Consider the following 72089-nt stretch of genomic DNA (forward strand, 5'->3'; position numbering starts at 1 on the left):
GTCATATAGGTCAACGATCCAGCGTAGCACTGGAGCTAATACATTCCGTCCGGAGTCGTTTCGACTTGGCAAAATAACTTGATCAAATGTGAGATGTTTATGTCTACGCTTTAAACTATCCCCTTGGTAACGTTGGGAAGCTTCGGCGAAAGAGACATTAAGGCAAGTATCAGAAATAGTACAAGATAGGCTCTCAGTACACGATATTGCTTTGCTTATGTCCTTAACACAGGTTTATCGACAACAAATGAAATTAGGTCAAGATGGATGCAATGTTTGCTGTTCCATATCTGCTTAGCCACACTTTTTTTTTTTTTTTTTTTTTTAAAGATGGTTGCAAACGTAGGTGACATTAAAAAAATAAACTTCCTGAGGATCCACATGTAGTCCATGCGTAATTCGCTTTTTTCCATTTCCAATTGGCAAACAAAATTGAAAAACAAAAAAGTGACTATTTTGTTATGTTTTTAGATCTAACATAAAAAAGCAAAACTTTTTTTTGGTTTACATGAAAAATATAAGATTGAAAAAGGGCCACAGGACTCAATTTGATTTGAACATTGAATGGTCTATTTATGCAGTACATCTGCATTTGGGGCGGCACGGTGGCGACTGATTAGAGCATCAGCCTTACAGTTCTGAGGAGTGGGGTTCAATCCCCGGTCCCGCCTGTGTGGAGTTTGCATGTTCTCCCCGTGCCTGCGTGGGTTTTTCTCCGGGCACTCCGGTTTCCTCCCACATCCCAAAAAACATGCATTAATTGGGGACTCTAAATTGCACGTAGGTGTGAATGTGATTGCGAATGGTTGTTTGTTTGTATGTGCCCTGCGATTGGCTGGCAACCAGTTCAGGGTCTACCCCGCCTCCTGATGATATGATGATAGCTGGGATAGGCTCCAGCACGCCCGCGACCCTAGTGAGGAGAAGTGGCTCAGAAAATGGATCTGCATTTGAGTTAAAAAGGCCTGCTAATTTCAGGTGTCAGGCAAGCGCACAGTGACAACATTGGAAACGTGTTGAAACTCAAACATGCCGGTACACCACATTGTTGGCTGGAGGAGCTATTCCTTGGTCTTTAAAAAGTAAAAAAAAAAAGAAAATCTGATGAAACCCTCGAAAAGTACAAGCACCCAACTACTGAATATACACTCAGGGTTGGAAGGGTTACTTTAAAAATGTATTCTGATATAGTTACTAGTTTAAAGACGTCGTTAGTAATGTAATCCAAGTACCACAATATTAAAGTAATTTAACTATTACTTTGGATTACTCTTAAAACCAAATATGACAAATTTAATATTAAAAACAAAACTAAACTATATATTAACATACTATAAATGCAATCCATTTAGCATTTTAGAAGTGTCTCATGTTTCGTGACTACATCGTGCATTTTTGCGGCTGTGGCTAGCTCGCTAGCATGGCTAAATACGGTTCAGAGGTGCTCCTATAAATCACTAATCATCGCCTCCATGGCAGCTTTGTCGCCAGATTATTATGTTCAAAAACGCATCCAAGATGGCAGCACGGAACATTCTCAGAGTAAACGAGATTGTGTCACACGTGTGGTTCTAAACCGTCTTTAGCCACGCTAGCTCGCGTCACTAGTCATCGCCTCCATGGTGGTTTCTGCAGGCAACCTTTACAAAAAAAATGCATTCTTCTTCTTCTTCTTCTTCTCTTCCTCCTCATCCCCCATCCTCCTCCATTCATTGTGTAATATCTATCCATCCATTTTCAACACCGCTTATCCTGGTTAGGGTCGCGGGGCGCTGGAGCCTATCCCAGCTGACTACAGGCGAAAGGCGGACCCTGAACTGGCCTCCAGTCAGTCGCAGGGCACACATTTTGTAATATGAATCTTTTTCTTTGTAGGGCTTGACAGCTCAGGCAGACTTTGACCTAAACTCAAATATGGATGACAGAGCTATGCCTCCCAATCAGAGAACAGCTGTTCTGACTGATCAGTGGGATTCTCTGCAGACAGACACGGAGCGCTTGGCCCAGGAGAGAGTCTGCAAACAGCAGCTACGAATACATACTGGTGAATACATACTGCGTGGTGGAAAGATGAATGACAGTTTACAGAGAGGAAATTGTGAGGTTGCAGATGCAAACGATGATCCAAGTGAAGATGACACGGTTTCGGACAGCATTAAAGTCTCAGCACATTCTCACAGAATGAGGGAACCTGGAAGTGACACTCGCAAAAGGTATTTTTTGCACTCGAATGAGAAAAAAATTCTCATACCACGTACGGGAGATGTTAATTGTTATGAGTGAATTTGTGACGCTGTTCAACACTGGGCCTCAAATACACCATATTTTGTCTCATTACTGTGATGTAGTGCTGTGAAAAAAGTATTTGCCTCCTTTTCAAAAGAATTTTCTTTGCACAGCTTCTCCACTTTACTGTTCAAGATCAAGTTTTTAAAGTTTGGTGATTTTATTTATTAAAGAAAAACAAAATATTCAAAACTACCCGGCGCTGTGTGGAAAAAGTAATTCTAAACCTAATGAATCGTTGGGCCACCCTCAGCAGCAACAACTGAAATTAAACGTTTCAATGACTGGCAATGAGTCTTTTACATCTCTGGAGCTATTTTGGTCCACTTTTCCTTGCATAATTGTTTTAATTCAACAACTTTTGTGGTCATGCCACAGCATTTCAATCTGATATAAGTACGGACTTTCACTAGGTCTCTCCAAAACATTAATTTTGTTTTTTTAAGCCAGGGGTGTCCAAAATACTGTGCGGCCCGCCGTCCATTTTTTTTGTGGTCCGCGGAATGTACGAAAAATATCATTAAACACTGCTGCAATCCTAATTTTCCCAGGTTTGATATACCGCCATGTGCAGAATTCTCTGGTTTTCCACTGAAGGACTGGAGAATTCACCGTGCATGGGCGCGTTTGCTTAAAGTGGAATGAACGAGGGGGATCTCCCTTGTCTCTTTGTCTCGGTGGTGGCGCTAGCGTACACACACACAAGAAACAAAAGGATGATTGCAATTTGCTACGCGAAATGTGACAGACCTGTGGGCAAATATTTCGGCTTCAAAGCGAATAGAAAGGTTTAGTCCACAGTATGCCGATTTTTTCGTGTCCTGACAGTCAGTGCCTCATTAGCATTGGCTTAATTTATGGAGGGACACGGGGAACATGTCCCCTGCACTTTTTCAGGGGGCTGTTTTTGTCCCCTGCAATTTTTTACCATCCAAAAGAAATGTTACATGAGAATAAATGGAGACACGACAAGCATTAGACAGAAAAGCACTATGCAGAAAATGCCCGTCAATTACAGCAGCATTGGTTTTCTAGGAGGCTACTGTTATTGAAGTAAGATGAACTTTCCCCCTGCCCGCCAAATACATTGCGCAGGTGCATCGAGGACGTAGCAGAACACTGTGTGCGTATGTACCGAAGATAGAAAGAATGCAGCCTCCTCCTAAATGAGGCAAGTTTTTCCATCAGTGTTTGAAAATCACCAATATGTTCATGAGACAGCTACCAGCACCCCGTGAAGTTACACAGTCCCGAGTCCGACACTGTGACAGTGACAGGTGGAGGAGCAAAGACCAGTAACAGAAGACAGAGGTAGGAGACAGAGTGAGGTTGGGTCTGCAAATGCAAGCTGAAAAAATAAGTTATTGCTCAAAAGTCAGTTCATGAACAGGCACTCACAGTAAGGACGACAGTCCCCTCCAAAAGTATTGGAATGGCAAGGTCAATTCCTTTGTTTTTGTTGTATAGTGAATAGATTTGGGCTTCAGATCAAAAGATACATATGTGACAAAAGTTCAGAACTCCAGCTTTTATTTCATGGTATTTACATCTAGATATGTTAACTCAGGATATCACACCTTTTGTTGGAAGCCACCCACTTTTCAAGTGAGCAAAGGTATTGGAACAGACATGATTAAATTAACTTAAAGTTAATAACATTTAATAGTTGGTATTTATTTAATATTAACTTGCAATAACTTTATCAAGCCTGCGAACCATTGACTTCACCAGACTGTTGCATTCTTCATTTTAAATACTTTTCCGGACCTTTACTACAGCCTTTTTCAGTTCTTGTTTTGTTTCTGGGGGTTTCTCCCTTAAGTCTACTCTTCAGGAGGTAAAATGCATGCTCTATTAGGTTAAGGTCCGGTGATTGACGTGGGCTTAAGAACTTCCACTTTTCCCCCTGATGAAGTCCTTTGTTGTATTGGCAGTGTGTTTTGGGTCATTGTCATGTTGCATGATGAAACTTCTCCCAATTATTTTGGATACATTTGTCTGTAAATTCATTCATTCACTTTCCAAACTGCTCCTCACTCGGGTCTCACTGGAGCCTATGCCAGCTATATTTGGGCGAAAGGCGTGGTACACACTGAACTGGCTGGCGAAGCCAACCGCAGGGCACATACAGTGGCTGAAATAAGTATTTAACACGTCACTTTTTCTCACAAATATATTTCCAAAGGTGCTATTGACATGATTGCCTTTTTGCACCTCCCTTTCTTCATGTGTTACATTACACATTTACATTATTACACATATTTCATTTATTATCTTATTTGTTCTACTTTCTTTGTGTATGTGGATTACTTTGGTTGTTCCCAACATGTGGTGAAAATTTCATGTCAATGGCGCTTTTGGAAATGCATTTAGTGAGAATTTGTTTTTTAAATAATTGTTTCAGCCACTGTATAAACAAACAACCATTCACACTCACATTCACACCTACAGGCAATTTTGACTCATCAACCTACCATGCATGTTTTTGGGATGTGGAAGGATACTGGAGTACCTGGAGAAAACCCACGCAGGCATGGGGAGAACGTGCAAACTCCACACAGGCGAGGCCGGATTTGAACCCAGGTCCTCAGAACTGTGAGGCAGATGTGCTAATGAGTCGCCCACCATGCTTTGTCTGTAAATTGCCAGACAAAATGGTTTTGTAGACTTGAGAATTCATTCTGCTGCTACTATCATGAGTTACATCATCAATGAAGACGAGTGAGCCCGTTCCAGAAGCAAGCCTAAGCCATGACATTAACTCCACCATGCTTCACAGATGAGCTTGTGTGTTTTGGATCATAAGCAGATTCTTTATTTCTCCTTACTTTGGCCTTTCCATCACTTTGGTAGAGATTAACCTTGGTCTCATCAGTCCCTAAAACTTTGTTCCAAAACTTTTGTCGCTCATCTATGTACTTCTTTGCAAAATCTAATCTGGCCTTCCGTTTCTTTTTGCTGATGAGTGGTTTGCATCTTGTGGTATGGCCTGTATATTTCTTCTCTGGCTTCTTCGAACATTGGATTGTGATACCTTCACCCCTGCCCTGTGGAGGTTGGCAGTGATGTCACTGACTGTTGTGTTTGGGTGTTTCTTCACAGCTCTCGCAATGTTTCTGTCATCAACTGCTGTTGATACCCTTGGCTGACCTGTTCGATGTCTGTTGCTCAGTGCATCAGTAGTTTCTTTCTTTTTCAGGACATTCCAAATTGTTGTTGTTTGATTATACTGATTGGACTTGATTAGGAAAACCATACAGTGGTCTCTATAAGACCTTACAGTTAACAGTGCATGTCTGAGCAAATGAGAATCATGAGGTCAAAGGAACTGCCTGAAGAGCTCAGAGACAGAATTGTGGCAAGGCACAGATCTGGCCAAGATTACAAAAAAAATTCTGCTGCACTTAAGGTTCCTAAGAGCACAGTTGGCTCCATAATCCTTAAATGGAAGACGTTTGGGACGACCAGAACCTAGTGCAAGCCACATGAAAGCCCGCATGAAGTTTGCTAAAAAACACCTGAAGGACTCCAAGATGGTGAGAAATAAGATTTTCTGGTCTAATGAGACTAAGAGAGAATTTCTTGGCCTTAATTCTAAGTGGTATGTGTGGAGAAAACCAGGCACTGCTCATCACCTGTCCAATACAGTCCCAACAGTGAAGCATGGTGTGGCAGCATCATGCTGTGGGGGTGTTTTTCAGCTGCAGGGATAGGACGAGTGGTTGCAATCGAAGGAAAGATGAATGCGGCCAAGTACAGAGATACCCTTGACGAAAACCTTCTCCAGAGTGCTCAGGACCTCCGACTGGGACGAAGGTTCACGTTCCAACAAGACAATGACCCTAAGCACACAGCTAAAATCAGAATCAGAATCAGAATCATCTTTATTTGCCAAGTATGTCCAAAACACACCAGGAATTTGTCTCCGGTAGTTGGAGCCGCTCTAGTACAACAGACAGTCAATTTACAGAACACTTTGGAGACATAAAGACATTGACAAAAAACAATTGTGCAAAAAGATGCAGAGACAACTACAGTGAGTGCACGAGTAATACATAACGGAGTGGCTTCAGAACAACTCCATGACTGTTCTTGAATTGCCCAGCCATAGCCCTGACTTAAAACCAAGTGAGCATCTCTGGAGAGACCTATAAATGGCTCTCCACCAACGTTCACCATCCAACCCGACAGAACTGGAGAGGATGTGCAAGGAGGAATGGCAGAGGATCCCAAAATCCAGTTGTGAAAAACTTGTTGCATCATTCCCAAAATGATGGCTGTATTAGCTCAAAAGGGTGCTTCTCCTAAATACTCTCCTAAGTAAGGGTCTGAATACTTATGGCTGTGTGATATTTCAGTTTGTCTTTTTTAATACATTTGCAAAAAAATTCAACAATTCCATTTTTTTCTGTCAATATGGTGTGCTGTGTATACAATAATGAGGAAAAGAAATTACTTAAATTATTTTAGCAAATGGCTGCAATGTAACAAAGAGTGAAAACCTTTAAGGGGGTCTGAATACTTTCCGTACCCACTGTACATGGCCACCATTTTGGGAAGGTCATCGTTACCATGAAGGCAACAACAGATATGCAAATAGTGCAGCGTGGCGAGACAACTGCAGTGAGTGCACAAGTCATGTATAATTGGCCCCACAGAAGTGTGACAACGAACCCAAGTCAAAAAATTGCCAGCATGTTGTAATGGAATGATAGGTTACGTGTTTAAGAAGTTGATTGCAAGAGGGAAGAAGCTGTTGGAATGTCTGCTAGTTCTAATTTGCATTGATCGGTAGCGCCTACCTGAGGGAAGGAGCTGGAAGAGCTGGTGACCGGGATGGTTCCGGGAGGGTCAGAGAGGATTTTGCACGCTCTTGTCTTAGCCCTTTCAGAAGTTTTGATTGTCTTGATTTTACTATTTGAGTCACATTATTGTCAAGTAACAGTGCTCTTACTTGAGTACAATGTTTGGCTACTCTACCCATGTCTGGAGCAGACATCCTCTCTTCCTACTCTTACGTTTTAGCAAAAGTTTTGCTCATCAGCCAGTGTCGTATTTGTTGCAATGGGCCCGGTTGTTTAAAACTCAGTTATTTTTTAACCACTGGTTAAGTAGACTTAACCGACCGTTAACTTTAACGGCACTGTTATCTTTTTGTCCAAAACTCTGTTAACTTTAACCGGCTGTTAACTTCACGTTAAAGTTAACATTTTAACGGTGGGGTTAACTCTCAAGATGGCGTTCGCGGCTAACGATTCAGCTTCAAACTTGGTATGTATCATCTCAAGACATGGGACATTAAAAGTTGGCAAAATAACATATATTTAATAGATTTAGTCAATAAATAAGACATGACTGTGATCTATTTGGACATTTGAACAATCTTACATAATGAAGTCAAAAACAAATATTGAAAATAGATAAACACGTCTGCATGAAGTACCCGTAAAATGTCTATATTTTCCTTGTCCACGGTAACTGGAATAACATTCTAAAATTTTATTCAATTAGATATAATAATGTAGGTTAAAATAGGCTGTCACGGTGGGTGACTGGTTAGCACATCTGCCTCACAGTTCTGGGGACCAGAGTTCAAATCCCGGCCCCGCCTGGGTGGAGTTTGCATGTTCTTCCCGTGCCTGGGTGGGTTTTCTCCGGGCACTCCGGTTTCCTCCCACATCCCAAAAACATGCAAAGTAGGTTAATTGAAGACTCTAAATTGCTCATAGGTGTGCATGTGAGTGCCAATAGTTGTTTGTTTCTGTTACCTACGATTGGCTGGCGACCGGTTCAGGGTGTACCCCGCCTCCCGCCCGAAGATAGCTGGGATAGGCTCCAGCAGCCTGCGACCCTAGTGAGGATATGTGGTGTAGAAAATAGATGGATGGATGTTAAAATAGATAGAACAAGACAAAATAATTAACTCATGGATTTATTAAGAATAGTTGATGATGTCCCACAAGACGCAGTCTCTCCAGCGTGTCCTGGGTCGTCCCCGGGGTCTCCTTCCGGTGGGACGTGCCCGGAACACCTCAGCAGGGACACGTCCAGGAGGTATACGAATCAGATGCCATAGCCACCTCATCTGGCTCCTCTCGATGTGGAGGAGCAGCGGCTCTACTCTGAGCTCCTCCCGGATGACCGAGCTTCTCACCCTATCTTTAAGGGAGAGCCCGGACACCCTGCGGAGGAAACTCATTTCGGCTGCTTGTATCCGGGATCTAGTTCTTTCAGTCATGACCCACAGCTCGTGACCATAGGTGAGGGTAGGACTGTAAATCGACCGGTAAATTGAGAGCTTCGCTTTTCGACTTAGCTCCTTCCGACACCAATCCGGCTGTCGATCTCGCGTTCCATTCTTCCCTCATTCGTGAACAAGACCCAATATACTTGAACTCCTCCACTTGGGGCAGGATCTCATCACCGACGTGGAGAGGGCACGTCACCCTTTTCCAACTGAGGACCATGGTCTCAGATTTGGAGGTGCTGATTCTCATCCCAGCCGCTTCACACACAGCTGGGAACCCCTCCAGTGAGAGTTGGAGATCACGGCTTGATGAAGCCCACAGAACCACATCATTTGCAAAAAGCAGAGATGCAATTCTGAGGCCACCAAACTGCACCCCCTCTACGGCTCGGCTGCGTCGATAAATTCTGTCCATAAAAGTTATGACCAGAATCGGTGACAAAGGGCAGCCTTGGCGCAGTCCAACCTTCACCGGAAACGTGTTCGTCTTACTGCCGGCAATGCGGAACAAACTCTGACACCGGTCGTATAGGGACAGCCCGTATCAGGTACTTACGAAGCACCCCCCCACAGGACTCCCTGAGGGACAAGGTCGAACGCCCCAGTCTGCCAATCCAGAGGCACTGTCCCCGATGTCCACACAACGTTGCAGAGGCGTGTCAACCAGGACAGCTCCACAACATCCAGAGCCTTTAGGAACTCCAGGCGAATCTCAACCACCCCCAGGGCCTTGCCACCGAGGAGCTTTTTAACCACCTCTGTGACCTCAACCCCAGAGATAGGAGAGCCCGCCTCAGAGAACCCAGACTCTGCTTCCTCATGGGAAGGCGTGTCGGTGGAATTGAAGAGGTCTTCAAAGTATTCTCCCCATCGATTCACAACGTCTCGAGTCGAGGTCAGCAGTGCTTCATCCCCACTATACACTGTGTTGATGGTGCACTGCTTCCTCCTAATGAGACGTCGGATGATGGACCAGAATTCCCTCGAAGCCGTCCGGAAGTCTTTCTCCATGGCCTCACCGAACTCCTATGCCCTAGTTTTTGCTTCAGGGACCACCAAAGCTGCATTCCGCTTGGCCAGCCGGTACCCATCAGCTGCCTCAGGAGTGTCACAGGCCAAAAAGGCCCCATAGGACTCCTTCTGCTTGACGGCATCCCTCACCGTTGGTGTCCACCAACGAGTTCGGGGATTGTTGCCACGACAGGCACCGACCACCTTACGGCCACAGCTCCTGTCGGCCCCCTGAGCAATGGAGCCGCGGAATATGGTCCACTCGGACTCGATATTCCTGCCTCCCCCGGAACATGAGCAAAGTTCTATCGGAAGTGGGAGTTTAAACTCCTTTTGACAGGATCCTGACCACCATCCGAGCCAACTCACCACCAGGTCGTGATCAGTTGACATCTCCGCCCCTCTCTTCACCCGAGTGTCCAAGACCTGCGGCCGCAAGTCCAATGACATGACCACAAAGTCGATCATCGAACTGTGACCTAGGGTGTCCTGGTGCCAAGTGCAAATGTGGACACCCTTATGCTTGAACATGGTGTTCGGCATTGAAGTCCTCCAGCAAAACGATGGAGTCCCCAGCGGGAGCGCTCTCCAGCACCCCCTCTAAGGACTCCAAAAAGGAGTACTCTGAACTGAAGTTTGGTGCATAGGCACAAACAATAGTCAGGACTCGTCCCCCCACCTGGTGGTGGAGGGAGGCTACCCTCTTATCCACCGGGGTGAACCCCAACGTACAGGCACCGAGCCGGGGGACAATAAGTATGCCCACACCTGCTTGGCGCCTCTCACTGTGGGCAACTCCAGAGTGGAATAGAGTCCAACCCCTCTCGAGAGGAGTGGTACCAGAGCCCAAACTGTGTGTGGAGCCCTGAGCCCGACTATATCTAGTCGGAACTTCTCGACCTCAGACACCAGCTCGGGCTCCTTCCCTGCCAGAGAGGTGACCTTCCACATCCCTAAAGCCAGCTTCTGTAGCCAGGGATCGGATCGCCAAGGTCCCTGCCTTCTGCCACCGCTCAGGGCACACTGCACCCGACCACTATGGCCCCTCCCACAGGAGGTGAGCTCATGGGAAAATTAAACATGGGGTATGATAATTATTGCTTGATATGAAGTCAATGAATCTTCTAATGTAATGTAGGTGATGCACCTTCTCTGTATTAAATCTTAAGTACAAAACAGAGAGCTGTACGTTTTTGGAACATTAATATACCGATAGATTCAGTGAATTTAATTTCCATATGATACCTATTATCATGATAGACAAGCCATAATTGTTCCTGTAGACTATGTTACAGTGTACAAAACAATAATAAGTTTATGGTTGTTTAATCTTACAGGAAAGTTCACCAACATTTGTGCAAAATACTCATGACAGTTTTTTCGCTAAACCGGAAGTCAACAAAATGAGGAATTGTGGGATATATAGGCACTGACCAGTGAACTCAACCACACGGTTAACTTTGACGGTGCCATTAACTAACGACGTTACTAACCATGTTTTGAACAACGCATATTTAACGGTCCGTTAGCTAACGGCGGGTTAAGAAGTTAACCAGTGGTTTTGAACAACCGGGCCCTGGTCTTTTATATTTTTGCATTGAGGTGCTGCGGGTTGTGACCCTGGTTGTGGTCCCAACGGAACCGCGAAGCACACTTAACATCGGCGACAAGAGCTGATCCGTTAGTACATCTTGTATTAATTACGAAACGCGCCTACAATTATCTAATTAGTTTACGGATGTTAATGTTAAATGTATTAAGCGACGGAGCAATGTTAGAGATTATGCAACAACACAGAATGAACTAACTTCAAATTCAGAAATGGCCAATAAAAACAGAAAAATACTGTGCTTAGTATTTTCCTGGAGGATGCATTTGGGATTAGCCTTTGAAGTTGGTAATAGTGAAAAATGAAGTGAAACAGACTGATTTTAGTCAATTATTTTCAGAATGAGAGTGCTTAAAGAGGAGGATGCTATTCATGTGGCACCGCTTGAAGCAGGCATCAGGTGCAGTTGGAGATGGGCCTGGCTCAAATTGGAGGCCAGAACAAAATAGCAAAGAAATGAGGCAAATTTAATTTTCATCTTAAATTTGAACAACAACATGTACTTGAGCGGTGTAAATAAATGTTTTTCTGCGTGAAGATTTTTTTTTATTTTGCTTAATTGTACTCTTCAGCTTTGCAAACTTACTGTAATTAAATTACTTTATTGCAATTAAATCCATCCATCCATTTTCTGAGCCGCTTCTCTTCACTAGGGTCGCGGGTGTGCTGGATCCTATCCCAGCTATCATCAGGCAGGAGATGGGGTACACCCTGAACTGGTTGCCAGCCAATCGCAGGGCACATATAAACAAACAACCATTTGCACTCACATTCACACCTACGGGCAATTTAGAGTTGTCAATTTACCTACCACGCATGTTTTTGGGATGTGGGAGGAAACCGGAGTGCCCGGAGAAAACCCACGCAGGCACGGGGAGAACATGCAAACTCCACACAGGCGGGGTCGGGGATTGAACCCCGGAACTCAGAACTGTGAGGCAGACGCTCTAACCAGTCGCTCACCGTGCAGCCTGATTGTGACCAAATAATTCTATTTATGACTCGTCTGTACAGAGAAAGGACTTCCAAAAGGCCTCTGACTTGTCTAAGTACTCTCTGGCAAAGTTGAAAAGGGCACATTTGTCCTTTGTTGAGAGCAGATGCTTCCTTCTTGAAATGCTCAAATCAATGTCATGGCTATTCAATTTTCAGCACGTAGTAGATGCATGCACTTTTATCTGCGATGCCACCGGAGAGATCTGCAACTCTCTAGAGGTGATGTCTGGGTCAGCCTTTACCCTTTTATTTATGGTGTTTCTGAGTGATAGTTTTGATGGGCATCCAATTTTGGCAGAGTTGCTGTCATGCTGAAGACCGTCCATTTGTAACTTATTTGTTTGACAGTGGATGGATGGTGCTGGAACCAGGGGTTTTCTTGCTTACGCTCTGAACATGCACACGCACGTGCACACACACACGTACACACATGCACAACTCCCCACACTGCCTTCTAATTTGTAAATGTCTTTACATGCCTTGGTACTCAGACTTTGACGACAATGCACGTCTCTTAATCTTTGATATTCGTAGATTTAATTTATACTTTTATATTGTTTAATACTATAGTTTTATTTAGCTGCTTTATACTGATCTTTATTATTTATACCATCTTTTGTAGCACTGTAGGCCCTTGAGTACCATAATTTTAAACCTCTGTATGTGGTACGCGTATTGTAGACTTGACAATAAAAGTACATTGTACCTTTCATCTCTCTATTAATTAGTGCAGGCCAAACCCTTTCCCAAGGATGTCTTATTTCATTTGTTTTCTTAAATGATTTGATAAGCACTCAAATGTTTAGCCTGTGCCTTCTCCTCACTAGGGTCACGGGTGTGCTGGAGCCCATTCCAGCTAACATCGGGCAGGAGGCAGGGTACACCCTCAACTGGTTGCCAGCCAATCGCAGGGCAGATACAAACAAACAACCATTCACACTCACATTCACACCTACAGACAATTTAGAGTCGTCAATTAACCAAGCATGCATGTTTTTGGGATGTGGGAGGAAACCGGAGTGCGCGGAGAAAACCCACGCAGGCACGGGGAGAACATGCAAACTCCACACAGGCGGGGCCGGGGATTGAAACCCGGTCCTCAGAACTGTGAGGCAGACGCTCTAACCAGTCATCCACCGTGCCACTGGAATTAAATCACTTTAATAAATACTGTTAATGACATGCTTACTCTAACTTTCTCACTGTCCCGGCCGGCTATCTGAACAGGTGTTGTCCAGAGTTTGCGTCTGTTTGGCTTTTCCTTTTGCTTTGCTTGAATGTGGCATGCTCCTCCTTGTGTACATTCTTCAGGTGCCCGATTAAATTTGTTGTGTTGAAGCATTTCGCTGACATTCCCCACAACATACTTCAGTTGTGCACAGACTGCAAATAACTTAAGTGTTGTTTGTCTGAGATAAAATAAAAGAGACAAAATAGTCCCACACCGATGATGTGTTTTTTAACCGACAAGATTGAAAAAAACTTTATTGGCCGTCAGATAGTTACAGTACTGCGCCACAAGACACGTGACAAGGCCAACAATAAACTAGATTTTGGATTCATACGCAACGGCGACGCGGAGTTTAATGTCTTGTGCGGAGACAGTCGATGATGTCACTGATCGGATTGGTGAATTATGACATGAAAGCCGATCAGCATAAAATGCTAATTATCGGCCGATACCGATCACACCGATCAGATCGGCGTAAAGTCTAATGGATGTACTCTTCAGAGTCTTCCAGACTCTGAAGAGTACAGATTTTATGTTAAAATTTAAAAAATTCTCTGCGGGGGCCTGGGGGATTATTTTTTTTGTCACCTTTTTCGTGCCTTTGGTGTTTGAATGTCTGAATATATATATTTAGTTGATTAAATTTTAAATGGTTAACCTAATTAACCCATAATGACCAACAAAATACACTAGCATAGTTAGCCCCAGTGTTCATAAAAAAAAAAAGGCGGCGTAGGTTTTATTCCTAAAAAGTATATTTAATATTATGCACAGTTGGAGCATTAACACGGTGCTTAAATATAGAAAATAAAAAACTGTTCTTACTTATTCAAATCAAATGTCTTGCACATAAAATTAAAAATTGTCCCAAAATAAATGTTTGAAAAACATTCCTAAATGATTAAATGCAAAATTATTTTATTTAAAAGTTAAATACAAATAAATTGTACTTAACAAAAGCACTAAAGTGGAATTTTTCCAAAGCTGAAACCGTAACAATATAAGCAGTTTGAACATTTAATTGGGATTCTTTCATGTACCACTAGAGGGAGCCGCACCATACCATGGGAATGGGGGGTGGTGATCGGGTGCCCGTGACCCTCCCTTTGGGACTGGTCGGGGTGCTTCGGTTGGGCTGGGGACTCCCCTGGGTCCTGGGTTGCGTCTCCCTGGTTGGGTCCGCTGCTGGAGCTGGATGGGCTCGCTGGCTTGGGCCCCCCTTGTGGGTGGAGGGGGCCCTTCCTCAATGTGCTTTGAGTTTAGTAGATGATTAGTGTGTGACACTCCGTTTAAAACATTTATGGCCTGCAAAATTTGGGCTGCATTCTTCACAGTATTCTAATTTTTTGAATTCCTGATTTCGTGGGTTTTATGAGCTGGAAGCCCAAATTATGTAAAAATAAACAAATAAATACTTGAAATTGTTTAAATTGGGGGCTCTGAATCTATAATCTATGAAAGTTTAACTTTTTGAATGGAATTATGGAAATAAACCTTTTCGTGATATTAAATTTTTTGGAAAGGGCCTCTATAACACAGTTCAGAGGCATTTGTAGTTGATAGAATTAATTAAATGAGCATTGGAAGCGACGGAAAATATGAGCCATTATGTCAGAGTAACATCACAAGGGGGCCTGGCCAGTGGTGGGTCCATAAAATGTCAGAGGATCCATCAATTTACGTTACATTTGGCAGAAGCAAAGAAAAATATACACACGTGAATAAAATTGTTGGAACTGCTCTGTTAATGAAAGAAAGCCCCACAGTAGTCATAGAAATAACTTGAATCTGACAAAAGTAATTGTAAATATAATTAAAATTAACCAATGAAAATCAGACATTGCTTTTGAATTGTGGTTCAACAGAATTATTTTAAAAAACAAACTCATGAAACAGGCCTGGACAGAAAATGATGGTACCACTAGAAAAGCTTGAAAATAATTTGACCATAGGGACATGTTCAAACAGTGTGTTCTCTAATTAATATCACAGGCATCTTCAAACTTGTAATCAGTCAGTCGACCTCTTTGAAGGGTGACAAGTAATCGCTGTACTGTTTGGTGACATGGTGTGTACCAGACTAAACATGGACCAGAGGAAGCAAAGGTGAGGGTTGTCTCATTAGAGTTGAAAGGAAATTAGAGACAAGGACATTAAAGATAAAGGCAATAGGACCATTTCCAAGCAGCTTGATGTTCCTGTGACGACAGTTGCACATATTCAGAAATTGAAGATCCATGGGACTGTAGCCAACCTCCCTTGCTGCAGGAGGAAAAATGATGACAAATTGATGAGACAGATAATACGAATGGTAACAAAAGAGCCCAGAACAACCTCCAAAGAAGTTAAAGGTGAACTCCAAGGTCAAGCTACATCAGTGTCATATGTCATATTTATATATATGTCATATGTGTGTGCGTGTGTGTGCGTGTCAGAACCGGGTTCAATCCCCGGCCCCGCCTGTGTGGAGTTTGCATGTTCTCACCGTGCCTGCGTGGGTTTTCTCCGGGCACTCCGGTTTCCTCCCACATCCCAAAAACATGCATGAATTGGACACTCTAAATTGCCCGTAGGTGTGAATGTGAGTGTGAATGGTTGTTTGTTTGTATGTGCCCTGCGATTGGCTGGCAACCAGTCCAGGGTGTACCCCGCCTCCTGCCCGATGATAGCTGGGATAGGCTCCAGCACGCCCGCGACCCTAGTGAGGAGAAGCGGCTCAGAAAATGGATGGATGGATGGATGGATTTTAACAGATGGCTGCAATATAACAGAGAGTGAAAAATTTAAGGGGTCTGAAAACTTTCCGTACCCACTGTATATTGTAGCCCCTCAATGCCAAACGCGTTGTCATCGTTTTGGGGTTTAACTGTAGGTAAAACGACGTGACTAAATTTGGGCAATCTGCCAACACGCATTGGGCCAGCGTGGCAGATTAGGGCCTATTCCTTCTTCAGGGCAGTACAACAGTAAACACGCCCCACATTCCCCGGAGGCCAAAGAGCCTCTGCCTACGGCAGTGGGCAGACAAGCTTGGCAGCAGAGGGTGCTAAGAATCACCGGGTTAATTATGGCTGCTTATGGACAATGGATTTGGCTATGCTAGACCAGAATACGGTTACTCCTACAAATAGTCAAACCAAAGGACAATCTTTTGAAGTAGCAAGAAAGAGGGGAAAAAAAAAAAAAAGCTGTGACATGGTCATGTGTACCACTATGTTACTTCACCTTTTCTTTTAACAACATTCAATAAAGTTTGGGAACTGAGAACACTAATTGTTGAAGCTTTGTAGGTAGAATTCTTTCCCATTCTTGCTTGATGTACAGCTTCAGCTGTTCAACAGTCCGTGGTCTCTGTTGTTGTATTTTACGCTTCATAATGCACCACAGGCGGCACGGTGGCCGACTGGTTAGAGCGCCAGCCTCACGGTTCTGAGGACCCGGGTGCAATCCCCGGTCCCGCCTGTGTGGAGTTTGCATGTTCTCCCCGTGCCTGTGTGGGTTTTCTCTGGGCACTCTGGTTTCCTCCCACATCCCAAAAACATGCATTAATTGGAGATTCTAAAATTGCCCATAGGTGTGACTGTGAGTGTGAATGGTTGTTTGTTTCTATGTGCCCTGCGATTGACTGGCATCCAGTTCAGGGTGTACCCCGCCTCCTGCCCGATGACAGCTGGGATAGGATCCAGTACGTCTGTGACCCTAGTGAGGAGAAGCGGTTCAGAAAATGGATGGATGGATAATGCGCCACACATTTTCAATGGGAGACAGGTCTGGACTGCAGGCAGGCCAATGTAGTACGCGCACTCTTTTACTACGAAGCCACGCTGTTGTAACACGTGGAGAATGTGGTTTGGCATTGTCATGCTGCAATAAGCAGGGGTGTCCATGAAAAAGATGCTGGGATGGCAGTATATGTTTCTCCAAAACCTGTATGTACATTTCAGCATTAATGGTGCCTTCACAGATGTATAAGTTACCCATGCCATTCGCACTAACACAGCCCCATACCATCACAGAAGCTGGCTTTTAAACTTTGCGTCCATAACAGTCTGGATGGTTCTCTTTCTTTTTGCCCCGGAGGACATGATGTCCACAATTTCCAAAAACAATTTGAAATGTGGACTCGTCGGACCACAGAACACTTTTCCACTTTGCATCAGTCCATCATAGATGAGCTCGGGCCCAGAGAAGCCGGCTGCGTTTCTGGGTGTTGTTGATAAATGGCTTTTGCTTTCCATAGTAGCATTTTAAATTGCACTTACGGATGTAGCGCCGAACTGTATTTACTGACATTGGTTTTCTGAAGTGTTCCTGAGCCCATGTGCTTGTTCGAGAGCCAAACTCGCTGACCCACTTTGTAGTTCGGGGCCGGAGTCCTCCAACGGTCACCAATTTCATAATTTCTCAGCTGGGGTCAGTTTTTTGGAGAGAAAAGCACAAGGATGTAATTTATCATCCTTGAGAGATTTCTGGGAGAGCACTGCTCCTATTCCGGCATCAGACGCATCAACTTCTACCACAAACTGCTGTTTGAGATCTGGCAAAGTAAGGATGGGAATGGAGGTAAAGCTCGATTTAAGTTTCTGAAAAGCTGCCTGACAAAGCGGGTTCCATACAAAAGGTCTGTGTGGCGAGGTAAGATCATGCAAAGGAGAGTCTATGGAACTGAAATTTCTGATGAATTTTCTGTAGAAGTTTGCGAACCCTAAGAACCTTTGTACATCTTTGCGTGACGTGGGAATAGGCCAATTAATAACGGGATCGACTTTGCAAGGGTCCATTTTGACTTCACCTTGAGCCAGGACGAAACCCAGAAAAGAAACGGACGCCTTGTGGAACTCACATTTCTCAGTCTTGACATATAGTTGATTATGCAGTAACCGCTGTAATACAGAGCATACATGAATAATATGAGTCTCCTCATCCGGGGAGAATATCAAAATGTCGTCCAAATAGACAAAAACATACACATTCAACATGTCACGCAGGACATCATTGACAAGGTTTTGGCAAACAGCTGGAGCGTTAGTAAGTCCAAAAGGCATTACCAAATACTCAATGTCCCGTTGGTGTGTTGAATGCTGTTTTCCCATTCATCCCCCTCCCTTATCCTGACTAGACGATACGCATTTCTTAAATCCAGTTTGGTGAAAATCTTGGCTCCCTCCAGGAACTCAAAGGCGGTGGAGATGAGAGGAAGAGGGTACCTGTTTTTTACAGTTATCTCGTTGAGACCCCGGTAATCGATACAGGGTTGCAGGGTCTTGTCCTTCTTGTCCACAAAGAAAAATCCTGCTCCCGCAGGGGATGAAGATGGGCGAGTTATCCCGGCTGCCAGTGCTTCTTCCACGTACTCCTTCATGGCCTTGTGTTCCGGCCCTGAAAGAGAGAACAACCTCCCTCATGGGGGTGTGGTTCCAGGCAGCAAGTCAACAGCACAGTCATAAGGTCTGTGGGGTGGAAGGGATTTGGCCTTGGACTTGGAAAAAACATCTTTACTATCCTGGTAACAGGTGGGCACTTGAGATAAATCAGGATCCCCAGACGGGCTCTGTGGATTGTCATTAAAAACATAGCCCTGAACATCACATGGCGGCTTGAAAAAGTTCCGGGGCGCAATTGCTGCCCCATGACATAACCTGCCCAGAGGACCAGTCAATGTGGGGGTTATGTAATTTCAAGCATGGGTTCCCTAAAATAAGGTCATGATTCATGGCGTCAAAAACATGAAAACTAATGCGTTCCGAGTGAGAATCAGGAAATGTCAATGTGAGTGTGAGTGATCTTGCACATAAAACTGCCGTCTGCAGCATAGGTGTTGCGGTGGCGTTTTATTTGAAAGGTTCTAAGGTGCATACGTCTAACAAGGAGGGAGTTAAGTAAGTTTGCGTCAGAACCAGAGTCAATTAATACAGGTGTATGAATTTCTTGATCAGGAGAGCATAGTGTCACTTTAGGAAGAACCCGTGTTGGGTCTTCCTTCATGAAATTCAGACTCACCTCTCCCGTGCCCTTGCTACCGGCACCGGCAACTTTGACGTGACAGTTGCTCACGGAATGACCCAACTGACCGCAATAGAAGCACCGCGCTTCCCTCAGCCGGCATTGACGTTCCTCAAGGGAGAGACGGAACCTGCCCAGTTGCATGGGTTCATCCGTGGGGAGGCTAGCCAGTGTGTTGAGACCGGAAACAGGGGATCTGCCTTGGTTTGGCTGGTCACCCAGGCTCGTCCTCCAAGTGCGCGGTGGCGCAGCCCTCCGCCGATCTCCATCCAGCTTGCAATCCAAAAGGCTCTTGTCGATTTTTACGGCGAGAGCGATGAGAGTGTCTAAGTCGGTCGGCAGGTCTAGCGGGACTAAATGATCCTTGACGGCGGGCTTGCCTTTTTGTAAGGTGACAAGGGAGCGAGCTGCCTCACGATCTGGTGTGGAAAATTGAAAAATTTGCTCCATAGTCTTTACGAAAAAATCTCACGAATGACACGCGGCGGAATTGCGGCTCCATTCAGCAGTAGCCCTCGCCTCCGCACGACCAGTCAGGTGGGAAATGACAAAAGCGATTTTTGCCCGCTTGGTGGGGAAGGCGGCTGCCTGCAGCTCAAAGTGGAGTACGCACTGAGTGATGAACGGCTTAATGTTCCCAGAATCTCCAGAGAACCTCTCCGGTCGAGAGAGCTGTGGGCAGACAGCAGCGGAGGTGGCAGGTGGCTGCACGGTGACTGCTTCACATGGAAATGTTGGTACCGTGGCGGTATCGGGTGTTGTGCCAACTGGTTCCTTCTCTTGAATCATTTTCATAAGAAGTTCAAACTGTGAGGCCACCTGTCTCATCATATTGTCCTGATGCCTTGACAGTCCCTCTAGATGAAGGTGGAGGGCAGCAGGCTGCTCACCCAGCTTCGAGAGGCGTCGACCCTGCGCTTGAAGGGCTTTGCGCACCGGGTCTGAGTCTGCTGGTTCCATGATATGGCCAGTTCGTTCTGTCATGAACGGAACAGCGGACAGGAGCCAAAATGCACGACTCCAAAACAAATGGACAGTTTCACAAAAGGAAGGTTTAATAAACGAGCAGAGGTCGATACACAGGCAGGCAATCCGAAAAGGCAACAGTATCCAAAAAACGTGAGGCAAAGAGGCAAGGTCAATAATCGGAACAGGGTCTAGTCTTACTATGAGTCGGTGACGTCGAAACAAGGAATGCTGGAACGCGACGACAAGGTACAACGAACTGGCGACGAGAAAGAATGAGACACGAGGTTAAATGCAAGGGGTAATTAGGGTGAACGAGGTACAGGTGGTGAAGATGCTCTCAGGAGCAGGTGTGTGTGAAACAGGGGGAAGACAAAAACCGGAACACACACCCATGACAGTATTTATGTTTAACACAATGTCCCAACTTCATTGGAATTGGGGTTGTATTTAAACATCATATGGATAATAAATGATAAGCCGTCATTCATCACTCAACCGTGAAATGGTGTTTGAGTGGAGCATGGGCCCAATTCAGGAACAAGGAGAATAAAAGCTTTCATTTGAGGTAAATTTGAGTTTTGTTTTGGGGGAATCAAAATAAGTGGTCTCTCGTGGACCAATAACAAATATTACTGTTACTGTAAGGAGAGCTCTCTTTTGAGGGAACTGTGGTCATCATCTGCTATATGTAAATTACAACAGGACTTCTGTTTTCGTACACTTGTTGACTCAAACTTTTGTTTGCTTCAGACACTGAAGGAAGGTTAAAGAAAAAAAAAAAAAAAAAGAAGGAAATTCATTCTCCTGCTGTCATTAACCTGGGGTAAATGTTCATCTGCCACTGAAGTATATTGTTTCAGAGGAAAATGACCTTGGTACATTTACACAAAGGGTTCTATCTCATAGAGGCATGGCAGAGGACACAATCCTATTGCCAACATCATGTTCTCAGCGTCCTTTTCTACCAACTCCTCAAAGCAGATAAGCCTTTTCACACAATGCCACTGCATACTTTATAAACCCAATGCACATTCCTCATTCAAGTGAACGAATCCTATCTAAGCAGCTCCATTCATCTCTGTGCACTACATTTTTTACCTATTTACTCAATTTTGAAAGATAGTGTTTGAGTACAGTCCATGCAACTATATTCTTTCATTGTTACCGTTTTTTGCTATCTTTTGTATGGAGACCTCTGTACCCATGGGCAAATTCAGTATTTTTCCATCACACCCAGCTGCATGTATTAATGCATACTCTTAACTAGTTTGAGTATAACTCATTAGTGAGAGATCCTTTACCCTTTCTGTCTCATTGAAAAGAACAGTCCTACACCTCTGAACTCAACACACGCACACATGTACTCGCTATGATGTTTGTGAAGAATTAAGGCTTCTTTCGCCTTCCCCACCCAGTAAGCACAAAGACCTATCTATGATTAATTTACTAACATCTTTTCATTGCCATTGAGCATTGAGGAAAGCAATTTTGTAGCCCGCTCATAATCTGAAAATTGCCATTTGTGAACCATTCCCTATATAGTACCACTACAATTTACTCTCATTTGTCTCAAGGTGAAAATACAAAACAAACCACCAATACAGGATTGCAATTCCCGTTACCATGTGATCTTAGCTTGAGGACATCATCGCTGTGATAATGATGTTCCAAGTGTGCCTTCTTTTGTTATTATTTATACATGCTCTGACATTTATCATACTGGAAACAGCCAGTGGTTATGGAACTCCATGAATGAGGTTGCTTGTCAATTAGGGGTGATTCTAGAATTGGAGCAAAATGGATGCTCAGCCCCTCAATTCAGTCGCTTTCACGATCAACCTAATTAGTCAGATGGTGCCAGAAGAATTCAGAATTGATAATTTTACTTAAACATAATGCACTTTCTTTTAAGGCTTTGGTCCTGTGGTTAATGAAATCCGAAGCAAAAACTCAATGTTATGATACAGTACATTCCGTATTGTTATTCTCTAGTAGAAAGAAAAATATCACTGATACAAGCAGCCAAAATAAGTTTCCTTCACAGGGTGTCTGGCCTCTCCCTTAGAGACAAGGGTAGAAGCTTGCTCAACTAGATAGGGCTCAAGAGTAGAGCTGCTGCTCCTGCGCATTGAGAGGAGCCAGATGAGGTGGCTCGGGCATCTGATTATCATACCTCCCTGGTGAGGTGTTCTGGGCACATCCTACCGGGAGGAGGCCCTGGGGATGAACCAGCAGGACATGCTGGAGAGACTGTGTCCCAGCTGGACTGGACCTGGACCTGGATCCTCTAGGAAGAGCAGGATGAAGTGGCTGGGGACAGGGAAGTCTGGGCTTCCCCTGCTTAGGCGGCTGCCACTCATGACCCAAACCCGGATAAGTGGAAGAAAATGGATGGATGGATGGACATTCTCTACTAGAGCTGTGGGCTATGATAATGTGACAGTTGAAATCTTATCCAAAAAGATAATGATAATAACTTTGACTCACTGTACATCTGAGTTGAGACACATTAAAGGGAAGGGAAAAGTGAAAGCTAATCACCTCTTGCAAACATGATATAATGGACAGATGGAGAAACAAGTGTTTGGCTATTTGTACTGAGTGTCTTCTTCTGTTTTCCTTTTACCTTATAGCAAACTGGACGCCAGTGATGTCTACTCAGAATTGTGCTGTGACCCAAACTGGAACATCAACAAAAAGGGAGCTGTCATCACCGAGAGTTTAAAGTGCTCTGTCCCGGAACGTCACCACTTTCCAAGGCAAACGTCTGGTCAATCGCAGAAGCCATTTATAAGAGGATATAGATACATAGCGGACACAAGTGCAACACTTATAATGACTCCAAATATTGCGGGCAGTGATTGTAATCAGCCATACCACCTACACCCCCAAGATGACCAGGTTAGCTCAATAACAACCCAACTCTGTCACAGCAATGCTTTGTGTCATAGCTCACCAAAATCCAATTCATCTCGTAGTTGTAGTGCTAGCTCTACCCATCGGCAGTCCAAAGACCAGCTACAAAATAGCTGTGACAATGTGGATAAAAATAGTAAAAGATCTCTTGAGCCGACAGAGCACATGGAGGAAATGCATGAGCACATGGAGGAAATGCATGCTATGTACTTGAAAGAATATCAGACCTACTACCAGAAGGAACTGCAACACATACCTGGAGGATCATTACAAATCTCACCCACAACAGCGAGTTCTCAGACTCCTGGAAAGAAAAAGCGACATACACAAACAGAAGACCTTGTAGAACGTAATAAAATAACACTGGGCCGCAGCACATCTGGTAAAGGATCCTATTTGAATATGCATGCACTTCACCAGAAGAAGCGTCACATTGTGAAAAAGGTATGTATAGACGATAGATCTTTTGAACTCTTATTCAGTTCCATTGCTTCACATAAAAATTGGGCTGCTATAGACCTTTTCACCGTGATGTTACACTTCTGGGTGGACAAAGACGGAGCTTTCCACAAATTCTAGCAGAAAGTCTCCTAAAAGTAATTTTCAATGGATGTAAGAATGGTGAAGCTGCTATCAAATAAGGGGTCCTATATTAAAATGTAGCTTATGTTTTCAATTGAAATAGCTTTTGATTTCTGTAAATATGACCTAATTGCTGCAAATTCAACAAATGACTATTTACAGTTCTTTACAACCTATAAAATGTCTTGAAACTTTGTTGCGCATAATAATTTCAAATTGTCTAGGTATGTTACTAAAGTAGAGGATACCATTGGACAGAGGTGTGTTACACAAATAAAATGAGCCCTAGTTTGTCAGAATTGGATAAGGATTAAGGATTTTATCACACTTTTTATGTTGAAAATTTGCCAAAACCTTTTGCCTAGAAATGAATGTAAATCATTAGGAAACTTGTGACCAAAACCTTGCCTCTTGGGTAGAAAAATGCTCGGATGTTAGTCTTACTAGTTGAAAACGAGATGTTTAAACAGGCCTTTTTCAGATTTTTCAATGGCTCTGCTCGAGCCATCTCATTTTTAGGGTAAAACTGAGAGCAATTGCATCGCCGGAATTACTTCAAACTTCATTGAAAACAAGAATAATAATAGTGAATCAAGGACATTTAGGTTTCTCTTGTGGACGTATCGTATTAACGTGTGATTGTCATCGCCGAAATCAAAAAACGTTTTCATCGATGTCAGAAACACAGAAACTCTCAACCACACTGAAAAATTCAAAAACGAGGCGATAAAGGGATTTCCCTACAACATATGAAAAAGAGCAAGTATTACCTTGCGCTAAACAATGAGAAGATGCAGTTTTGGTGGACCCCCTCTAAATTCACATACCCTATTTCCGCCACAGCGAAATGGAACGAAAATGACGGCCATTTTTCTGGATTTAGTAACATACCAAAACAGTGCATTTTAATTATTAAAAAAAAAAATACTACTATCATTAGGTTTGTTCAAAAACATTCAACTTACACTGTAATGCTTGATGACTTAAATTATGGTTGTCATTTGTATCGATTGCTTACAGAAATTTGAGAAAAATATCATTTGCATAATAATTTGTATTACACCTGTGAGAAAATGGTTTCCACAAAATGGATAATGGAGATTTGGTTCCCAGTCCGGCCCTTTAGAAGAGGCTAGCTACTACACTAACATCTAGTCTTGCGAACTATTCACGACATCCACTCGATTCATTCTCCACTGTTTAACAAAAAAAAAAAAAAAAAAATTAAGGGAAATCGAAAAAACTAACAAAAACATTCAGAGCATATCAGTGCAACCCCAAACAAGTTTTTGGCAGTGTTTCAGTGAAGGTCAGTAGCAGTCTATCACTTTCCTGCCACCCGGAAGTACCCTGGCACCTTTACAAACATTACGAAAAGGTCTATTTGTTTTTCTATTTATCAAGTGCAATCAAACAAACAACCACCAGGAGCTGCATGAGCTTCTTATTATTGTGGCGGCTGTGGCTCAGTCGGTAGAGCAGGTCATCCAGTGATCAAAGGGTCAGTGGTTCAAATCCCAGCTACTACTGTCTGTGTGTCGAAGTGTCCTTGGGCAAGACACTGAACCCTAATTTGCTCCCAGTGGGCAGCATTCACCCATTGGTGTATGAATGTGGGTGAATGTGAGGCTTTGTAAAGCTCTTTGGGCACTGTGATGGTGTTGCTAAAGCACTATATAAGCGCAGTCCATTTACCATTCACGATAGAATGAGTTTCAGTCATACAACTATGAATGTCGGATTCAAGTTTCAATACTGGTCTTTATTTATATTTCAACAGTGACTTTTATATTTATTGTTAATTAAGGGTTACTATTTTCTCAACTTTATTTTCTTGAATTTATTTCTTAATTTTTCTTTTTCTTCAGTAACTAAAATTTCTGTAAAGCGCAAAACCTACACACTTTTATGTGACTTTCAGCTTGTTCCAGCAGGGGTCGCCACAGCAAGTCACTCGTATGATTTGTTTGGCACAATTTTTATGCTGGTGCCCTTATTGACACAACATTCCTTTTTTTTTTAAATCAGGGCTTGCAACCGGCAACCAGTGTGGCACCTGAGGTGAGATTTCTTTGCTGCCCCCCTTCATTTACGATTTACATACGTTTAGAAAATAAATCGAAAAGCATCGTTTTGAACGTTGTCTTTAATTTATAAAATATAACCCATTTTCAAAAAACATGTTTTAAATCATTTAATTATAATTTTAAAAATAAAAATAAAAAACCCAATAGATACATGTTATCTACTATGCATGTATCACAAAATGTATTGTTTTTCTGGTGCACATATCAATATCATAGATTAGGCCAATGTAGACACTGATTGATTAGGTTTAATCTCCACAAAATATCTGTAATAGTTGACCCCTCCCTGCCACGAAGCTACAGAAATATAAAACTTATTTACTGAAGCGCATACCATGTTGAGGCTAATCGGTCAGAAGCAAGTTATCAATTTAACAGTAAAGTGGTAAATAACTGGGGGTGGGTCGGTTATTTGCAGAGGTAGGAGTAAGTCACAGTGTGCAGGTTGTAACTAAGTCTTAACCTTCACATTTCAAGCAAGTTCCAAGTTACTATGGCAAAAATTTAGCAAATCAAGTCCTGACAAAATTCAAAGCATGGCAAGTCAATTACTTGGTTTCAGCACGATGTATCTCAAGTTATACAAAATTGCTCTGTTCCAACATATATTGGAGTCATGATAAAATGTTTATCACTGATCATAACAGAATTAAGTGCATTTATGCCTATTAATGCTAAATGAATAACAATTTAGAGGATGAAATAATTGTATATACTGTATACTTATATTATTTAGACAAATACATACAGGTAAGTAATTTTTTCCTAACATTTGCATGAGTGTTTACAGCTACCAATGTAGTTAAGCTGATACTGTGATGATAAACATTTAAATATCCTTTATATTGGAATAAACATGTAATCATCAGATTTTAAAATTATATATATTGTTTCCGGTGCCCTCTCTGTTTCCCCAAATATATTGGTGTGTGTGTGAATCGCTAAATGAGAGTCATTAACTTTATACACTCTGTAGGCATTAAGTTCAGTCAGGTGTTGTCGTGACTGTGTCTATGGGAGCTGCATGTTGCCATTCTCTTTCTCCCAATTTGTTCAAAACGATCCTTAAATTATGAATTCAAATGTCATCATTTTAGGATCTCCCTCCATGTTACGTACTTAATGAGGTTGCCCCTGCACTCTGCATCATAGCGCCATCGTGGGTTGCCAGGTTAGCAGCGTGCACGACTCAAAAAACAACAACTTTTCCTTCAAAAACAAAGGTCACACTCTTTAAAATTGCTCTTTTTTCATTCGTAGTGATATTAATTGGGAATTATATTTTTTCATTTGTAAGACTAAATAGTAATAACAACTTTTAGTATAATCACACTATATTTAATTGTGTATTCTTTTCCCCAATTATGTGGTGCCCACTGAAGCTACGGCACCCTTAGCGTTCGCCTATATTGCCTAATGAGCGAGCCAGCCCTGCTGGGTATTCAACATTTATCTAGCTATACAACAAATGTTAATCTATTGTTCCTAAACCCATATGGTTTGATTACTTTTGATTTGGAGCTGTTTGAATGCCGCTTAGGTATCCAAAAGATTATTGCCATCTTCTTTCCGGTATGCCTGCATCAACCAACCCTTTTCTCATTTATTTGTACCATTGTTATCCAAATAGCTTTTATGGCCCTGTCAGTCAACAACCGAAATGATGTCTAAGATGTTTGCTTACCTGGAAAATTAATTTGCTGGGTTTCATTTTTCTTCTCTTCCTCTATATTAAAGAGCCATACATACAGTATCTGGCTGGCTATGTAGTGCTTATTACGACTTGATGTGTACAACCAGAACATCAGAGACATGCCTCCCAATAGGCTCTCAGACTTCCATGCACCTGGCACAGTGGCATAATTGGTCTAGATAGCACGCATTCACCATTTGTTGGGCCACAGGATTGTTTTTCTGGCTATAATACCCTCAACCTTGTCCACCCATCTGAGCCCCAGTCCTCTACAATGTCTCAAATCATCACCATTTACATAGTCAAGAGCCGTTAGCTTTGTGTAGTGGTAAACAGAGCTGGGGGCCTACCCTCTCTTGAACCCTTCGGTTTGTCAATATCACTCTGAATTTGCTCATTAATTTTCAATTGCCAGACACATCTTATGTAATAATAATTGCTCTCATTCAATTATTTCACTCAAGACTTGAGAGATTAAATTATCTATTCAATATAACAGTGTGTATATATATAATATATATATATATATATATATGCCATTATTACGAAAGCAACAGTTACCTTTCTCCTCCAATACATCTCCTCCAAACCTATACAAGTGTAGTGTATACATGACAATATAACAGTTCACAATCAATATTTATCTAATAACATGACAAAAACGTTAAACTTTCAATAAAATAAATCGTACCCACCATAGATACTGATGGAGATGCAGCAGACCTCCTTTCTTTTCTCTTACCTGTCTGTGTACAACCCCAAAGTTGGGACGCTGTGGTAAACATAAATAAAAACAGAATACAATGATTTGCAAATCATGTTCAGCCTATATTTAATTGAATACACAACAAATACAAGATATTTAATGTTCAAACTGATAAACTTTATTGTTTTTACCAAATAATCATTAACTTAGAATTTTATGGCTGCAACACATTCCAAAAAAAGCTGGGAGAGGGTCATGTTTACCACTGTGTTCTTTTAACAACGTTCAATAAACTTTTGGGAACTGAGGACACTAATTGTTGAAGCTTTGTAGGTGGAATTCTTTCCCATTCTTGCTTGATGTACAGCTTTAGCTGTTCAACAGTCCGGGGTCTCCGTTGTCGTATTTTACGCTTCATAATGCGCCACACATTTTCAATGGGAGACAGGTCTGGACTGCAGGCAGGCCAGTCTAGTACCCGCACTCTTTTACTACGAAGCCACGCTGTTGTAACACGTGCAGAATGTGGTTTGGCATTGTCTTTCTGAAATAAGCAGGGGCGTGCATGAAAAAGACGTTGCTTGGATGTCAGCATATGTTTCTCCAAAACCTGTGTGTACCTTTCGGCATTAATGGTGCCTTCACAGATGTGTAAGTTACCCATGCCATTGGCACTAACACAGCCCCATACCATCATAGATGCTGGCTTTTGAACTTTGCGTCCATAACAGTCCGGATGGTTCTTTTCCTCTTTGGCCCGGAGGACACGACGTCCAGAATTTCCAAAAACAATTTGAAATCTGGACTCGTCGGACCACAGAACACTTTTCCACTTTGCATCAGTCCATCTTAGATGAGCTCGGTCCCAGAGAAGCCGGCTGCGTTTCTGGGTGTTGTTGATAAATGGCTTTTGCTTTGCATAGTAGAGTTTCAAGTTGCACTTACGGATGTAGCGCCGTACTGTATTTACTGACATTGGTTTTCTGAAGTGTTCCTGAGCCCATGTGGTGATATCCTTTCCACATTGATGTCGGTTTTTGATGCAGTGCCCCTTGAGGGATCGAAGGTCACGGGCATTCAATGTTGGTTTTCAGCCTGGCCACTTACATGCAGTGATTTCTCCAGATTCTCTGAACCTTTTGATGATATTATGGACCGTAGATGATGAAATCCCTAAATTCCTTTCAATTGTACATTGAGGAACATTGTCCTTAAACTGTTCGACTATTTTCCCACGCACTTGTTTACAAAGTGTTGTTCACTTGTCCCATCTTTGCTTGTGAATGACTGAGTAATTTAGGGAAGCTCCTTTTATACCAAATCATGGCACCCACCTCTTCCCAATTAGCCTGTTCACCTGTGGGATGTTCCAAACAGGTGTTTGATGAGCATTCCTCAACTTTCTCAGTCTTTTTTGCCACCTGTCCCAGCTTTTTTGGAATGTGTTGCAGCCATAAAAGCTGAAGTTAATGATTATTTGCTGCTCTGAAAGTGCCCCAAAATCCTTTTATGGGTAGAAAACAATTCAGACAGTAATATGTTGGTTGACATAGCTCCACGAAGTCAAGTTTTTTTTTCTTTCTCTTTTAAGTGGCCTTGAAAATGAATTTTTAATCATGTCCAAAATCGTCCTCTTCGGTAATGCATCTCATTCACATATTCAACTCAACCACTCAGAGGATGATTTAGCTGAACCAATCAGAGGACGGGAAAAGTACCAAAGTGACTCAGCCTGCGTAAAAGCGAAGAGTGGTGAATCTAAAATCGGATTGGTTAGACCATTTCAATGGTGTGTGTGTGTGTGTGTGTGTGTGTTTTACTTGTTTGATGCCATCACTTGGGATTCTGAAGGCTTTTGGCAGATTACATTTTTATGGCAACAAATACAGTACAAATATGGCAAATATGTACAGTACTGTACTTTGAGATATAAAAACATAAAAAAACAAACAAAACACTACGGAGAGTCACTTAGCCTCTAGCAATTTAATGGCAAGAGAGAAGAAGATGTTTGAATGTCTGCTTGTTTTAGTTTGCATTGTTTGATAGCGTCGACCTGAGGGAAGGAGCTGTAAAGGGGGGTGACCACGATATGGAGGGTCCAAGAGGATTTTGCATGCTCTTGTCTTAGTTCTGGCAGCGTGCAAGTCCTCAATGGTGGGTAGGGGTGTACCAAGAATCATTTCAGCAGTTTTGATTGTCCGTTGCAGTCTGAGTTTTTCCTTTTTTTGTAGCAGCACCAAACCAGCCTGTGATGGAAGAACACAGGACTAATTCCATGACTGCTGTGTAGTACTGCCTCAACAGCTCCTGTGGCAGGCCGTGTTCCTCAGAAGCCGCAGGAATTACATCCTCTGTTGGCATTTTAGAGGATGAAGTTGACGTTGGTCTCCCACTTCAGGTCCTGACAGACTGTAATGAACTTGAATGTCTTGAGACTGAACTTGACTGTCTTGACGGTTGGACAGCCTAAGGGGCAGCTGTGGCAAAGGATGTCTCCTGAAGTCCACGATCATCTCTACAGTCTCGAGCGTGTTCAGCTCCAGGTTGTGTCAGCCGCACCACAGTTCCAGCCGCTCCACTTCCTGTCGATATACAGACTCGTCACCGTCTTTGATGAGGTCAATGACCGTCTTTGATGAGGTCGATGATGGTTGTGTCGTCTGCAAACTTCAGGAGTTTGACAGTTGGCTGCATTGAGGTGCAGTCTGTCATGTGGAGAGAGAGAAGAGCAGCGGAGAGAGGACACATCGTTGCGGCGCCCCGGTGCTGATGGTGTGTGTGGATGTGGTGGTGTCCCCCAGCCTCACCTGCTGTGTCCTGCCTGTCAGGATGCTGTAAATCCATTGGCAGATAGCAGGCAAGACGCTGAGCTGGAGAAGCTTGGAGAAGAGGAGTTTGAGGATGATGGTGTTGAACGCAAAGTTGAAGACCACAAATGTCGAGGTGTTCTAGAATGAAGTGCAGTCCCATGTTGACTGCATCATCCACAGACCTGTTTGCTCGGTAGGCAAACTGCAGGGAGTCCAGCAGGGGTCCTACCAGATGAGCAAAGCAGCCAAGACATGCTATTAAATGAAGACAATAGACTGTTGGAAATAAATTAATATTTATTACATATATTAGATGTTTTATTATGTATTACATTATATATTGTTAATAATTTATTTATAATTGTATTAGATTGTAATTAGTGCTTTTGATAGTGTTTAGGCCACCAGAGAAGGCTCTGAATGCCCTCACTGCACACCACTGTATATACACGTGTGTGTGTGTGTGTGTTGTGTGGATCTCTCTCTCTCTCGCTCTCTCTCTCTCTCTCTCTCTCTCTCTCTCTCTCTCTCTCTCTCTCTCTCTCTAGATATATATATATATATATATAAATTTCTTTGTTTGCCAATTATTTTACTGAAACTGTACCATAACATATCAACAGTAATCAACAACTGCTGGCACCTAAGAATTTTGATTCCTTATGTGGGTAACTTCTTCAGATAACTTAAAAAATTACAACACAAGCAAATTACAACACAAGCCAGTTGGTCCCACATTTGGTCTTTTGTAGAAATCCCAAGGAGCCTTGTTGTAATTACAAACTATTAAATGTACACCAGTTTCTAATGCTGCAATTGCTTGCACCATCAAAGTGGCACTGTGGCAGTAGCAATAAGTAGGTTCATTGAGACTAGTATGCTTTGATAATAACAGAAGCAGCAGATCAATCTTCTAGTATTGCACTCACGGTCCCGTCTCCTCTCGCGGGCCCTGACTTCAAAGCCAGGGTAACATAATGTACAATTTTTTAATAGCCTTTAGACCAAAGCTTTGGGAAGGCCCCTGCCCCTGCCGCAGTCTAAACACCCAATCAAGATTACCTTGGCTGTCTACAATAGCAGCTAAATGCAATTCAAGATCCACATCCTCTTTGAAGTCTTCGTTGCAAAAAAGATGTTTCTCCGGTACAGGAGGTAATACAGCCAGGTGCAATTGCCAGACTTTGTTGTGACATTGCCTCATAGAGAAGCAATTACTGGTCTCCCAATTTAGAAGAAAAGGTATTACACAGGTTACCATCTTCCAAATGCAATTCTGGCAAGATTATTTGCTCCATTTGATTGGATGTTTTATAATGGGCATCAAAAGGCAATGACAGGCACAACACATTTGTGCATGTTGGTATAATACTGGGTCTTCTTCTGAATTACTGTAAATCTGTCACTGATTTTACAGATACTCACTAATCTGAAGCTGCATCAAAGCATTGGTCATTTAAAAATTCCAAGTTCTGACTTTTATCAGTTGACATCAGACAATCTGAAGGTCCATAGTTAAGTACCTGCTTGGGCTGATGTGTGAGGTGACAGTAGCTCAGATCTTGTGAATTGGAGCGTCATGTTTCAAGTCATGCTGCAGAATTATTTTCTTTTTAAATGGCAACCAGCAGTTGGAGAAATGTGAGTCTGTTCCCAAACTATTGGTGCAAGGCACTGAACGGTAACAAGCTGTTGGAAAAATGTGAGTCTGTTCCCCGACTATTGACGCAGCCCACTGAACGGCAACTCGCTGTTGGAGAAATGTGAGACTATTGGCACAAGGTACTGAAGACCCCACCAACCCTGTGTGCTCCCCTTCACTCTTCATTCTTCTTTTTTTTTTACACCCTTTCCCCATTTTAATGTTTAAGATCGCCAAACAAATAAAAATAGAGTATCAGACAAATATAACCCAAGTAAACAGAAAATGCAGGTTTTAAATGTCGATTTGATATATTAGGGGAAAAAAATATTCAAAGCTACCCGGTCCTGTGTGAAAAAGTAATTAGCGCCTAATCGTGATAACTGGTTGGGCCACCCTCGATTGCAACAACAGAAATCAAAGTTTTCTATAACTTGGAATGAAACTTTCACATCTCTATTGAGATAATTTGGCCCACTCTTCTGAACAGAATTGTTTTAGTTCAGAAACATCCATCCATCCATCCATTTTCTGAACCGCTTCTCCTCACTAAGGTTGCAGGCGTGCTGGAGCCTATACCAGCTATCATCGGGCAGGAGGCGGGGTACACCCTGAACTGGTTGCCAGCCAATCGCAGGGCACTTACAAACAAACAACCATTCGCACTCACAGTCACACCTATGGGCAATTTAGAGTCTCCAATTAATGCATGTTTTTGGGATGTGGGAGGAAACCGGAGTGCCCGGAGAAAACCCACGCAGGCACGGGGAGAACATGCAAACTCCACACAGGTGGGGCCGGGGATTGAACCCCGGTCCTCAGAACTGTGAGGCTGACACTCTAACCAGTCGTCCACCGTGCCGCCTAGTTCAGAAACACTGAAATTTAACAGTCAAATTGAGAGCTGAGATTTCTCGTTTAGTTAGAATGGCAGGCACAATTATGGGAATAATGCCCCCCTTAATCCACAGGACCTTTATGAGAAGGCGACTATCAGGCAGGCAAATGCCATTTAACCTTTAACCATTTAAATTATTTCTTCAAACTCTGGAAGGAGATGTTGGCTTCCCCTGTGTAGGCACGATCGTGACATTCGTTTGTTCCAGTATCAGTCAAGCTCCTTAACAGCCATAAATGAGTCTAAGGGTTCTGTATTGGGAAATTAATGGACTGTATACTCCAACCATTGTATTTTACCAATATTTATGAAAGAATGGATGTTTTGTTATGATGATGTGAGGGGAATACTTGTGTGGATGCTGTGATGGAGCATTTTGTAGTTGGCATGGAGGTGTATGTTAGCAGGTAATGCATGGGTAAAGGTGTCAAGTGTTGGTCTGTATCTAATCTGCTACTGTCTTTTAAATTGATGTATTTTTTTTCGGTGTTGTTTCCTGTGTATGTCATTCACGTAATGTGACTTTTTCCCCTTTCTCTGGGGCAAATTTCTCCCAGGAGCAAATCAATAAAATAACCTGAACCTGAACACTGAAGGGTTTTCGAACATAAAAATCCTTTTTAAGGTCATGCCACAGCATCTCAATCAGATTCAAGTCCAGATTTTGACGAGGCCACTCCAAAACCTTCATTTTGTATTTTTTAAGCCATTCAGAAGTTGATTTCCTGATGTGTTTTGGATCTTTGTCCTGCTGCTTTAGCGTGAGGTCACTAACTGACGGCCAAACATTCTCCTTCAGGATTTTCTGGTAAAGAGCATAATTCATGGTTCCATCAATCAAAGGAAGTCATCCAGGTCCTGAAAATCCAAAGCAGCCCCAAACTATCACACTACCACCACAATGTTTGACTGTTGGTATGATGTTCTTTTTCTGAAATGCTGTGTTTACACCAGATGTCACGATGTATTAGATTGAAGACTGCTTGAAGAGATGACTTTTTTTGGAAGATGTATCTTCCAAAAACTTCGTTTATACATCTCATCTGTTAATAGAATATTCTCCCAAAAGTCTTGGGAATCATTCAGATGCTTTTTTTGCAAACGTAAGTTTTCGCCTTTCCATTTTTGCCCAGTCTCTTCCTTATTGTGGAGTCATTAACTTTGACCTTAACTGAGCCAAAGGAGGCCTGCAGTTCTTTAGATGCTGTCCTGGGTTCCTTTGTGACCTCCTGGATGAACCGTTTGTATGCTCTTGGGGAATTTTTGAAGGCCGGCCATTCTTGGGAAGGTTCACCACTGTTCCATGTTTTCTCCATTTGTGTATAATGGCTCTCACCGTGGTTTGTTGGCGTCCTAAAGCTTTGTAAATGGATTTGTAACCCTTTCCAGACAGATGTAAGTTACTTTATTTCCTATATGTCCTTGAATTTCTTTGGATCGTGGCATTTTGTTGCAGCTTTTTGAGCTCTTTTGGTCCACTTTATTTTGTAAGACAGGTTCTATTTAAAGGTCCTGTATTTTGGCGATGTAGACCTCCATAGAACACAAGCATGGTGTGAAAATGCGAGAGACTGTGATTTTTGGAGACGAAAACATGGAAACATGGAAACCTTTGCCTAGACCCAGAAAAAGCAACAAATACAAGACAAACTTTCTCTTCTCACGTCTTTTTCCTTTTTCAGCAGCGTTTGTTTTTGCTTAGTTTTTCCCCCCTCTTCTCCTTCACCAGCTTTGCTAACAGCGATAACTAGCACAGAGCCATTTGAGATTCTTGACCGACAGCTACGTCAACGCTAACCGAAGTCATGGAAAATCCGAGTTACCGCGCTGATGACCCACCCTTTTTCCAGACGCTATTTTCACACTTGATTATCTTGTCAGCCAGTTCTATAATTATCAAGGGAGGCGACTTGAAACTTATTCTTAAGACTTTATAGATCGCTAAAATCTAAAAAATAGCTATAAACCACAATGCGCCAGTTTATTTGGACTCGTTGACATATGGAGGCTAAAAAAACTTACAAAAAGAGAGTACACTTTTTTTGTCGGGACACTGCTCTTTCTCAAGAAAATATTTTTTTCTTCTCGAACAATTCAGCGGCTCAAAGAATTACCTCCAAAATACATCCAATCATCATCAGTGATCACGCACCAATTTCTTTACCAAAAAATTTAGTCATATCTGGTACCTCCACCAACATGGCGCTTTAACACGTCGCTACTGAAAGACCTGTACTTTGATTCATTTGTGAGGAAAGAAGGGACAATTTTTGGAAATTCAATGACTCCCCAACCTTATCCCCATCTGCTGTGGGAAACTGTGAAATCTGGAATGAGAGGTCAAATCATATCATACAAGAAAAAAAACAAGAACTAAGATTAGAAAATGAAAAGAATATGCAATTCCATCCATCCATTTTCTGAGCCGCTTCGCCTCACTAGGGTCGCGGGGGTGCTGTAGCCTATCCCAGCTGTCATCGGGCAGGAGGCGGGGTACACCCTGAACTGGTTGCCAGCCAATCGCAGGGCACATAAGAACAAACAACCATTCGCACTCACAGTCATGCCTACGAGTAATTTATAGTCTCCAATTCACGCATGTTTTTGGGATGTGAGGGGAAACCGGAGTGTCCAGAGAAAGCCCACGCAGGCACGGGGAGAACATGCAAACTCCACACAGGCGGGGCCGGGGATTGAACCCGGGTCCTCAGAACTGTGAGGCTGACGCTCTAACCAGTCGGCCAAGAATATGCAATTAATCCGATTTATACGCTTAGAAACCAACTTCAAAAGGCAAAATGTAAATTTTACATCATGTCAAAAAGAAAATAATTTCTCCAACAACAATTAAGATACACTAAAGACAGTATTGATGCTCCTTTAACCATCACAGAATTACATAATGCATGAAAAAATATGCAATCAAGAAGAGCACATTGCCAGGACAGAATTTCGGTTGAATTCATATAACACTTCTAGCCAGTACTAGCGCCTCTATTTATCAGAACACTCAAGGAGATAAAAGATAAAGGTCAAATTAGTAGCCATATGAGCACAGCTGCAATCATTACGACAAAAAATCAGGCAAAGACCCGACTCTCCTGGCTAATTATCGGCCCTTATCACTGATTACCGTATTTTCACGACCTTAAGGCGCACCGTATTAAAAGGCGCAGTCTCAGTTACGGGGTCTATTTCTTTATTTAACACATACATATGGTGCACGGTATTATTGGGCGCAGGCATGGTAAAACATACCCTAGCTTAAAACATACGGTAGCATACATGCACGCTAAAACAATGTTTTTAAAAAGGCAGCGGGAGCAAAACTGAGTTCGGTTGTACTTTATTGAAGTATTTAACAATGTACTCACGTTATTTTTTGATCAATCCTCATCCACAAATCCATCAAACTCCTCATCTTCTGTATCCGAAATGAACAGCTGGGCAAGTTCTCCATCAAACATGCTAGGTTCCCTCTCGTCATTGTCGGAGTCAGTCTCGTTGCCGGGGTTCTGTTCAGCAATGATGCCGGCTTTCGCGAAAGCTCGAACAACAGTGCAAGCAGACACATTAGCCCAACCATCCACAATCCATTCACAAATTGTGGTGTAACTCACCCGGCGCTGCCTCCTAGTCTGAGTAAAGCTGTGTTCGCCATCTGTCATCCATCGCTCCCACGCCGCTCACAACCTGACTTTGAACGCCCTGTTTACACCGATGTCCAGCGGTTGGAGTTCCTTCGTTAAGCCTCCTGGAATGATGGAAAGCTCCGAGTTATTGCACTTAGTCGAATGGTGACTGTAGAGACGCTTCTCCCGGCTGCTCTTTGATCATTAATCCATTGCTCGAGTTGGTCGTCCAACTCGGGCGACCTCGCCTTGTTTCCGCGGAAACTCAACTTTGTCTTCTTGACTTGGCGAAGCTCGTTTTTTCTGCTTCCTCCACTTGCGAACCATGGATTCTTTGCTCTTGAATTCTCTCGCGGCTGCTCGATTCCCATGTTCCTCCGCGTAACTGCTTTGTAAGTGTGTCTCTTCGTAGGTGCCATTTTCGTGGGTCCTTAGCCAAACCGATGTTGTTTTGCACAATGCACATAGCGGCGCTATATACCTACTGGGGGCGTGCCTTAATCGCCGTCCTTCACGCACACCCTTCCCCCTTTAACGTCTGCATGCTGTCCTTAGTCACGTCCGCCTTTCCTCTATGTAAGCAGCGTGTCGGCAGGAAATGCTCCTAGTCAGTCAAGCGGAGCGCTCATCGAAGTCACACAACAACATTTACAGATTTTGGAACTCGGTGCACACATAAGGCGCGCCACATTATAAGGCGCCCCGTCCAATTTGGAGAAAATTTAAGACTTTTAAGTGCGCCTTATGGTCGTCAAAATACAGTAATGTAGATATCAAGATTATCTCGAAAGCCATATCATCGAGACTTGTAAAGGTGCTCCCGACGATAATCCATTATAACCAGACAGGTTTCATTAAAGGTAGAAGTTACAAAAATAATGTCGAGACGTCTATTAAATTTGATCAGCATGTCACAGCGTAAAAATCAAAAAGCAATCAGCATGTCACTTGATGCAGAGAAAGTTTTCGATAAAGTTGACTTGTCTTTACTATTTGCAGTACCTCACAAATTTGGCTTTGGAGACTCATTTATTTATACATTGGATAACAGCATTATACAACTTGCCAAAAGCAACAGTCACCACGAATGGGATCACATCACAAAGTTTTACTCTACAAAGTGGAATCAGACAAGGGTGTCCACTTTCACCAATGCTATTTGCAATATTCATCGAACCACTAATATTAAAGGTATCTGCACGCCAGTGACAGAACACAAAAATTTGTATGCGGATGATATTCTTCTTTATTTACAGAAACCCAAGTCATCTCTTCAAGCAGTCTTCAATCTAATTAAACCATTTTCACAATTATCAGATTACTCTATCAAATGGACAAAATCGAGCAAGATGGCGCTGACCAGTGTGGTCGCCTCGTTAACGCTCTCTCTAGTATTGTCTTTGTTTTTGTGTTTTTCGTCCGTCTTTGGAGACCTTACACGACTCACTTACACAAGGGGAGACCTGCTAACCATCAAGGAGGCTACTCCGGACTTTCTGTCACCAACTTTCGAAAATCCGCTCAGTTTCTTCCCCGAGTTACTCACCGGAGCGGCGTCCGCGGTTTTCGGCGCATGGATGCGGAAGCGGCGCCACCGAGGAAAACGAGCCGGCATTCAGGTGAAACTCCGCAAGAGAGGACACAGATTGGCGTTCCCGTCGATCCACCTCGCGAATGTACGCTCCCTACCCAACAAAATGGACGAGCTTCATCTTCTGTTAAAGACCAGTAAAGACTTCGGACGTTCCGCGGCCATGTGCTTCACGGAGACCTGGCTTTGCGACGCTGTACCCGATGGCGCCGTCATGCTTCCCGGCTTCAACATTCATCGAGCGGACCGCGACATGGAATTATCGGGGAAAACGAAGGGCGGCGGGATATGCCTCCATATAAACGAAAAATGGTGTACGGACGTCACGGTGCTCAGCACACACTGCAGCCCGCATTTGGAGTCGCTGTTTTTGAACTGTAAACCATTTTACTCGCCACGTGAGTTTGCATCGTTTATACTGGCTGGAGTCTATATTACACCGCAAGCTAACACGAACGCCACATTGCTAACGCTCGCCGAACAAGTCAACGTAATTGAAAAAAAACACCCGGACTCACCCCTCATTATTCTCGGGGACTTTAACAAAGCTAAACTCAACCACGAACTCCCTAAATACAAGCAGCACATCGACTGTCCTACCAGGGAAAATAATACTTTAGACCACTGCTACACTACGGTAAAAAACGCATACCGTGCTATACCTCGTGCAGCCCTGGGCTCGTCTGATCACTGCTTAATTCACTTAATACCGACGTACAAGCAAGAACTTAAATGTGCGAAGCCTACAGTGAAAACAGTCAAAAAGTGGACCAATGAAGCAAAGATGGAACTTCAAAGCTGTTTAGACTGCACAGACTGGAGTGTCTTTGAAAATTCAGCTGGCAGCCTGGATGAATATACGGACACTGTCACATCCTATATCGGTTTCTGTGAAGAGGTTTGTGTACCAACAAAATCATTTCGGACATTCAACAACAACAAGCCGTGGTTCACTGCTAAACTTAAGCAGCTTCGCCAAGCTAAGGAAGATGCATATCAGAGCGGGGACGGGGCCCTGTATAATCGAGCTAGAAACCAGCTCTCTAAAGAAATTAACATTGCAAAGAGGATCAATGCAGCAAAGTTGGAAAAACAGTTTAGCGGGAACGACTCAAAATTAGTCTGGCGTGCATTCCAATCGCTGACTAATTACAAGCGACGATCCCCCCAAGCTGAGAACAATAGCACACTAGCCAACGACTTGAATACCTTCTATTGCAGATTTGAAAAGGACAGTTTCACTCCACACACCCACCCGGCCGCACCCGCGACCACAACCACACCTCTGACTTCTGCGTTAACCATCCATGAACAGGATGTGAGGCGCATCTTCAAACAACAGAAGATTAACAAAGCGACAGGACCGGACCATGTGTCCCCATCCTGCCTCAATGTCTGCGCGTACCAGCTCGCTCCAGTCTTCACTCAGATCTTTAACAGATCTTTGGAAATGTGCAAAGTTCCATGCTGTTTCAAACGCTCCACCATCATTCCAGTCCCCAAGAAACCTGCAATCTCTGGTCTGAATGACTACAGGCCTGTCGCTTTGACATCTGTGGTCATGAAGTCCTTTGAACGTCTCGTGCTGGACCACCTCAAGAGTGTCACAGGTCCCCTGCTGGACCCCCTGCAGTTTGCCTACCAAGCGAACAGGTCTGCGGATGATGCAGTCAACATGGGACTGCACTTCATCCTCGAACACCTCGACAGTGCAGGGACCTACGCGAGGATCCTGTTCGTGGACTTCAGCTCAGCGTTCAACACCATCATCCCTGAACTCCTTTCAACCAAGCTTCTCCAGCTAAGCGTCTCACCTGCCATCTGCCAGTGGATTTACAGCTTTCTGACGGGCAGGACACAGCAGGTCAGGCTGGGGGAGGCCACCTCATCCACACGCAGCATCAGCACTGGGGCGCCCCAAGGTTGTGTCCTCTCTCCGCTGCTCTTCTCTCTCTACACGAACGACTGCACCTCAGCGAACCCGACTGTCAAGCTCCTGAAGTTTGCAGATGACACCACTGTCATCGGCCTCATCAAGGACGGTGACGAGTCTGCATATCGAGCGGAGCGGCTGGAGCTGTGGTGCGGCCGACACAACCTGGAGCTGAACACGCTCAAGACGGTAGAGATGATCGTGGACTTCAGGAGGCATCCTTCGCCACAGCTGCCCCTCACGTTGTCCAGGTGCCTTGTGTCAACCGTCGAGACCTTCAAATTCCTGGGAATTACAATCTCTCAGGACCTGAAGTGGGCGAACAACATCAACTCCGTCCTCAAAAAGGCCCAGCAGAGGATGTACTTCCTGCGGCTTCTGAGAAAGCACGGCCTGCCACCGGAGCTGCTGAGACAGTTCTACACAGCGGTCATCGAATCAGTCCTGTGTTCTTCCATCACAGTCTGGTTTGGTGCTGCTACAAAAAAGGACAAACTCGGACTGCAACGGACAATCAAAACTGCTGAAAGGATTGTCGATACCCCCCTACCCACCATTGAGGACTTGCACGCTGCCAGAACTAAGACAAGGGCGTGCAAAATCCTCTCGGACCGTCTGCACCCCGGTCACCAGCTCTTCCAGCTCCTTCCCTCAGGTAGGCACTACCGATCAACGCAAACTAGAACTAGTAGACATTCCAACAGCTTCTTCCCTCTTGCGATCAACTTCTTAAACACCTAACCTATAATTCCATTACAACAAGCTGGCAATTTTTTGACTTGAGTTCGTTGTCACATTTCTGTGGGGCCAATTATGTATTACTCGTGCACTCACTGTAGTTGTCTCGCCATGCTGCACTATTTGCATATACTGGCCACTCATGCCAGAGTAGCATCTGCTCCATTTGCACACTGATTGAGGAGTATCTGTAACATTTGCACAACCAACATTGTCCCAGTTGATCGCACTACTCGTCACTTTAAACCGCATACACTCCTTGAAGTCTCAGCGCCCTTTGCACAATGGTCATTGCACCGGACTATTGCAATATTAGTCGTTCGAACTGCTCTAAGTGCTAGAGGACTCTGCATCTTTTTGCACAATTGTTTTTTGTCAATGTCTTTATGTCCCCAAAGTGTTCTGTAAATTGACTGTCTGTTGTACTAGAGCGGCTCCAACTACCGGAGACAAATTCCTTGTGTGTTTTGGACAAACTTGGCAAATAAAGATGATTCTGATTCTGATGATTCTGATGATTCTGATTCTGATTCTGATACTCCAAAGAACAGCAAATTTGTGGAATCCTGCAGATCAAATCCCAGATGACCCCATTTCTACAGGAAACATTAAGTATTTAGGTATCAATATTTTGCCAAAACCCACAGAGCTAACCAATCTAAATTAGACACCACTTCTGGAAAAAAATATCAGCTGACTTAATACGCTGCGATTGGCGGCAACCAGTTCAGGGTGTACCCCGCCTCCTGCCCGATGACAGCTGGGATAGGCTCCAGCACGCCCTAGTGAAGAGAAGCGGCTCATAAAATGGATGGATGGATGGATGGATGGACTTAATACGCTGGAATAACTTGCCTATATCACTACCGGGAAGAATAACCATAATAAAAATGAAAACCTTACCTCAAATAAAATATTTATTTTGGATGATTCCATTTAATGGTTCTGAACTTTAGAATCGGCCATTAATATTGTTTTATTAAAAAAGTAAGAAAAATATAATTCATTTATCCACTCCAGAAAAGTAAACAGAAAAAGTAACTCCCAAATTTAAACACTATTATATAGATAACCAATTACAATACCTCATCAAATGTATGCACCACAATGAGGAGCATCATTCTTGTCGAGAATTAGAACAGATAGACTGCAACAACATCAAACTCTCAAAACTCCCATTTATTTCTACAGGTCTGAAACGCCATAAGTGTTTCAATAACCCAATTAATTACATCCACTTTAACGGCTTGGTGGAAAAATCTAGAAGCTACAGAATCTCAATTAGCTCCCAGTATGCTCTCCCCAATCTGGCACAATCCAGATTATGAAATTACAACAAACCCCTTCATCATAAGGGAACAACATGGAATTGACCACCTTTATCGATTTAACAATAATATTTTTATAGCACTTGATGAACTGTTCCAAGAATTTCAAATAATAGGCGGAAACTTCCTTCATTACAATAAATTGCCCGTAGGTGTGAATGTGAGTGCGAATGGTTGTTTGTTTGTATGTGCCCTGCGATTGGCTGGCAACCAGTTCACGGTTTACCCCGCCTCCTGCCCGATCACTTGGGTCGCGGGCTCCAGCACGCCCGCGACCCAAGTGAGGAGAAGCGGCTCAGAAAATGGATGGATGGCTGGAAATTTATCACTAAATCAATGCACTTACCGATCACTAAATGGGAAGACCTTTCTATGTCTGCTGACCGCAATTACTGGGTACAGATAGTATGGAATAATACGTTTAGGATGACAAAAAATAAACATTTATAGCTGATAAGAGTATAAAATGTTCCATATAGCACACTTTCCTCATTACACTCTGCATAAAATAAGCGGCTCTTCATCTAATATATGCACACAATGCACTAAAAATACCACGGCCACCTACTTTCATGCTATATAGAAAAGCACACCAATTCATTGCTTTTGGACTTCAGTTACGCAGAAATATTTTTAACTGCAGGATTCCACTGTGCCCAAGATTGTGTGTACTTGGTGACTTAAGCGTAATTGACCTCCCAAATAAATATTCACGATCAATACTTATTGCATTAGCTGGCGCTCAGATTTTTATTTTTATTAAACTGGAAAAATTAACAATCTATTAATAATCACTGGTTAAATCTCATCATAGAGTACATACAGGTTTTGGAGAAACATATGCTGCTATCCAAGCAATGTCTTTTTCATGGACGCCCCTGCTTATTTCAGCAAGACAATGCCAAACCACATTCTGCACGTGTTACAACAGCGTGGCTTCGTAGTAAAAGAGTGCGGGTACTAGACTGGCCTGCCTGCAGTCCAGACCTGTCTCCCATTGAAAATGTGTGGTGCATTATGAAGCCTAAAATACGACAACGGAGACCCCGGACTGTTGAACAGCTGAAGCTGTACATCAAGCAGACCTGCGGACCGTGGGGCCTAATGTGTTTTATTTTTATTTCTAATTTTTTACCTGCCTGGTCTGGGGGCGGGTCCACCTCCTGCACTCAGGTGCGTGTACCTGGTGCTGGCTGGAATGTGAGGGAGGGGACGTAATTTCCCAGGGTCAGGACTCCTTTCCAACAAACAGGGGACACCGTTTTGCCCTCAGGCTGGTCGGGGACTGGCTACATTGTGGGTCCGGCGGGTTGGTGAGGGGTGTCTTGCTCTCCTGGGGGTGGTGGGGCGGGGTGGTGGTGGCGGGGCGCGAGGAGCGGTGTGAGGGAGTGGGGGTTGGCTGGGTGGCATTGGGTTCCTGCAGCCTCCTCCGGGTGGCTGGTTTTAGGGGTGCCTCCGTGGGGCCGGTGTACCACCCTGGATCCCGGTCTGGGATCTGGGATGTGTCCCGTCCCCTATGCCGCTGTGTCCCGATGTGTCCCGTCCACTATGCCGCTCTCAGGTGGACTCTTGGGCCCGACCCCGCGTCTCGATTTGGTAGGATGGGGTCCTCAGCCCCTGGGGTCCAGGCACAGCAATTACAGTACGCTTCTGACAAAGGGTTATTGTGCATATGATATGGTGTCAACTCACTTGCATGTGTCTGCAGACACACACCCCTGGGACTTATTTGCTGGGTGTAGGGCGACTCACTCATTGCTACAAATAACATATAACTATGCAAATTTCTTGTCTATCCCCTCACTTACACTCTGGTCCTATAGATGTTTCTATCCCACCACACTTCAGTTGTACAGCCGGTTCCACCACCCCTGTCCTGCATGCTTCCCCTCCTGTCCCCGTCCTCTCCAGTCATGTCCTAAATTGTCCTATCGTTCCCTCACAGGGTGAAGCACTACTGACTCATAAAACACTTGAATCTAATGTGTCATTGTACTATGTCATGGGTGTGTGTTCCGGTTTTTGTCTTCCCCCTGTTTCACACACACCTGCTCTTGTGAGCATCTTCACCACCTGTACCTCGTTCACCCTAATTACCCCTTGTATTTAACCTCGTGTCTCATTCCCTCTCGTCGCCAATTCGTTGTACCTTGTCGTCGCGTTCCAGCATTCCTTGTTTCCACGTCACAGACTCACAGTAAGACTTGTCCCTGTTCCGATTATTGACCTCGCCTCTTTGCCTCATGTTTTTGGATACTGTTGCCTTTCTTGGATTGCCTGCCTGTGTACCGACCTATGCCCGTATAGTAAACCTCTCTTTTTGGAAACTGTCCATTTGTTTTGGAGTTGTGCATTTTTGGGTCCTATTCTCTGTTCCGTTCATGACAGAACGAACTGGCCATAACATGGACCCAGCAGACTCAGACCCGGTGCGCAAAGCCCTTCAAGCGCAGGGTCAACGCCTCTCGAAGCAGGATGAGCAGCTTGCTGCCCTCCACCTTCATCTAGAGGGACTGTCAAGGCATCAGGACAATATGATGAGACAGGTGCCTCGCAGTTTGAACTTCTTATGAAAATGATTCAAGAGAAGGAACCAGTTGGCACCACACCCGATACCGCCACGGTACCAACATTACCATGTGAAGCAGTCACCATGCAGCCACCTGCCACCACCGCTGCTGTCTGCCCACAACTCTCTCGACCGGAGAGGTTCTCTGGAGATTCTGGTAACATTAAGCCATTTATCACTCAGTGCGAACTCCACTTTGAGCTGCAGGCAGCTGCCTTCCCCACCGAGCGGGCAAAAATCGCTTTCGTCATTTCCCACCTGACTTGTCGTGCGGAGGCGTGGGCTACTGCTGAATGGAGCCACAATTCCGCCGCGTGTCATTCATGGGCTTTTTTCGTCAAGACTATGGAGCAAATTTTTCAATTTTTCACACCAGATTGTGAGGCAGCTCGCTCCCTTGTCACCTTACAACAAGGCAAGCGCAGGGTGTCAGATTACGCGATTGAATTTCGCATTCTAGCAGCTGAGAGTCATTGGAATAATCGGGCGCTACTCGATGCCTTTTTTCAAGGACTATCCCCCGCCTTCAAGGATCATTTAGTCCCGCTCGACCTGCCGACCGACTTGGACACTCTCATCACTCTCGCTGTAAAAATCGACAAGAGGCTTTTGGATCGCGAGCTGGATGGAGATCGGCGGAGGGCTGCGTCACCGCGCACTTGGAGGACGAGCCTCGGTGACCAGCCAAACCAAGGCAGATTCCCTGGTTCCGGTCTCAACCCACTGACTAGCGTCCCCACGGATGAACCCATGAAACTGGGCAGGTTCCGTCTCTCCCCTGAAGAACGTCAACGCCGGCTGAGGGAAGGGCGGTGCTTCTACTGCGGTCAGTTGGGTCATTCCGTGAGCAACTGTCATGTCAAAGTTGCCGGTGCCGGTAGCAAGGGCACGGGAGAGGTGAGTCTGAATTTCATGAAGGAAGACACAACACGGGTTCTTCCTAAAGTGACACAATGCTCTCCTGATCAAGAAATTCATACCCCTGTATGAATTGACTCTGGTTCTGACGCAAACTTACTTAACTCCCTCCTTGTTAGACGTATGCACCTTAGAACCTTTCAAATAAAACGCCACCACAACACCTATGCTGATTAAGGCAGTTTTATGGGCAAGATCACTCACCGCACTCAAACACTCACATTGACATTTCCTGATTCTCACTTGGAACGCATAGTTTTCATGTTTTTGACGCCATGAATCATGACCTTATCTTTGGGAACCCATGGTTGAAATTACATAACCCCCACATTGACTGGTCCTCTGGGCAGGTTATGTCATGGGGCAGCAATTGCGCCCGGAACTGTTTCAAGCCGCCATGTGATGTTCAGGGCTATGTTTCTAAGGACAATTCACAGACCCCATCTGGGGATCCTGATTTATCTCAAGTGCCCACCTATTACCAGGATATTAAAGACGTTTTTTCCAAGTCCAAGGCCAAATCCCTTCCACCCCACAGACGTTATGACTGTGCTGTTGACTTGCTACCTGGAACCACACCCCCACGAGGGAGGTTGTTCTCTCTTTCAGGGCCAGAACACAAGGCCATGAAGGAGTACGTGGATGAAGCACTGGCAGCCGGGATCATTCGCCCATCTTCATCCCCTGCGGGAGCAGGATTTTTCTTTGTGGACAAGAAGGACAAGACCCTGCGACCCTGTATCCATTACCGGGGTCTCAACGAGATAACTGTAAAAAACAGGTACCCTCTTCCTCTCATCTCCACCGCCTTTGAGTTCCTGGAGGGAGCCAAGATTTTCACCAAACTGGACTTAAGAAATGCGTATCATCTAGTCAGGATAAGGGAGGGGGATGAATGGAAAACAACATTCAACACACCAACGGGACATTATCAGTATTTGGTAATGCCTTTTGGACTGACTAACGCTCCAGCTGTTTTCCAAAACCTTGTCAATGACGTCCTGCGTGACATGTTGAATGTTTATGTTTTTGTCTATTTGGACGACATTTTGATATTCTCCCCGGATGAGGAGACTCACATTATTCATGTCCGCTCTGTATTACAGCGGTTACTGCAGAATCTACTCTATGGCAAGGCTGAGAAATGTGAGTTCCACAAGGCGTCCATTTCTTTTCTGGGTTTCGTCCTGGCTCAAGGTGAAGTCAAAATGGACCCTTGCAAAGTCCCATTATTAATTGGCCTACTCCCACGTCACGCAAATATGTTCAAAGGTTCTTAGGGTTATCAAACTTCTTCAGAAATTTCAGTTCTATAGCCTCTCCTTTGCATGATCTTCCCTTGCCACACAAACCTTTTGTATGGAACCCGCTTTGTCAGGCAGCTTTTCAAAAACTTAAATCGAGCTTTATCTCCGCTCCCATCCTTACTTTGCCAGATCGCAAACAGCAGTTTGTGGTAGAAGTCGATGCGTCTGATGCCGGAATAGGAGCAGTGCTTTCCCAGAAATCTCTCAAGGATGATAAATTACATCCTTGTGCTTTTCTCTCCAAAAAACTGACCCCAGCTGCGAAAAATTATGACATTGGTGACCGTGAACTGCTGGCAGTCAAGATGGCTTTGATGGAGTGGAGGCACTGGCTAGAGGGGGCACAGACTCTGTTTTTAGTATGGACAAATCAAAAGAACCTTGAGTATATTAAAACTGCTAAAAGATTAAATGGCTAGATGGGCTCTGTTCTTCACTAGATTTAATTTCATGTTATCCTAGCGACCTGATTCTAAAAATGGTTAACCAGATGCTTTGTCACGTATTTTCTGCGAAGAGAATTCTTTGTCCAACCCTAAGACTATTTTGCCCAAGTCATGTTTCATTTCCGCTTTTGTTTGGGACATTGAAACTGCGGTTAAAGGGGCTCTGAAAAACACTCTTAGCCCTGAAGATTGCCCTGAAAACAGGCTTTATGTGGTTCCGACCTTAAGGGGAAGAGTCATCCACTGAGCTCACACGAACCGAACTGTATGTCACCCAGGCATTGCCAAGACGTAATCAGTGGTCGAACAGTGCTTTTGGTGGCCTAATGTTTGGAGGGAAGTTATCGATTACGTCAATGCCTGCCTGGTATGTGCTGCTAACAAACCCTCTTGTCAACGTCCTTCTGGGGAGTTGCGACCCCTGCCAATACCACAACGTCCTTGGTCAGATATTTCCGTAGACTTTGTGACAAGATTACCGGCCTTGAAAGGTAATACCACAATTCTCACCGTTGTTGACAGGTTCTCTAAAATGGCTCACTTCATTGCACTCCCAAAACTCCCCTCAGCTAAAGAGAGTTAATGATCAATCAGGTATTCAAATTCCATGGTTTCCCCAAGAATGTGCTGTCTGATAGGGGTCCCCAATTCATTTCGCAATTTTGGAAAGAGTTTTGCAATCTCATAGGTGCTACCGTCAGTCTGTCATCTGGGTTTCACCCTGAAACCAACGGCCAAACCGAGAGGCTGAACCAGGACCTGGAGACTGGGCTCCGATGTCTCGCTTCACAGGAGCCTCGATCCTGGTCTCAGAAACTGGTTTGGGTCGAATTCTCCCACAATTCCCTCCCATCTGCATCCACTGGTCTATCGCCTTTTCACGTTGTGCATGGTTACCAACCATCTCTGTTTCCTGCCATAGCCCCAGAGTCCACAGTTCCAGCGGCATTGACCTTGGTGAGACACTGCAGGAGGACCTGGGAGCAAGCCCGCCAGATGCTGCTGCACCAGGGACGGTCCTACAAAGCCGCTGCTGACCGTCGGAGGACACCGGCCCCGAACTACAAAGTGGGTCAGCGAGTTTGGCTCTCGACCAAACATATTCCACTCCGGGTGGAGTCCAAGAAGCTCGCTCCCAGGTTCATTGGGCCCTTCCCCATCACAAAGATCATCAACCCTGTCACCATGAAGCTTAGGCTCCCAAGGTCGATGCGGGTCCACCCTGCTTTTCACGTCAGCCTACTCAAGCCAGCCCGGGAGTCCCCTCTGGTCCCGCCTTCCAGGCCCCCTCTTCCCTCCCGGTTTGTGGATGGGGGCCCTGTCTTCTCTGTGAAGCAGCTGTTGTCGTCTTGTCGGAGGGGGATTCAGTATCTGGTGGACTGGGAGGGCTACGGGCCTGAGGAACGTTCATGGATGCCGTCTGCGTTTATCATGGATGACTCCCTCATTCGGGACTTCCATGTTGCGCATCCAGGGGCCCCGGGGTCGTCTAGGGCCGGCCGTTAAGGGGGGTGGGGGGGGGGTACTGTCATGGGTGTGTGTCCCGGTCCCACCTGTGCCTCGTTCACCCTAAATACCCCTTGTATTTAACCTTGTGTCTCATTCCCTCTCATCGCCAGTTCATTGTACCTTGTCGTCGCGTTCCAGCATTCCTTGTTTCCACGTCACAGACTCACAGTAAGACTTGACCCTGTTCCGATTATTGACCTCGCCTCTTTGCCTCATGTTTTTGGATACTGTTGCCTTTCTTGGATTGCCTGCCTGTGTACCGACCTATGCCCATATATGAAACCTCTCTTTTTGTTTTGGAGTCGTGCATTTTTGGGTAATTTCCTCTGTTCCGTTCATGACAGTACTAGGTATCGAATGCTTTATTTTCCTCATCATGTCTACAGCTAGTACTTTGTCTTTTGTTGTCTTCTTTTCCTATATTATTTGGTTACCTTTTCACACTCTCTCCTTTTTGGTTTTTCTGTCACTCCGCTTTTAAAACTTTGTTCTGTTCGACTGAATGACTGTAATTCTCACTAAATAGCCATCAGAATACAAAGAAACCATAGTGGAAGCTTAAAATGTCTACTGTGACACAGTGAAACTGTTATGGCATAAAAGGGACACAGATCCTCCTTTCTGCTTGACCTAACAGCCGAACAGGATAAAAAATAATGTATAAAAGTCTGAATTTAATTCCAAAAAACACCCTAGACGATTTTAATTTATATTTCACGTTTACTGAGGCAGCATAGAGACAATATCCATCCATCCATCCATTTTCTGAGCCCCTTCTCCTCACTTGGGTCGCGGGCATGCTGGAGCCCATCCCAGCTGTCATCGGGCAGGAGCCGGGGTACACCCTGAACTGGTAGCCAGCCAATCGCAGGGCACATACAAACAAACAACCATTCACACTCACATTCACACCTACGGGCAATTTAGAGTTGTCAATTAACTTACCATGCATGTTTTTGGGATGTGGGAGGAAACCGGAGTGCCTGGAGAAAACCCATGCAGGCACGGGGAGAACATGCAAACTTCACACAGGCGGGACCGGGGATTGAACCCCACTCCTCAGAACTGTGAGGCAGACGATGTAACCAGTTGTCCACCGTGCCGCTAGAGACAATAATATATCCCAAATACGAGAAAATATTGCTTTGGCAAAATACGGGACCTTTCAGCGATTTATACAGGTCTGGAGGTAATCAGGCTTGGTTGTGGTCTGTGAAAATGAATTTAGGTTCCCAAAAACATTTGATTAGCTACAATTTATTTATGATTTTAAAAAGGGGCAATTACTTTTTTCTACACAGGAGCCAGGAAGCTTTGAATATTTTCTTCCTTAATAAATAAAATCACCATTTAAAAACTGCACTTTTTCTATACCTGGGTTATCTTTGTGTGATATTTACATTTATTTGATGATCTTAAACACTAAATTGGGAAACTAAGCAAAAAAATAATTTGCGAAGGGGGCAAATACTTTTTCACGATACTGTAATTTCCCCTTGAGGCCTTAGTATAAGTATACATAATACATAATTATTTTTATGTTCTTAAATTGGTGTTGTTGGTTATTTGGTTTCATTGTCTTTCAGTTACCTTGATGATCATTGGCGGGTGGAGCCAGCTGAGACGCACCTGCAAGCTATTGCAATCTGTAGGGTTTAAAGCCCAGCAGCAGCTAAACGGCGTGCAGTTTGCCTTTATTCTCGAGCGAAACTCATGCGCGCAGTTTTGAAAATGTACTGCAGTTCTCCAAGTCGGGGGTGTCGCTACAGCTGGTATTGGCTAGGAGACTACAGGGTAGAGTTTCCTCTGCGTTGTTTGGCCATTTCCGGTAGCTGTTTTAATAACATACATGTCCTGTATTATCTGAAATAATACAGGACATGTATGAGGGCAGCAGAACAGTGGTGAGGTGTGCTGTAGGTGTGGCAGAGGAGTAAGTTGGAACTGGGACTGCATCAGGGATCAGCCCTGAGCCCCCTGCTGCTTGCAGTGGTGATGGATAGGCTGACAGATGAGGTTAGACGGGAATCCCTGTGGACCATGATGCTTGCAAAGGACATTGTGATCTGTAGTGAAAGTAGGAAGCAGGTGGAGGAGCAATTGGAAAGGTGGAGGCATGCACTGGAAATGAGAGGAATGAAGATTAGCCGAAGTAAGACAGTAGATATGTGCATTAATGAGAGGGGTGAAGGGGGAAGAGTGAGGCTACAAGGAGAAGAGATGGCAAAATACTCGGGGTCAACAGAGCAGAGCAATGGTGCAACGGGTGGAGGAAGGTGTCAGGTGGGTTATGTGACAGACGTCTCTGATAGGATGAAGGGCAATGTTTATAAAACAGTGGTGAGGCCAGCCATGATGTACGGATTAGAGAGAGTGGCATTGAAGAGACAACAGGAAGCAAAACTGGAGGTGGCGGAAATGATGATGTTGTGGTTCACTCTCGGAGTGACAAGGTTGGATAAAATTATAAATGAGCTCATCAGAGGGACAGCCAAAGTTAGATGTTTTGTAGACGAAGTTAGAGAGAGCAGACTTCGATGGTTCGGACACATCCAGAGGAGAGAGTCTGAGTATATTGAGGCATCCGGGAGGCATCTAAACAGCTCATCTGGCTCCTCTTGATGTGGAACCGCTCCAATGAGAATTGGAGATCACTGCTTGATGAAGCGAACAGAACCGCATCATCTGCAAAAAGCAGAGATGCAATTCTGAGGCCACCAAACCGGACCCCCTCTACGCCTCGGCTGCGCCTAGAAATTCGGTCCATAAAAGTTATGAACAGAATCGGTGACAAAGGGCGGCCTTGGTGGAGTCCAACCCTCACCGGAAACGAGTCCGACTTACTGCCAGCAATGCGAACCAAGCTCTGACACTGGTCGTACAGGGACCGAACAGCCCGTATCAGGGCGTTCGGTCGAACGCCTTCTCCCAGTCCACAAAACACATGTAGACTGAGCTTTTTAACCACCTCGGTGACCTCAACCCCCAGAGATAGGAGAGCCCGCCTCAGAGAACCCAGACTCTGCTTCCTCATGGGAAGGCGTGTCGGTGGAGTTGAGGAGGTGTTCGAAGTATTCTCCCCACTGATTCACAACGTCCGAGTTGAGGTCAGCAACGCCCCATCCCCACTATACACAGTGTTGGTGGTGCACTGCTTTCCCCTCCTGAGATGCCGGTGGTGGACCAGAATTTTCTCGAAGCCGTCCGAAAGTCTTTTTCCATGGCCTCACCGAACTCCTCCCATGCCCGAGTTTTTGCTTCAGCCACAACCAAAGCTGCATTCCGCTTGGCCAGCCGGTACCCATCAGCTTCCTCAGGAGTCCCAGAGGCCAAAAAGGCCTGATAGGACTCCTTCTTCAGCACAACAGACTACCTTACCTCTCCAGCACCCCCTCCAAGGACTCCAAAAAGGGTGGGTACTCTGAACTGCTGTTTGGTGCATAGGCACAAACAACAGTCAGGACCCGTCCGCCCACCCGAAGGCGGAGGGAGGCTACCCTCTCGTTCACCGGGTGAACCCCAACGTACAGGCGGCGAGTCGGGGGGGGGGCAATAAGTATACCCACACCTGCTCAGCGCCACTCACCGTGGGGTGCTCCAGAGTGGAAGAGAGTCCAACCCCACTCGAGAGGTGTGGAGGCGAGCCTGACTATATCTCGTCTTCTCGACCTCACACACCAGCGCAGGCTCCTTCCCTGCCAGAGAGGTGACATTCCATGTACCTCGATCCAGCTTCTGTAGGGGATCGGTTCGCCAAGGTCCCTGCCTTCGGCCACCACCCAGCTCACACTGCACCCGACCCCTATGTCCCCTCCCACAGGTGGTGAGCCCATGGGAAGAGAAGAGGATTGTGCTTTAGAAAAATTAAAAAGAAAATATAAAGTACCTATCAACATTGTTTATTGACATTGCTTTCTTTTTTTGTGCTTTTGTCAAGCCGCATGAAACCGCTGATAATGTAGCCATTGCAGAGTGTCCAAAAGAGAGTTCAGATCCAGAACAATGGTTAACCCAACAATTGAAGGTATGTACTGTGTGTTCTTCCTTGGTTTGCAGACAGTTCACAAGGGTTTATTTAATGTAAAGACCAGTTTTTTAATTTTTTTTGCTGCAACATTCTTACTTTGTGCTTAAAGTGTTAAACCAACTTTAACCCTAGGTCACCCATATCACTGAAGGAAGTAAACAGGGGAATATTGAACCTTACTACAGCAGCATGGAGAAAAGCCCTGAATTGCAAAGGTGATTTACTGCAATATTTTTATCAAATGTTTTATTATGCTGTACTGTACTTTTTACTGTTACTTTTACAATGAGATCTGTCAATTAAAATAGTAACACAATGTTGGTGGTGGGATTCAACACGAAACACTAAAAAGCATCACACAAGTGGCAGTGGTAGCAATGTCTCCAAATCTGTTTCATGTAAAACGGCGGCGAAAATCATAGAACATGCAGTTTTCCTAAGACTTGCACGTCACCTCTGAAAAAGATAAAGCACACTTTAAATTTGAAAAGGCCTTACATTTTGAAGGCGACCATGTTTTTTTTTTTTTTTTTTTTTTAAATAAAATAACAGAAATAAAATTGAATGTGATTGACTTGGGCTTGAGTTTTCGCCATTGCAAAAATGGTCTGTTTTGACTGGTCTTTTACCTGGTTAAATAGTTTAAATTCAGTAAATCTGGTTGCACAAGCACTCCTTCTTATAACTGGCACGTGGCTGTGTTCAGAAGTAACAGATCACATTCAAACTCATGTTCAATGGGAGTCCACACACACCTGCCACCATCTAAAATTTTAACTGCCCAAAACCAACAACACATGCATAGGGCCTTACACAAACATTATTTGCTTTATCCACTTAAATGACTGAATAAAAAAGCTGTTTGCTGACCAGATGTATTGAGAAAGTGTGTGTGTGTGTGTGTGTGCGTGAGTGTGTGTGAGAGAGAGAGAGAGAGAGAGAGAGAGAGAGAGAGAACAGAACGTACCCCAGAAGATGCATGTTTTACAGTTACATGTGACCATAAAATAGGGATAATGTTGCCATATGCACAGCCAGAACAACAGAAAAAACATCTGCAACTTACTGCAAGGTTCTTTCTCAAGTTAGAAGTGAGCTGAAATATACAAGTTTCAGCAGTGACAAAACTAAGCTGTATGCTAAAGCTGTTATTTTTCGTAGTCTTTAATGTCAACACGAGTCGCTCTGTCTCTCTCTCTGTTTCTCTATCTCTCTTGCTTTCTCTCTCACACACACACTCTTTATCAATAAGTCTGGTCAGCAAACTGCTTCTTCTTTCAGTCATTTTAGTGGATGAAGCAAATCATGTTTCTGTAAGGCCGATGCATGTGTTATTGGTTTTGGGCACTTTAAAATTGAAAGATGGCATTGGTGTCTGGACTCCGACTGAACATGAGTTTGAATGTGATCTGTTACTTCTGAACACATCCATATGCCAGTTATAAGAGAGTGCATCCTTGTGCAACCAGATTTATTTGTATTTATTTTATGTAAACTTTATTTATGTAAACCAGGTAAAAGACATCTTTTGCAATTGTGACCTGGCCAAGAAGGCAGCAAAGCTGAAAGCTCTTTTCCCAAATTAAGTCCTTACTTGAGGAACAGATAAAAGAAGTGTAGTGCAAGAACGCAAGGCGTAGCTATCAACTACTTTTTTGTTTCATTTGTTTTTTCAATAAAACACAAATCACAATCATGCCTAAAAAGCCTTATACATAATGGTCAGCCAATGTACATATCTGTGCACAAATTCAGTCCTTACTTGAGGAAGAGATAAAAGAATCATAGTGCAAGAACACAAGGCATAGCAACTACTTTTTTTTTTTTTACTTTTTTTTTTATATAACACAAATCACAATCATGCCTAGAACAACCTTATACATAAAGGGTCAGCCAATGTGCATATCTGTGTACACACAAGTTGGATTTCATATACAAATTACAATAGCGGGTGAGATGCCTTCAGCCAGTGACAAATCTTAGTGCAGAACGAAGGCCTTTTGCACTTGGCAAGGCATCTGACGCCCTCAACTTTCCCATTCATTGTGTGTGTGTGTGTGCGTGTGTGTGCTTAGGGGGGGATTAGCGCCTTTTTTATGTAATGGTGAGCGTTGCGTCACATCAATGCAGAGGGCGTCTGACGCTCAGCGTCGCGTCATCTGAGAAAGAGAGTTTTTATTCTGGAGCATTGACGCGGTGATGCCAAAATGCTCCTCCAATTGGAGAGATTTCTGAGTATGACCTGACATGTCCTGTTCAGCTACATGGCCTTGCAGAATCGTGGATCTGTATGCCTTTTGTGCTGGAACAGGGAGTTTGTAATTCTCCTGCTTATTTTTTACATTTTAATTATTCTGATGTTTATTGAAAATACACCCAGACAGAAAATTGGGAGGGGGGCAGGCTGCAGGAGTCAAGCCAAGAGATATGTGAATACCCACCACCCACCCTATTACTATAGTTACTTGGTCCCTGACTGGCAACCATTATCCCTGTACCGTGATCGTGTGTGGTGGGGTGTCGTGCATTGAAATTGGGGAGACTGGTGGGGGTGAGACGAGACAGTCACAGGGCAATGATGACCCCCGCCTTGGCCAACCAGCTCCCCAAAAGATGTGTGAATGTATGTGGTGCATTAAAACTCTGCGGGGGAAAGGCATGGCTGGCCAGAGAGCAGGCCGGAGTGCCAGAACACCTAGCTGAGTGTCCTCCCCAGAACAACACTGCCCTTCCCTCACTGACAGGTGTATGATGCATTAAAACTGGAGGACCAACAGGGCAGAGAAGGGGGGCAACCAGAACGGAGACCAGCACAGATTTGCCAGTACCGGCCCAGCGTCCGCCTCATCATGCCTCGTGCCAGTCCCCCAGGGGACCCTGAATGAGAGGTGAATGTGCTTAATATGTACAGTGTGAGTAATAAAAGTGTACAGCGTGCGTGAAGAGGCTAGAATCCAGCGGGCCCGGCCCAGCCCGACTGGCTGGAAGACCACAGAGAAAATGGGGGGAGCCCTTCTCCACCCAGGCGTACAATACCAAAGAGCATGAAAATAAGTGTCTCAAGCGTTTTCAGTACAATGAGTGCATATGTTTGATTTTGAATAGCCCATTTTATGCATACTACAGTCTACTTCAAAAGTATTGGAACGGCAAGGTCAATTGCTTTTGTTTTTGTTGTATACCGAAGACATTTGGGTTTCTGATCAAAAGATGAATAAGACACAAAAGTTATGAATCCAAGCTTTTATTTCGTGGTATATACATCTGAACCCACCCACTTTTCAAGTGAGTAAAAGTATTGGAATATGTGACTGGGTGTTTCTAGTTGCTCAGGGGTTGAAGAAACATGAAGACCACAGAGCTGTCTATAGAAGAAAAGCAAACCATTTTGAAGCTGGGAGAAGAGGGAAAATTGATCAGAGCTATTGCACAAACATTAGGCATACCCAATACAACAATTTGGAATGTCCTGAAAAAGAAAGAAATGACTGATGTACTGAGCAACAGACATCAAAAGGTCGACCAAGGGTATCAACAGCAGTTGATGACAGAAACACTGTGAGAGCTGTGAAGAAGCACCCAAAGACAACAGTCAGTGACATCACTGCCAACTTCCACAGGGCAGGGTTCAAGGTATCACAATCCACTGTTCGAAGATGACTTTGAGAGAATTAATATACAGGCCATTCCACAAGATGCAAACCACTCAAAAGCAAAAAGAATCTGAAGGCCAAATTGGATTTTGCAAAGAAGTACAGAGACCTGTCCATAAAAGTTTTGGAACAAAGTTTTGTGGACTGATGAGACCAAGATTAACCTCTACCAAAGTAATGGAAAGGCCAAAGTATGGAGAAAGAAAGAAACTGCTTATGATCCAAAAAACACAAACTCATCTGTGGTGGCATTGTGGAGGTAATGTCATGGCTTGGGCTTGCATGACTTCATCTAGAACGGCCTCACTAGTCTTTATTGATGATGCAACTCATGATGGTAGCAGCAGAATGAATTCTGAAGTCTACAAAACCATTTTGTGCAGCAATTTACAGACAAATGCAAACTAATTGTGGGAAGTTTCAACATGAAACAAGACTTAGACCCTAAACACTGCCAACGCAACAAAGGACTTCATCGGGGAAAAAGTGGAAGGTCTTCGACTGGCCAAGTCAATAAGTGTACCATAACCCAATAGAGCATGCATTTTACCTCCTGAAGAGGAGACTGTAGGGAGAAATACCCAGAAACAAACAAGAATTGAAAGAGGCCACAGCCTACATTAAGGCAAGTGGTTGTTTTGCGTTACAAATGGATGAATCTACGGACACAAAAAACAATGCCGTTTTACTTAGGAGGAGACCTACAGGAACAATTTCTCTGCTCATGAGAGCTCCCTACCACAATAATGGCTCCCTACCACAATAACGGCAGAGGACATCTTCAGCTCCGTGGACCTGTATTTGAGTTCGGTGGGCCTAAACTGGGTCATGTGCGTCGGGATCACAACTGATGGAGAAAGAGAGAAAGAGAGGGGCAGAGCTGTCAACTAATCACCACCTGGTGGTGAGTTGGCTCTGATGGTTGGGGAAGATGCCAGTCTGACGTGGCAGGCCAAAACGTATTGCGAGTGTCTGCTGGGAACGTCTGGCGGAATCCCCTGTCAGAAGGAGTTTCAACAGAACTTTGCTCATGTTCCGGGCGAGGCGGCGTACATCGATTCCGAGTGGACCATGTTCCGCGCCTCCATGGCTGAGGCGGCCGACCGGAGCCGTGGCCGTAAGGTGGTTGGTGCCTGTCGTGGTGGCAATCCCCGAACATGCCATCAAGCTGAAGAAGGAGTCCTATCGGGCCTTTTTGGCCTGTGGGACTCCTGAGGCAGCTGATGGGTACCGGCTGGCCTAGCGGAATGCAGCTTTGGTGTTCGCTGAAGCAAAAACTCGGGTATGGGAGGAGTTCGGTGAGGCCATGGAGAAAGACTTCCGGACGGCTTTGAGGAAATTCTGGTCCACCATCCGGTGTCTCAGGAGGGGAAAGCAGTGCACCATCAACACTGTGTATAGTGGGGATGGGGCGCTGCTGACCTCGACTCGGGTCGTTGTGAGCCGGTGGGGAGAATTCTTCGAAGACCTCCTCAATTCCACCGATACGCCTTCCCATGAGGGAGCAGAGTCTGGGTTCTCTGAGGCGGGCTCTCCTATCTCTGGGGTTGAGGTCACCGAGGTGGTTAAAAAGCTCCTCGGTGGCAAGGCCCCAGGGGTGGATGAGATTCGCCCGGAGTTCCTCAAGGCTCTGGATGTTGTAGGGCTGTCCTGGTTGACACGCCTCTGCAACATCGCATGGACATCGGGGACAGTGCCTCTGGATTGGCAGACTGGGGTGGTGGTACCCCTTTTTAAGAAGGGGGACCGGAGGGTGTGTTCCAACTACAGGGGGATCACACTCCTCAGCCTCCCTGGTAAGGTCTATTCAGGGGTGCTGGAGAGGAGGGTCCGTCGGGAAGTTGAATCTCAGATTGAGGAGGAGCAGTGTGGTTTTCGTCCTGGCTGTGGAACAGTGGACCAGCTCTACACCCTTGGCAGGATCATCAAGGGTGCATGGGAGTTCGCCCAACCAGTCTACATGTGTTTTGTGGACTTGGAGAAGCCGCTCGACCGTGTCCCTCGGGGGGCTCGGTGCAGCGTCTTTAGTGATGCGGACTTTGTATCGATCCATTATGGTAAAGAAGGAGCTAATCCCAAAGGCACCTATGGTCACGAGCTGTGGGTCGTGACCAAAGAACAAGATGCCGGATACAAGTGGCCGAAATGAGTTTCCTCCGCAGGGTGTCCGGGCTCTCCCTTAGAGAGAGGGTGAGAAGCTCGGTCATCCGGGAGGATCTCAGAGTAGAGCCGCTGCTCCTTCACATCGAGAGGAGCCAGATGAGGTGGCTGGGGCATCTGATTCAGATGCCTCCCGGACGCCTCCCTGGTGAGGTGTTCCGGGAACGTCCCACCGGGAGGAGACCCCGGGGACGACCCAGGACACGCTGGAGAGACTACATCCTTCGGCTAGCCTGGGAACGCCTCGGGATCCCCCCGGAAGAGATGGATGAAGTGGCTGGGGAGAGGGAAGTGATATGGTGCTGACTGAGAATGTGTGGTTTCTATACTTTTCCACCAAGCTGATGAAGTGGCTGCAATAATCGGATACTTAAAACAATTGTGGTGTTTGAGACTTGCTGATAAATGGGAGGTCTGAAAGTTTGGTGCTATTGCAGTCTATCTGTTCTAATTCCATCCAAGATTGTTGTGGTGAACCGGTGCGCAAATGACACTGTGATTTGACAAGAGTTGGACGGCCGTGTCATTAGCCGCCAGTTGGCTCATGGAACGCCGCCGGACCGGTTTTGCTCTAAGTTGTTGTTGTGTGTGATGGTCCCTACTTAACACAACACACGGGAAACGTAACTGTTTATTACGTTGGCTATCCCACGAGCTAATGAGCTAAGGAGCTAAAGAGCTTGCGCCACTCCGGTGAAGTCGTTCAGAACGTCAGCGCCTCTCTCCGAGTTGTTGTGTGTGTTAGTCCCCAATTAACACAAACATGGGAAAGTTAACTCAGTGGCACACTTTATTCAACCAGTAGTAGGTTTTATGCCACAGATGGGGCGGGACTTCCGGCAAAATATTTCTGCCATTACAAGTACTTCCAGGACCCACAGTTGCCATGGCGTCAGGGTCAGATTTTTGTCAACACTATCTGCCAGTAAATGCATTCTCCCTAAGTAAAATAAAACGATTCAAGTTTCAGTGAACAAAAAGCACTGCTCTTGATCATTGATGTGCCTTTTTTCTTTTTTTTTAATGTGCCTTTGTGTGAGGCTTCTATCGTATTAGTCCATGTGAACAGCTGCCACACGGCACCGCTGAGCGAAGCATAGGCCAAGCAAAATAAAGACCGACAAGGAGAACTTTTTCGATCGTGTAAACACTATCCCAGCGAAAAATATTGTGACACATTACCTATTCTATTTTTCACCTTGTGGAGGATCAAAGGCTGACTTGCAGCCAGTCAGTCACAAAGAGTCGAGCAACTCTATGAAGTCACCTAAGTATAACATACAGTAAATCCTTTCAACTCTGCATCTCCGTACTTTTCCTGGTGTACGTACTGTTACAAGTTTTAACACAATGTTACACAGGATAGGCACATATGATTGCTCTGCTCTCAGGGCGAGTTAAATAAAACAGTGACTCTTGTGTGGTTGCTGGTTTTCCCCAATTTTCGTTTTATGTTCTTCAGTATTATATTTGTTAGCCTTCCACAAACAAAGCAAAAAACCCTCTTTTAAATACGGGATACGAGTTGAGAATGTTTAGTGTTCAAAAGCACGGTGATGACAAGCCCGGCCGGCTGGCGTTTTGCCATCTAAAAAACAGCTTGCTACCTGAAATCACCACGAAAGGATGAAAAAACAAGATAATGTTGTGTTGATGTAGTTTGCTTTGCTTAGAGATGTTAGTAAAATGTCAATGATTTTTTCATCTCTTGTAATTTTCACCAAAAAATGAATGGGCTCTAGTGAGTCATATTGAACTCTGGTATTGACGTGGATGAATATGGTTTGATTCCACGCAACTCGTTCGGCGAAATTTACGATGTGCCTTGAATTAATTGTAAATAGTAGTCATTTAGCGTAGAGATCAATGAAACTGAAGAGGTGAGGCGGGATCAGTCCTTAAAACCGGAAGTGCGTGGCATAACCACCGTTGACAAAAGCGAAGTCAACATATTTGATTGACAGGTGAAGGACTGGTAGAGTAAAAAATAATTTTGAAAAAGTCCCTGCTGTCCCAGTTAGGGGCATAAACATTAACTAGCAGCACCTTGGTATCAAATAACCTAGCACTAACCATCACGTAGCCGCCATTGAGGTCTGTGATTATCTTTGTGCATGTGAAACATGTAGATTTATGAATTAAGAATACGTGGGAACCAGGAATGAAAAACCTGAGTTACTGATGTGGTTATACACAGAATGTTGGGATACATTCAGATTCAATTGGTGGAAGTGGTGTAGCACTTTGCTCCAATTTACCCGGATTGTTGATGCCTCTACAATTCCAGGTCAGAAAGTTGAGGCTGCTCCCCCAACCCAGAACACCTGTGTCTTTTTGAGTCATATTATAACAAGAGAAAAACGGGTAAATAGGAGAGTACCATGTAAGGGAAAAACATAGCTGACCCTAACGATAAAATTAAAAAAGACAGAAACAATGAGGTACTAAGAACATGTCTTAAGTGGGAAGGGCATAGGCACCTCCCACTGAACCCCTTGCGCTGAAGCACCTCCAAAACTGAGGTGCAGGCAACCTCGTAAATGCAAGAAAAAAGCTAGAATGATACATACATACTGCTACCTGAGTCTGTGACCACAACTCTAAAGTCAACCAGATGCTCATTGAAATTTGGTCAAATTCACAAATGATTAATAGATAGTATAATAAAAATATTAACAGTAGAATAATACTTTAAAAGTAATTTAAAACAAATAATGAAACACCAGAAAACATATCTAAACATAGACATGTATTCACACGCACACACACATGCCACGCGCACACGCACATACACACACATTTCAAATAAATAAATCCATAAATCGCGGCACGGTGGACGACTGGTTAGAGCGTCAGCCTCACAGTTCTGAGGACCCGGGTTCAATCCCCGGCCCCGCCTGTGTGGAGTTTGTGTATTCTCCCTGTGCCTGTGTGGGTTTTCTCCGGGCACTCCGGTTTCCTCCCACATCCCAAAAACATGCATGAATTGGAGACTCTAAATTTCCCGTAGGTGTGAATGTGAGTGCGAATGGTTGTTTGTTCCTATGTGCCCTGCGATTGGCTGGCAACCAGTTCAGGGTGTACCCCGCCTCCTGCCCGATGACAGCTGGGATAGGCTCCAGCACGCCCACGACCCTCGTGAGAAGCAGTACAGAAAATGGATGGATGGATTTATGGATTTCCATCCATCCATTTTCTGAGCCGAGTTATCCGAGCCTATCCGAGTTAACTCTCTGGGAGGCAAGGTACACCAAGAACAGGTCGCCAGCCAATCGCAGGGCAAGCAAGCAAATAAATAAATACACATGCACACACCAATGTAGAATCTTACAATGTAAAAAAACAATACAAATAAGAAAGGTGGGGGTGATCATTCTCCAGAGAATGAATGGATGGCTAGACGCTCAATAAAATCAAAAAGGGATTCAAAAGGTCTAAATTGAATTACAAACCCAAAATTAAACACGGGTCACAATGGCCAGACATGTCAATGAGAGAAGTCTAACAGTACCTTTATTTCTGAAGTACGTTATTGGCCGAAGTGAGCTAGGTGTTAGCTACTGCCAGCTAATAGCCTCACAGGGGCCCGCAATTCAGCCTCCTCCAGTCGAGGAGGAGGCTGAGGCTTTTCATTTAAAACCTGCTCTACAGGTTGTCCTTTGGATTTTATAATATTTTTAATATTCTGTGGCGACACCTCCTTTGTCCATCCATCCCTCCATTTTCTACCGCTTATCCGGGTTGGGTCTCGGGAGCAATAGCTTTAGCAGGGACGCCCAGACTTCACTCTCCCCAGCCACTTCCTGGGGGATCCCGAGGCATTCCCAGGCCAGCCGAAGGACGTAGTCTCTCCAGCGTGTCCTGGGTCGTCCCCGGGGTCTCCTCCCGGTGGGACATGCCCGGAACACCTCACCAGGGAGGCATCCGGGAGGCATCCGAATCAGATGCCCCAGTCACCTCATCTGGCTCCTCTCGATGTGGAGGAGCAGCGACTCAACTCTGAGATCCTCCCGGATGACCGAGCTTCTCACCCTATCTCTTAAGGGAGAGCCCGGATACCCTACGGAGGAAACTCATTTCGGCCGCTTGTATCCGGGATCTTGTTCTTTTGGTCACGACCCACAGCTCGTGACCAAAAGGGTAGGAACGTAGATCGACCGGTAAGTTGAGAGCTTCGCCTTTCGGCTTAGCTCCTTCTTTACAACAACGGACCGATACAAAGTCCGCATCACTGCAGACGCTCGACCTATCTGCCTGTCGATCTCCCGTTCCATTCTTTGCTCACTCATGAACAAAACCCAAGATACTCCTCCACTTGGGGCAGGATCTCATCCCTGACCTGGAGAGGGCACGCCACCCTTTTCCGACTGAGGACCATGGTCTCAAATTTGCAGGTGCTGATTCTCATCCCAGCCACTTCACACTCGGCTGCGAACTGCTCCGGTGAGAGTTGGCGGTCACGGCTTGATGAAGCCAACAGAACCACATCTGCAAAAAGGAGAGATGCAATACTGAGGCCACCAAGCCGGACCCCCTCTACACCTCGGCTGCACCTTGAAATTCTGTCCATAAAAGTTATGAACAGAATCGGTGACAAAGGGTAGCCTAAGCACCCTCCACAGGACTCCCTGAGGGACACGATCGAACGCCTTATCCAAGTCCACAAAAAACATGTAGACTGGTTGGGCGAACTACCATTCAACCTCGAGGACCCTGCCGAGAGCTAGTCCACTGTTACACGGCCAGGACGAAAGCCACACTTCTTCTCCTGAATCTGAGATTTGACTTCCCGACGGACCCTCCTCTCCAGCACCCCTGAATAGACCTTAGCAGGGAGGCTGAGGAGTGTGATCCCCCTGTAGTTGGAACACACCCTCCGGTCCCCCTTCTTAAAAAGGGGCACCACCACCCCAGTCTGCCAATCCAGAGGCACTGTCCCCGATGTCCACGCGATATTGCAGATGCGTGTCAACCAGGACAGCCCCACAACATCCAGAGCCTTTAGGAACTCCGGGCGAATCTCATCCACCCCCGGTGCCTTGCCACCGAGGAGCTTTTTAACTACCTCGGTGACCTCAAACCCAGAGATAGGAGAGCCCGCCTCAGAGAACCCACACTCTGCTTCCTCATGGGAAGGCGTGTCGGTGGAATTGAGGCGGTCTTCGAAGTATTCTCCCCACCGACTCACAACCTACCGAGTCGAGGTCAGCAGCGCCCCATGCCCACTATACACAGTGTTGGTGGTGCACTGCTTTCCTCTCCTGAGACGCCGGATGGTGGACCAGAATTTCCTTGAAGCCGTCCGGAATTCTTTCTCCATGGCCTCACCGAACTCCTCCCATACCCGAGTTTTTGCTTCAGCGACCACCAAAGCTGCATTCCGCTTGGCCAGCCGGGACCCATCAGCTGCCTCAGGAGTCCCACCGGCCAAAAAAGCCCGATAGGACTCCTTCTTCAGCTTGACGGCATCCCTCCCCGTTGGTGTCCACCAACGGGTTCAGGGATTGCGACCACGACAGGCACCGACTACCTTACAGCCACAGCTCCGGTCAGCCGCCTCAGCAATGGAGGCACGGAACATGGTCCACTCGGACTCAATGTCCCCCGCCTCCCCCGGAACATGAGCAAAGTTCTATCGGAGGTGGGAGTTGAAACACCTTCTGACAGGGGATTCTGCCAGATGTTCCCAGCAGACCCTCACAATACGTTTGCCACGTCGGACCGGCATCTTCCCCCACCATCGGAGCCAGCTCACCAACAGGTGGTGATCAGTTGACAGCTCCGCCCCTCTCTTCACCCGAGTATCCAAGACATGTAGTCGCAAGTCCGATGACACGACCACAAAGTCGATCATCGAACTGCGACCCAGGGTGTCCTGGTTCCAAGTGCACGTGTGGACACCCTTATGCTTCAACATGGTGTTTGTTATGGACAATCCGTGATGAGCACAAAAGTCCAATAACAGAACACCGCTCTGGTTCTGATCGGGGGAGGGGGGCGCTCCTCCCAATCAAGCCCTTCCAGGTCTCACTGTCATTGCCCACGTGAGCATTGAAGTCCCCCATTTTGTGGGTAAATGTTTCCCATGCTAAAACTGCCATGCTTAAAGTCCTATTTTCAAAACGTTATTGATTATTTAAAATTTTAGGCATTTATGGCAAAGGCAAATCCTTATTGACAGGGCAAATGGGAAAAAAATAAAATAAATTAATAACGGTAAAGACAAACATGCATAACGGTTAAAGACATGAACAGCTTTCATAAAAATTGTGTGAGTTGCACGAATAACGTGTTGCCCTTTCCACTCTGTGGATGCAAGTGCATAAATTATCCCAACTGCTTATTAAACCCATTACATTCTTGTCTTCATAGAAGCATAATAATGTCAAATACATGCAATAGTTGAGAAACTTTCACAAATTCATTCATATTTATTCAAATCTCAGAAAGAACACCATTTATTTTGCTGTCTGTCATTGTGTAAATATAAAATGGCTGCCTCATTCTGGCACCTCAGCTCACAGCACAACGTAATGACGCTCTCTCCAGTGGCATTAATGGTAAAGACAGCTTGAGTGACAAAGAACGACTATTTGTAAAAGAAAGGAACTCTCAAGAAACTAAGAATCATTTGTGTCAGTTTTCAGGGAAAATGTGTATTAAGCAATGGGAGAAAAATCCTATTTATCAAAAAAATTTATGTTGGACATCATAAAACTTTATTTCGGCACCTAACAGTGTTGAGATTTTGGCAGTATAAGTTTGAATAATATTACTTGACACATTTTTTTTTGTGGAAACAATTATGACCTTTTGATGGATAACAACTGCCAAAACTGCGATTGGCTGGCGACCAGTTCAGGGTGCACCCCGCCTCTCGCCCGAACATAGCTGGGATAGGCTCCAGCACGCCCACGGCCCCAGTAAGGATAAGCGGAACGGAAGATGAATGAATGAATGAATGAACTGCCAATAATTCAAGCACTAATCAGTAAAGTAAATAGATTTTTAAAAAGGAAATTCAGTGGGCCATGTCTTTACTGTTTTTGATCAAATGATATGAAAATGACCCTTATCTCAAATAATGTTTATAGATGCCTCCAATTGAAGCGATCAGTTAACTGGCTGGTTGGTAATCATCATTAAACTGTTTGTGTTTAATTTCAGATGAATGAATGATGCAGTGGAGAGAAAAAGAAAATATTGGTTTATAATATTGTTCCACAAATAACGTCCCCTCTCAAACTGGTATCTGTGACATGGATTGAAACTTAAGCAAGCCATTTACGGGGCAAGATCACTTTTAGTTCTCTAATAAACAGCCTTCAAGTCAATTTAGGTGTATGCCAACTTCATGACTGCAGTAAAAAAGAGAGAACAAAGGAAGAAAAAAAAAACTACTGCACATACCATATGACATCTTACTGGAAGACTTCTTTAAAAATATGATTAGTATGTGTGGTGTAAATTGTAATTTCTTGCAAACTTGAAGTCCAATATGATGTTTCACCTTCGCAGGATGCTTGACTTATTACAGCCTCACAAGAATGTAGGAGGAAAAGCACATATGTCAAAGGGAGATTACGTGGAAGGCCAGATTTGACAGGGACTGTTCACATTTTACGGTTGCTCCACCCACAGCGCATGTCTGGAATGAAAGTGCGTAAATGACATACTATAAGTCGATAAGAGAATCACAGTGCATGCCTTTCCCCTCCCGCAGATAGGATCGTTCAGGCAATTATTTACAATGTTCATTCAAGTTGCCTATTTTCAAGCTTTTAAAGAACCTTTAGTAAAAACAAGCACTTTTAATGTCTGGAAAACATTTGTTTTTATTTTACTTTCAAATACTGTACATTCCAGAACAGTGGAAACCTTAAAATATCCTGGCCCAATCATAAACTGTCTAATAATTTAACAGTGTAACAAAATTCTAATACCTCTCAGCAGGCATCAAGTTATACAACAACACTGCAGCTTTTAAAAAAGCTGATCGCAAATACATTTTTATTTTTTGTAATAGAATGGTTGACAATAATAATAATAATAATAATAATAACAATAATAGTATCCCGTATTATACTTCTTTTAGTGGCGTTTTAGGACATTCTGTCATTGTTTTGACTTTTCTCATAGTACCATTATTTTTTTTTTCTTTTCAGTGTGGCTTTAGTAGTCATTCATATTGTTATACCATATTGTGACAGCATTCATTTTATCAAACAATATTTCTGTGTTTCAGCACAACTGCATTAAAATGCAACTTATCCATTAAGGAGGGGGAACACATGTGGTGTCCAAATGAAGATTGCATTAAGCAAAGTCTCGAAAACATCTCCACGATACCTTCAAATACTTCACACAACACCGGAGTCGATACAAAGCTGCCACCTATTATGTCAAAGCAGTGCTGTAGTGTGAAGACAATCAACTCCCACCATAGAAACAGCTCTGCTGATTTCTTGGCACAGATGGAAGATAAGTTGAGGACAAGAACCAATTACAAGGTTGGTTTGAGCTTCAGTATTTCGTGTATTTTTTCATGTCTTTTACTATTGGATGCCCTATAAGGCCTTTTGTCATTCAAACATTCAGTATATTCACAATTACTCTACAGAACAGTAAAATACACTAATTAGCTGTTTGGGGGTGGGGGGTTGTTTATTGGCACAACAAATACTAAAATTGTGTGGCATCCTGTTCTAATTCCCATATACTTAAGAGGTTATGCTCCTTTGAAGTCACAAGTAATCCCCTCAACCGTCTCCATGCAGGGGCTGCTTAATCCATCAGAAGGGTTTTAGTTACTCAAAGCACAAAACATCAGGTTAATTGTCCAGCTCCTCTAAGATGCATTTAATTGCAAAAAGATGGCTGTAGAACTGCTGGCTCTGTAAAGCCATTTGAACATGTGTTAGATGCTAAAATGGTTTAATGCAGACACTGTGAGAGGTACAAGGCCACCACAGATCCATGTGCATTTGATGATTAGGCTACAGTTTCTTTTGTCTTCAGTATGCAAAGGTAGCAGTAAATGTATCAGATGAACTGAAATGGACTTTACTAAAGCATTTAAGACAGCACGCTGGCGTTGGAGTCTACCTCATAGTCAAATGCAGTTGCAGTGTTGTACCTGAAGGAGTGGCTCAGAGAGCTTAGCTGTGTTTAAAGTGAGCGGCTTCTGGTCAACAAAGGTTGTGAATTTGTTATTGTTTTTTGTAGCACAGGTAGTTTCTTTTTAAACATATGCGACAGCGCTCAATTAATACAGTCTCTTAAAGGCCAGTACTCATCAAGCCGACAGTCAGCCAATGACTGCTTGTCGTCTGACAAGTTAGAAATGCCTTTAAGTGTGAAGGCAGGGTTCTTTGCATGCGACTGTGTGGGAGTCGTGAGAATGAAATGGATTCAAACTGCGGGCAAATTAGCACGCCTTAGCATTAGCCACCGGGATGTAACTTCAGACTCTGCAGCTCATGAGGCTCTGTGAGCAAAGTCAGTGTTATATGCAGTGGATTTTCCTGTAGGAAACTCGGCAAACGATGCACACGAGAGTCAGGGTTACCAGCAGTAGATCGATAGCATGGGCCGACTTTGCGTGGGTACGCACCGCACAGAAGCCCATCTTGGAGCGCTCCAAGACGGATACAGGCTAGACTCGTCGTTGGAGACCACTCCGGAAATCCGGGAGTTTGAGAAGGATAACTATCCACCTGAATGCAAAAGGAAAACCACTTAACATCCAAATTGAGCTAAAATGTTCTATTGTTGAAAGTGCCGTGGCTTCGTATGCAATGAAATACTGTTGACCACTGAGTGGGTGCATATGTATTGTTTACAAAGGGGAAAATCAAATTCATATACAAGAATACAGCACACTCAAACATTATACAGTATTAAGTATGAATAAATTACATATCAATATGTAAGTATAAATAGAGTCAGGGAAAAATTATTAGACCCATTGTTTCTTGTGTTTCTTGTTAATTTATAATGTCAAGTGCAACTAAGCAAAACAAAGCAAATTTATTTATAGTGTATTTCATACACAAGGAAACTCAATATGCTTTACATGATTAAAAGCATATGAAAAGAAAGAAAAAGACAGCTTATAAACATTTAAAACAAAGAGAAAAAAAATAAGAGTACAATTCAAACAGCGTACAGTGAAAGAAATAACATTTAAAAGTAGAAATGCTCTAAAAAGCATGAGGGGGGAAAGAAAAGAGGGTTTTTTAACCTGGACTTCAAAACATTCACACTTGGGGCTGACGTCACTTCTGTTGGCAACTTATTCCATTTGTGTGCAGCATAATAGCTAAAATGCTGCTTCACCATGTTTGCTTTGGACTCTGTGCTCCTCTTTGACCTGAGTCTGTCGATCTCAGAGCCCTATTAGGTTTATATATGATTAGTATTTCTTTCATGTATTAAGTAGGCTTTACACGATCAGGATTTTCGGGCCCGATCACCAATCAGCAAGTTTAAAAAAAATCAGATCATAAGATGTGTCTATTTACATCCATCCATCCATCCATCCATCCATTTTCCAAGCCGCTTATCCTCACAAGGGTCGCAGGCCTATCCCAGCTATTTTAGGGCAGGAGGTGGGGTACACCCTGAACTGGTTGCCAGCCAGTCGCAGGTCTATTTCCATGACTTGTTCATTTATTGTATGTACTTGTGTAGCGATTATGTATGAAATAAGAATTGCGCTTAATTTAGAAGGAAACGATGAGTTGGAAGCGACGCCTGCGTCACTTCTGGATTATCGTAATTTTAAATTACAACGTTATAAATCAAGATATTTGATATATATGAGGGGCACCACGTCATATTTTTACAAGTTTAACTTTAAGCGAAATGACGACACACCTTTTTAATCAGTCTCTTATCGGAAGGTGGCTTCACTTTAGAAACTTTGAATTCTAGACTTTCCAGAGGTTTTGTTCCGAACCCAGTCACACAAAACAATGATGCAAGTGGTAAATTTTATAGAAAATGTAATAATAAAAAGGGGTTTCTACAGGATAAAACACAGACAAACACAAAACCCGGAGCGGGACAAAAAAAAGGGGGGGGGGGGGGGGTTTACTTGATTTTGTGGTTTAAAACCAGTGGAATAAAATATTAAATATTGGATTTAAGATAACAAGACCATTTCCTCACCCTGCATTGTTCCACGCTCATCCTCTTTCATACCTGTAATGAATGTTTCCAATGTTGTGTGGTGTGGAGGACATTACTATTTTCCATGTGACATTTGTGGTGTGGGGTGAAACATTTCATCTGGTTCAGTTAACAACATATTCGACGTTAGACATTCAAGTTTGCAGCAATTCAGTCACTAGTGGCTTTCATGTAAAGTTCTTAAAAGATTAACTCCCAATCGAGTCACAGACTGTCTTATGAACCCATGTCTGTAGTGTCGTTCCGTCGCCCGTGGGTGTCTCTGTTGCCTGTTCCAACTCCCAAGTGGCGGTACTCAACAGAGTGGAGGCGCCTTTGTTGGTGCGATCCTTCGACTGGCGGGATGTTAATTAAGTTAGCGTCCGGTGGCGAACTCAGCATCCTTGGGTCTTTGCTTTGAAGTGCCAGGCAGCCGTGATTCACTTAGCATCAGCATGGCAAAGCAATTATCTGTGTCTTGTTTTTGATGGTTTATGGCTGCTGATTCATTTAGCGTCTGCCGGTGAATTTGCGTTTCGCCAGCCTCTATTGTCTACCTTGGCAGGGAGCGGAGGTAGTGCGAGGCTTGGGTGCCGGGTGGCATCTTTTGCGTGGCCTGTCCGCTACATATCCCTCCTTCGGCGGCTTATTCCGGCTTGATGGCAGATGTAGGCGACATCTCGTTGAAAGATGGCACAGTTGTGCAGGAACACACACAACAATGCAGTTACCGAAGTACAACCTTAATGCATATCACCCCCCTTATGGCTATAACAGTTGTTCAACTTCCAACATAAGGTCAGCCTATATGTATATATGGGTGTAGGGACCAGGATTGACATGTGTGTAGGTGTGGCTATTGGGATGGCAGTGAGAGTAGAATTACAGGGCATGGGCCGAGCTTAAACTAAGGGCAAGCATTAACTAGGTGTAGAGTTATCAGTAAAAATCACAAAAAAAAACAAAAAACAAAAACAAGAGAAGAAACTCAACACGGCTCTCCGGGCGAGAAAGAAAGAGAAAGAAAAGGTAGCTAGCTCCAACTTGGCACGTAGGGGGCACAGCGGTCAGGTGTAGAACCCGACAAATCAATCAAGGAGAGGGAAGGTGCCAACTAGAGGTTCTAATCCTGGGGAGAGCTGAATCCTAGTGTTGATTCAAAAGTGGTTAGAGAGGTCCGGGGGCCAATTTAGGTCAAGAAGGACCTCCTCCCCTGTCTGTATGGGATTAGGCTCAGGTTCAGTCGTTCTTTTCCTACGGAATATTTTGGGTCGCGCATTTGAGCACTGGTTCAGAAGACCCTGCAAGTTCTGAGTCTTTCGGTAGAACAGGTAGGCGATGCCGAAGGTCATGCAGTAACCGAGACTGACCAGGGCAATTAAGATGTTATCTGCTGCGGACCAGGAATGCATGAGCG

General features: G+C 44.3%; 1 protein-coding gene across 1 annotated transcript; it reads left to right on the forward strand.

Annotated features, from left to right (window-relative positions):
* The first annotated feature begins 1890 nt into the window (after positions 1–1890).
* Positions 1891–53906, forward strand: jhy (junctional cadherin complex regulator). Its single transcript, XM_061703204.1, has 5 exons — positions 1891–2213; positions 22986–23712; positions 25879–25911; positions 53598–53684; positions 53820–53906. The coding sequence occupies exons 1-5, from the start codon at positions 1915–1917 to the stop codon at positions 53904–53906; spliced, it is 1233 nt and encodes a 410-aa protein (XP_061559188.1). The 5' UTR covers positions 1891–1914.
* The last annotated feature ends 18183 nt before the right edge of the window (positions 53907–72089 follow it).

The sequence above is a fragment of the Phycodurus eques genome, chromosome 17 (assembly GCF_024500275.1).
Source record: "Phycodurus eques isolate BA_2022a chromosome 17, UOR_Pequ_1.1, whole genome shotgun sequence".
In the NCBI taxonomy this organism is placed as follows: Eukaryota; Metazoa; Chordata; class Actinopteri; order Syngnathiformes; family Syngnathidae; genus Phycodurus; species Phycodurus eques.

Coding starts and splice junctions, on each gene's coding strand:
- jhy (XM_061703204.1), top strand. CDS start 1,915: ATGGATGACAGAGCTATGCCTCCCAATCAGAGAACAGCTGTTCTGACT. Junction 2,214..22,985: donor GGAAGTGACACTCGCAAAAG/GTATTTTTTGCA, acceptor TTTACCTTATAG/CAAACTGGACGCCAGTGATG. Junction 23,713..25,878: donor AGCGTCACATTGTGAAAAAG/GTATGTATAGAC, acceptor TTTTTAAATCAG/GGCTTGCAACCGGCAACCAG.